The following is a 71,055-nucleotide window of genomic DNA, read 5'->3' as shown; positions in this document are numbered from 1 at the left end:
CTGGAGTGTTTCATACAGTTCTGGTCGCCCCCATTCTCGGAAGGATGTCGGGGCTTTGGAGAGGGCGCAGAAGAGGTTTACCAGGACACTGCCTGGATTAGAAGGCATAAGTTATAACGAGAGGCTAGACAAACGTGTTGTTTTCTCCAGAGCGGGGCAGGCTGGGGTGAGACTGGATGGACGTTTATTAGATTACGGGAGGAATAGATAGAGTGGACAGACGATATATTTGTCCTGGGGGTTGAAATGTCTGATACATTTAAGGTGAGAGGAGATCTGAGAGACAAGTTTGCTTTTTTCCGCAAAGTAGTTAGTCACCAATCCTGTCACGTGATCCCGTTTCCTGTTCACGTTTTTCCACAGATCTGCAGCATTTGCGGGTCACTGCTCTACGTGTACGTGTAGCTTCATCTTTCCCCGTTCAGACAAGGCAGTGAGATCTGGATCTGTCACGTCCTCTCGTTGTGGTGGACAATATGTTTTTTTTCTGCAATATTTTCAGCATGCTTCATTTCACTGTTTTTATCTGCTGAAGTGCTGCCAATGTTTCTGGGTGCCTGACCCATTTAGGTGAGAATTTAGCCTTTTCTATTTCTCTGCGCTTCTCATAAATGTGTACAGTTTAGTTAAGCTTCACTCCACTACTTCCAAAGCAACAACCCAGTCAGTCAAATAGTTCCACACAATTAAAATAGTTTATTACATCGTTTTTTTTTCATTTCGTACTATTTATATAATTTAACTATGTAATATTTATATTATTATATTAAATCACAATTGTTAAAATCTATGGTTATGAATTAGGTTCTACTGCTGCCGCAGAGACAACGAATTTCATGACATATGTCGGTGCTATTAAACCTGATTCTGATATTGATATGGGAGACCCACCACCGGTCACCTGATCCCAGTTACTGCAGATCGTAATGAGAGATTGAAGCCTTTTCTATTTTTTTGCATTCCTCAGAAATCACAACAGTTCTGTTTCCTTCTGCGGTTCCAGAGCAGAAGCTCAGTGTGACTAACATTTCCACACAATTAAAACGGGGAATTTGTTTATTCTTATTACGTACTGAGATACAGTGAAAATCTTGTCTGACGTACCATCCACACAGATCGATACATTACGACAGTACATTGAGCTGATATACGACAGAACAATAACTGTAACAAAGCATTATGGCTGCAGAGAAAGTGCAGTGCAGATAGACATATGGTGCAGGGTCACGTCGAGTTACATTGTGAGGTCGAGTCCATTTTATCATTCATTTGGCTTATAACTGCAGACAGGAAGCCGTCCTTCAGCCTGGTGTTACGCACTTTAAGGCTTTTGTATCTCTCCCCCGATGGGAGAGCGGGTTTGCTGCAAGAATGTCCAGGCTGTGAGGATCTTTGAGTACATGGCCTGCTTTTCCGAGGCAGGGGAAGTGTAGGAAGAGTCCATGGAGGGGAGGCTTGTTTCTCTGATGTTCTCTGCAGTTCCTTGCAGTCATGGGCAGAGCAGTAGCCATACGAAGGCGTGAAGTATCGACAAGGAGCTCAGAGACCTCGGCCTTCACCCTGCCTTGTGTAGCTGGATCCTGGACTTACTGTCAGATCACCGGCAGGTGGTAACAGTGGGCTCCATCTCCTCTGTCTCGCTGACCCTCAGCACACATAACCCACAGGGTTGTCTCTTTTGCCCCCTCCTTTACTCTCTGTGCACCCATGACTTGTGTTGCCGCCCACAGCTCCAATCTGCTAATTAAATTTGCTGACAGCACTACATTGATTGGCCTAATCTGAAATACTGATAACAGTCGATCAAATGCCTCCTGACAAGGTTCGGTCCAAACAAACTTTTCACCCTTCTTCAGGAGATTGGTCAGAGGAAGAGCGTTAGCAGCAAAGTTCTTACAGAACTTACGATAATATCCATCCATTCCCAGATACCTTCTAAGAGCCTTCTCAGCAGTCAGAATAGGAACTTGAGAAATTGCCTGGACTTTTGCCCGAACAGGAGCCAAATTGCTTTGCCCAACAACATAGCCAAGACAGGTCACAGAGGCATGGCCAAATTCACTCTTAGCCAAGTTAACTGTAAGGCTGGCCTGGGAAAACCTGTCAAACAGCTTTTCTACTGCAGAGATATGCTCTTCCCAAGTGTCACTCCCTGTGACTAAGTCATCAATATCGGTATCTGTGTGTTCTAACCCTCGAATTACAGAATCAAACGTTCTCTGGAATGTTCCTGGAGCATTTTTGTATTAAGATATTGTATTCACACAAACCAGATGGTGTCACAAATGCAGAAATTTCTCTACCTCTGTCCGTCAATGGAACACACCAATACCCTTTCAACAGATCTATCTTTGTAAGAAATTAGCTATTCCAACCTTATCGTTGTTTTTGTTACTGTATTTGCCATCCTATAATCAGTGCAAAATCTAACACTACCGTCAGGTTTGGGCACAGTAACGGGGGGTGACACCAATCTGATGCTGAAGGACTAATAATACCATTTGCCAGCATATTTTCAATTTCTTGCTCAGCCAATTTACACTTTTCTACGTTCATGCGATATAGGTTTTGTTTAATAGGTTTCGCTTGACCAATATCTACATAATGTACCGCGACCGTGGTTTGCTTGGGAATATCCGGAAATAAATCTTTAAACTTCAGAATTAATTCCTTCAGCTGTTGTTGTTGCTTTGGCTGCAGATGAGACAACTTGTTATCAATGTTTTCTGGAACAACCGAGTTCATTAGCCTAACTGGGACCATGTTTGGCTTGTGAAAAGTCTCAGACGAGTCAATTGTTTCATTCTCAGGGTTGCCAGATTCATATGTTTTAACAACAACACTCACAGATGGTGCCTGCTTGTCAAAATAAGGCTTTATTATATTTATGTGTACCACCTGTGTTAGTTTACGTTGGTCGGGTGTTTTAATAACATAATTCAGATTATTAATTTGAGAGATTATTTCATGCGGTCTATTGAATTTCACCTGAAGTGGATTTGTCAACATTGGAGATAAGGCTAGCACCTTATCTACCACCTGGTATTTTCTTTCGCGAGCCTGCTTATCAAAGCAACACTTCATTTTGTCTTGAGAAATCATTAGGTTTTCTCTACAGGATTGGTGTAATATATTTTTGAAATTCAAAACATAGCCTAACAAGTTAATATGTACATCTCCATCAATCCACTGTTCCATTAACAAGGACAAAGGTCCTCTCACTCTATGACTAAATACCAGTTCAAATGGACTAAAGTCCAGTGAATCCTGGACCAACTCTCTGACTGCGAACAAAAACAAATGTATTATTTCATCCCAGTCTTTTCCATTTTCAACACAATATGTCCTAATCATTGTTTTGTGTGTAGAATGAAAATTTTCTACAGCACCCTGTGATTCCGGATGGTATGCAGACAATATAATTTGTTTAGCTCCCAGTTCATAAACTACCTGCTGGAATAATCCAGATGTAAAGTTACTTCCTTGTTCAGACTGGATTTCTTTAGGCAAACCAAATAAAGTAAAAAGCTTGGTAAGAGCCTTCGCCACAGTTTTAGCTTTAATATTGCTGAAAGGTATTGCCTCTGGGAATCTGGATGCAGTACACATAATAGTTAGCAAATACTGATGGCCAGCTTTAGTCTTTGGCAATGGGACAACACAATCCACTATAAATTTTGAAAAGGGTTCACCGAATGCAGGTATAGGCCGGAGTGGGGCCACTGGGGTGACCTGATTAGGTTTACTCACAACTTGACAAGTGTGACAGGTTCTGCAAAGGGTCACAACATCTTTCCTCAAATTAGGCCAGTAAAATTATTTCATAATCCTGTTTACAGTTTTATTCACTCCAAAATGTCGACCTAAAGCCATACTGTGGGCCAAGGTTAAAATTTCTGTCCTATAAACTGTAGGAACTACAACTTGGTGAACAATTGCCCATGCCTCACTCACTTCTATAGCAGGTGGCTTCCACTTCCTCATTAACACTCCATCCTTGAGATAATACCCTACCGGCATTTTCTTAATCTCATCATCTGAGAGAGCTGATTTTCAAAGCTTCAATCTCAGGGTCTGGGTTCTGTTCTGCTATAAACTCCTTCCTAGACAGGGATAAATCTTTCTCATCAGACTTACTACCAGAATCCTGTTGAAACAATGAAGGCAGTAAATTCCCTGACAAGTCATCATAATCTGAATCCCGATTTTGGCTATCACGGGTATCAGAATCATGCTGCACAGAACTGTCTGCGTCGGCAGACTTTTTAGCCATACTTCGAGTTACTGCGCAGGAGGGATAAATGTTCAAATCCATCTGTGGGTCGTCAGCGGTTGGCTTAGTTGTCAACTGCACTGCAGGAACAACGTTACCATCTGCCAGGTCATCCCCTAACAGCAAAGTAATATCTTCCACCAGTAAACTGGAGCACAATCCGATCTTAACAGGTCCCGAAACCAACCCTGACCGTAAAGTTACCTTGTACAACGGCACAGAAACCATGCTGCCCCCCAATGCATCACCAAACTTTAGAACACTGTCTAATATAAGTGACTGAGAAGCCCCAGTAACTCGAAGAATTTTCACTGGTACCAGGGATGACCCCTCCTTTACTAATACAAACCCATCTGACATAAAATCATCGAATCGTTTCTTAACTCGGTCAGACCTCTCAGTCCTTAACTGAGCCTTAACAGAATGTTCAAAACACTATGGGTTTATAGGTGCTTCAACATACTGAACACCGGCATTTGGGACTGCCTTCTTTTCGTTTTTCCTCTTCAGGATGGAACAAATAGCCATCTTATGACCAGCTTTCTGGCAACAGTAACAAGTAAGATTAGAATATTTCTCCTTCAACTGTTTCCCTTCATCCTTACTCTTGCACTAGTCCCAGCTTTAATTTCTGGTTTACCATGGTGATCCCTGCTACTCTTTTGGAAGCTCTTATTCGGGGTGTTAGGGGTAACCCTACTTTGTAACGGGGTCCAAAATAGACCCCATGAACTCTGCTGCTATTAAGAGAGAGAGGGGGAGGCGTCCAGAGCAATGAGAGAGAGAGAGAGAGGGACAGAAACTTCTCGAAAGATGATGCTGGAAGTATTTATCAACCTCTGCCTCGTCAAATGGAGGTACCAATTTAACTTCCCGGCTGGCCTCAAACTTATCACCAGAGTCTAACACTCGACCCCTTTGCTGCAATCTCTCTATCTTTTCCAGCTCAAACAGCCTCTGTCTTTCTGCTTCCTCCCTCTGTTTTTTTCTGCCTCTTCTCTCTGCTTTTGTGCCTCTCTAGCCTCAATGCCTCTGACTTTCCGCAGCCTCCATCTTTAATTTTTCTCACTTGTACTGGAGCTCAAGCTCACTAGGTTTACTTTCAGGAAACACCTCCAACTCCTCCACTTTAAACACATCTGTGCCCTCCTGATTGTCAATTTCACCTTATCAAGTTTTAACCTTTTGGCAATACTCAACAACTCAAAAGTTCTGGCGTCCTCTAATGCCTCAGAGGTTGGTGCTTCCAGACATCTATCAGCATCCATTGCTGCTGATTTTCCACACACAAATCAATCAAAAGGGATTTCCCCAATGAAATCGATAATAAATCAATACGTCCCCAAATCTGTTCATATCCCGGACGCAGGCCCCAATTTTGTTATGAATCGCAACGCTTTAGACACGAACCAGCAGCAATAAACTACACTTGGAGTCTGTTTTTGATGTTAAAACTACCTTTATTAGGATCTACTTAGTGTTACTTAGGGTACTTAGTGTTACGTACCCCGTAACTGGGTGTCTTACCAGCAAAGATAGAAGTATCCGTTAGAGTCTGGTACTATTATCAAAACAGTGTTTATTAGTAAAATATACAAATCAATATCAACAATGCAAATATACAGATAATACACGTTAGCAATACAAAAACCTAAAAGTGTGGGTATAATAATAATCTTACAGGAGTCATAATGTGGTGGGTCAACAAGTCTCTTCCTCCCTGTGTTAGCTCTCCCTTATCTGAAGCAAATGTTCCAGACCAAGTATGTTTTTGTTCCATCTCTTTCTCTCTCATTAGCAGCCTGGTAACAGTAACCGTTTGTAATTCTCCCAAGGGAGGGGGACATGGGCAACCCTGCACCCTTCTGCCCATCAAAGCTGTTCATCCTTCGTAACACCCCCATCCTTCTAGGAATTTTCACCAAAGGGGAACATTAACTAGTACAGCGTTTTACAGGATTACAGAGTTTAGCAAAAAAAAAAATACAGAAGTGTTCTTAACTATAAAGCAATACAGATATACCTTCACTTAGCATCTAGATAAACAGTCAGCGATTACATTGTCACTTCCTTTAATAGGTTGTATCTGAATATCAAACTCTTGTAGCATCAGACTCCAATTTAATAATCTCCTGTTTTTATTTTTCATGTTAGCCAGGAATACCAAAGCGTTGTGATCTGAATAAACAATTAAAGGTCTTTGTGCTGAACAAATGTACACTTCAAAGTGTTGCATTGCCAAAAAAAGTGCCAACAATTCTTTTTCCACGGTAGAGTAATTCCTCTGGTGCACATTGAACTTCCGAGAGAAATATACTACCGGGTGTTCCACCCCATCCCCTGCTTTCTGCAATAGGACTGCCCCTGCAGCCTCATCACTTGCATCAGTCGCCAGGGAGAAAGGTTCTAACAAGTCAGGTGCCTTTAACACAGGGTGATGGCACAGTATGGTTCTTAACTTGTCAAAAGCATCCTGACAAGAATTGTTCCACTCAAATTTTTCTTCCTTCTGTAGGAGTTTTGTAAGCGGGAGGGCGATATCAGCAAAGTTCTTACAAAATTTTCGATAGTACCCCACCATGCCCAAAAATCTTCTTAAGGCTCTCTTATTTGTTGGTAGAGGAACCTCAGAAATAGCCTGTACTTTTGCCTGCACAGGATCCAACTGCCCCTGCCCTACCACATACCCCAAGTAGGTGATTGTGGCATGCCCAAATTCACTCTTTGCAAGGTTCACTGTAAGTTGGGCTGCAGACATTCTTTTGAACAGGTTTTCTACAGCCTCAATGTGCTCATCCCAGGTGTCATTCCAAACTACCACATCGTCAATATAAGCCTTGATATTTGTTAACCCTTTTATCACCATGTCAATCATCCTCTGGAATGTCCCTGGCGCATTTTTCATTCCGAACGGCAAGACGTTGTACTCGTAAAACTCGGATGGGGTGACAAAGTCTGGAATTTCTCGAGCCCTGTCCGTTAAAGGAACGCACCAGTATCCCTTTAACAAGTCAATCTTAGTGGTGTACCTCGCTTTCCCCATTTTATCACTGCAATCCTCCACCCTAGGGATAGGGTAAGCATCTGTCTGCGTGACAGCATTCTCCTTTCTGTAATCGGTACAGAATCTTATGGTACCGTCCGGTTTCGGTACTACCACGCAGGGAGAGGCCCACGCAGAAAAGGATTCACGAATTATACCAGCAGCTAGCATATGTTCAATTTCTTTTTCTACTGGCTTGCTCTTTTCCAAATTCATCCGGGAAGGGGATTGTTTAATAGGCTGGTTCGAGGTAACAATGACATCATGCTCTGTTCCTTTACACCTCCTTGGAACATCTGGACATAAATCTGTATGCTGTTTAATGAGCTGTGTTAACTGCTCTCTTTGTTCAGGCTCTAAGTGATTGACTTTATCAGCAAGGTTGGCTATAATAACAGTTCTCTAGTCTGGTGGGTATTATACTTACCTTTTCAAAACGCTCTGGGTCCTACTCAACACTCTTCTCTTCCTCATCAGTTTTCGTGACTGCACCGACCTCCGCGGGGGTCGTTCCATGATAACCTTTCAGCATGTTTACATGAACCAAATGGTTCGGCTTGCGTCTATCAGAGGTTTCAATCACATAATTCAGCGAGTCTATTTTCTTAACTACTTTGTATGGTCCTTGAAACCTCGCCTGTAGGGGGTTGGTAACTACAGGGATTAGGACCAAGACCTTATCGCCCACGTGAAATTCTTGCTCTCGGGTACATTTGTCATACCATTGTTTCATTCTCGTCTGGGAGTCTTTTAAATTTTCCTTTGCCAAGGCGCATACTTTATGGAGTCTTTCCCGGAATTTTAAAACATAGTCAATCACACTGACTTGAACGTTCGGGCTAAACCACTTCTCTTTAAGTAGGGTTAAAGGTGCTCTGCGCCTGTAACCAAAAACGAGCTCAAACGGACTGAACCCCAGAGATTCCTGAACCGTGTCCCTCACTGCAAATAACAGAAGTGGTAATGCATCATCCCAGTCTCGAACGTCTTCCTGACAGTAAGTTTTAATCATAGTCTTTAGTGTAGCGTGGAATCTTTCCAACGCTCCTTGAGATTCCGGATGGTATGCAGAAGCTAAAATTTGTTTAACTCCCATCTGTGTCATCATTTGCTGAAATGCTCTGGATGTAAATGTACTCCCCTGATCCGATTGTATTTCCTTAGGTAGCCCCACTGTGGTAAAGAATTTAATGAGGGCCTTCACCACCGCAGGGATCCTAACATACCCCGGAGGCACAGCCTCTGGAAATCGTGTAGCGGCACACATCATGGTCATGACGTACTGCCGCCCACTCGCTGTTCTAGGCAAAGGTCCCACAAAATCCACAACGATTCGGGAGAAAGGCTCCTCAAAAGCGGGTATCGGTCTGAGAGGTGCCTTGGGGATAACCTGGTTCGGCTTTCCTACCACCTGACACGCATGGCACCTTTTACAATAATCAGCTATATCCTTCCTCATTTTTGGCCAATAGAAATCTTTCATAACCCTATCCACTGTCTTCCTTACTCCCAAATGTCCACCTAGAGGTCCCTTGTGAGCTATGTTCAAAATTTTATCCCGATACACCTTCGGTACTACTACCTGATGTACCACCGCCCAGTCATCATCGACTGGCACCGTGGTCGGCCTCCACTTCCTCATCAACACTCCCTCCTTCAGGTAGTAACCCTCTGGTTCTTTATCCAGTTCTGTCTCAGAAAGAACGGACTCTCTCAATGCCACAAGCTCCTCGTCACGTCCTTGCTCCTTTATAAATTATTTTCTTGCTAAGGGTAGGTCCACCTCCTCTCCTTTATTATCCTTCCGCTCCCTATTCTCCGCTTTACCATCCCCTAACCCCTCTTGGTACAGGGTCGGTAAAAACGTCTCAGCCAAATCAACACAGGACTCATTTAAACTGTCCTCATTCTCAGCCGCCTTTCTCGACATGCTGCGAGTGATGCGCATGCGGGATAGATCTTAGAATCCAGGGGCGTGTCCTCAGCCCTCACAGGCTTGCTCGTTAATTTCACTGCTGAACACACGTCACCACCTGCTAAATCATTACCAAGAAGGACGTCCACGCCGTCTCCCGGTAATTCTGACCGCACCCCTACTTCGACTGTCCAGATACTAGGTCACATTTTAACATGATCCTGTGCAAAGGTACAGCTTCTGTCCCTTTTCCTATGCCTCTTAATACCACCTCTCCAGTTTCAGGACCGAAATCTAGCACCTTACTTAGGATCAATGACTGATCAGCCCCAGTATCTCTCCAGATTCTCACTGGAAATGGGGTCTCTCCTTCTTTCACAGACACCGTCCCTTCTGAAATAAATTTCTCACGCCCCTCTCGTACTCTATCTACCTTTGCCTTCCTCGTCGATTTGCTGATCGACTCAATACACCCTGTAGGGACTGCGTTTTCCCTTTTCCTGTCCCTTTATTCGGAGCAAAGCACTTAGATGCAATATGACCAACCTTTCCACAATTATAACAGGTCAAGCCAGGAACTTTCCTGCCAGCCTGCTTGTCCTCCTCCTTACCTTTACCACTAGCTCCCGGCTTATTCTCTACCATAGCCGGTGGACTTTCTTTACCGTCCCTACTGCCTTTCTGTTAACTCTTATTTGAGGAAAACTTTGTCTTGTGGGTTAGGGCATATTCATCTGCGAACCTGGCAAATTCCGATATAGACTTATTCGTCTTCTCGTTCAGATACATCCTGATATTATCTGAAACACAACCTTTAAATTCCTCAATCAAAATTAACTCTCTGAAACGAGGGAAGTCCTCCTCCACCTTTTCTGCAGCACACCAGCGATCCAAGAGCACACCCTTTTCATAGGCAAACTCTGCATATGTCTGATTCCACAGTTTCTTTAAATCTCTGAACTTTTGTCTATACGCTTCAGGTACCAACCCATAGGCCCGAAGGATAGCCTCCTTTACTTGCTCATAATCCTCAGACTCGTCCATGGGCAACGCCGCATATGCCCGTTGAGCATTACTTTTTAATGCACTTTGTAACAACGCCACCCACTGATCTCTGGGCCACTTCGGATTCACTGCCACCTTTTCAAAATGCAAGAAGTAACTATCAACATCTGTCTCCTTGAACGGAGGTACTAACCTAAACTCCCTACTAATATTAATCTCCTCTCTTGAGCCTTCACTTCGGTCTTTTCCCTGTTCCTTTAACCTCTCCATGTCCAGCGCATGCTGCCTATCTCTCTCCTTTTCCCTTTCCTCCATCTCCCTTTCAGCCTTTCCTTCTCCCCTTGTGCCTCCCAGGCAACTCTTTCCCGCTCCCTTTGCGCCTCTAACTCCTTTAGCTGGAGCTCATACTCCCTTTTCTTCTGTTCCGCGTCCAACCTTAATTTTTCCAACTCTAACTGAACCACCCCAACAACTGGTTTCTTTTCAGGGATAAGTTCCAATACCCCCGGCGTGAACACATCCTCGGATATATAATACTGGGCTATGGCCCTCTGAATCTCCCACTTTTTCATTGACGACTTCACCTCTGGTAGATTTAAACCTTTCACAATATTCACCAAGTCCGTCTTTTTGGCACTCTCTAGCACCTTCAAAGTTGGGTTTTCTATAAATTCAGCTATATCCATCTTTGCTGGTTTCCCATCTGGTTACCCACGCAACCAGAACAAATAATGGACTTAAAGCCCGATTCACTGACCCCCCAATTTGGTATCAAATCTCGAGACGAGGCCCCAATTTGTTACGTACCCCGTAACTGGGTGTCTTACCAGCAAAGATAGAAGTATCCGTTGGAGTCTGGTACTATTATCAAAACAGTGTTTATTAGTAAAATATACAAATCAATATCAACAATGCAAATATACAGATAATACACGTTAGCAATACTAAACCTAAAAGTGTGGGTATAATAATAATCAATAATAAACAAGCTCTATCGATGTCTAGGGGATAATGAATTGTCATATGTGAATATAAAGTTCAGTTCAGTTCATACAGGCTGAGGTAGTTGTTGGTCGATGCGTTGTAATTGTTGGAGAGAGAGAGAGAGAGAGAGCGATCAAACAGTGACAGCCAGTCAAACCTTCCTTTATGTTCTTGATCCGTCGATGTGTTTTTGTGGTCATTCTAGTATGACCCCTCTGTCCTTTAGATAGACCGTTCTTCTATGGTGGATTCGTCACCCAGGCAAGGGGTGGACACACACACAAGGCCCCACCGGCCTCGCTATAAACACTATGAGTTAAAATTGACCAATCCTTCGTTCGGTCTCCGATGCCCCACACTTTCTCGTGGGTTCCAACACTTAAGCAGTGCTCACTAGTGTGTCTCTTGGTGCGTCTGAGGGGTGTCTCCCCAGACCTCTCTTTTATCCCTACTCACGGTGTCTTAGGTGTCAATCAGTTTTGAATGGCTTAGCCCATCAAACCAGCCCACTCCGGCTGTCCACTGAGGAATTTTAATGAACAGAATAGTACCAAGTAAACAGCCCTCTCCAGAGCCATAAGTTTTACAGGAGTCATAATATGGTGGAACAACAAGTCTCTTCCTCCCGGTGGTATCTCTCCCTTATCTGAAGCAGATGTTCCAGTCCCAGTATGTTTTAGTTCCATCTCTTTCTCTCTCATTAGCAGCCTGGCAAGAGTAACGGTTTGTAATTCTCCCAAGGGAGGGGGACATGGGCAACCCTGCACCCTTCTGCCCATCAGAGCTGTTCATCCTTCGTAACAATAGTAACTTAAACAAGATAAACAAAAGTTAACAGTGTTATGTGTATATATGTGTATAAATAAAACTCCCAAACTATTGAGCTCGGGGGAAACAAGGTTTGGAGTCTTGAGATGGTAAAGTATGAATGTTCAGTTCAACCACAGAATAGGTGATGAGAGAGATATTTGTAATCCAGGGTAAATGTCAAGAGAAGGCAATTATGTCGAATTCCACAGGTTCCATGGTCGTAAAACAAGAGAACAGTCACTGTAGATTTTATCTGTCATCTTTCCAAATTCACATACTAATTATCACCCAAAGTGACTTGTCACAAGGGGTATCGTCTTCAAATGAATTACCACACCACACCCAGGCAAGGGTTAACACATCAGTGGTCTTCACAGGATACCCCAAATCAGATCCACTCCTATAGCTCAAACAAGGTAACAACCACACATTTGATGTATGCTGAATTGATAATTAACCCACCCTTCTGGGCATAGGAGAATTCCAAACAGAGACCCTTGGCCACTAGTTCCCTGGTTTCGATCCTTCCATCTTTCCTCCTTCGTCTACGTCTGACTCTGAGTGTCTGTGTCCTCAGTTAAAACTAAACAAACTGCGAGCGATGTAAACAAGCTGCAAGTCAGACTGATTCACCTTCTTAATCTCTATCTCTCCCTCTCTCTCGAAATAACAGTCCACAGCAAACAAAACCTAGGGATTCATAACAACGGCCACTCCCCATTGTGAAATGACTGGTATGCCAGTAGTTGAGATGACAGAGTGAATCCTTACCCACATTCTCAGCAGGTGAACGGCTTCTCCCCAGTGTGAACTTGCTGATGTCTCTGTAGTGTGGAAGAGCGAATGTATCTCTTCCCACATTCTGAGCAAGTGAACAGCTTCTTCCCAGTGTGAATTTGTTGATGACTCCGTAGGTCAGATGACCAAGTGAATCTCTCCCCACAGACTGAGCAGGTGAATAGCTTCTCCCCAGTGTGAACTCGCTGATGACTCTGTAGGTTGGATGGATCAGTGAATCCCTTCCCAAAGACTGAGCAGGTGAATGGCTTCTCCCCAGTGTGAACTCGCTGATGACTCTGCAGGTTGGATGGATCAGTGAATCTCTTCCCACAGACTGCGCAGGTGAATGGCTTCTCCCCAGTGTGAACTCGCTGATGACTCTGCAGGTTGGATGGATCAGTGAATCTCTTCCCACATTCTGAACAGGTGAACGGCCTCTCTCCAGTGTGAATTCGCTGATGACTCTGTAGGTTGGATGGATCAGTAAATCTCTTCCCACAGACTGAGCAGGTGAATAGCTTCTCCCCAGTGTGAACTCGCTGATCACTCTGTAGTTGGGATGACTGAGTGAATCCCTTCCCACATTCTGAGCAGATGAATGGCTTCTCCCCAGTGAGAACTCGCTGTTGTCTCTGTAGGGTGGATGAATGAGTGAATCTCTTCCCACAGACTGAGCAGGTGAACGGCCTCTCCCCAGTGTGAACTCGCTGATGACTCTGTAGGTGGGATGACTGAGTGAATCCCTTCCCACATTCTGAGCAGATGAACGGCTACTCCCCAGTGTGAACTCGCTGGTGTCTCTGTAGGGTGGATGAATGAGTGAATCTCTTCCCACAGACTGAGCAGGTGAACGGCTTCTCCCCAGTGTGAACTCGCTGATGACTCTGTAGTTGGGATGACTGAGTAAATCTCTTCCCACATTCTGAACAGGTGAACGGCTTCTCCCCAGTGTGAACTCGCTGATGACTCTGAAGGTTGGATGAGTGAGTGAATCCCTTCCCACAGACTGAGCAGGTGAATAGCTTCTCCCCAGTGTGAACTCGCTGATGTCTCTGTAGGTTGCATGACAGAGTGAATCTCTTCCCACAGACTGAGCAGGTGAATGGCCTCTCCCCAGTGTGAACTCGCTGATGTCTCTGTAGCTGGGATGACTGAGTAAATCTCTTCCCACATTCTGAACAGGTGAACGGCTTCTCCCCAGTGTGAACTCGCTGATGACTCTGTAGGTTGGATGGATCAGTGAATCCCTTCCCACAGACTGAGCAGGTGAATGGCTTCTCCCCAGTGTGAACTCGCTGATGACTTTGTAGTTGGGATGACTGAGTGAATCCCTTCCCACATTCTGAGCAGATGAACGGCTTCTCCCCAGTGTGAACTCGCTGATGTCTCTGTAGGCTGGATAACTGAGCGAATCTGCTCCCACAGTCTGAGCAGCTGAATGGCCTCTCCCCAGTGTGAACTCGCAGATGACTCTGTACTTGGGATAACTCAGAGAATCTCTTCCCACAGACTGAGCAGGTGAACGGCTTCTGCCCAGTGTGAACTCGCTGGTGTCTCTGTAGGGTGGATGAATGAGTGAATCTCTTCCCACAGACTGAGCAGGTGAATGGCCTCTCCCCAGTGTGAACTCGCTGATGACTCTGTAGTTGGGATGACTGAGTAAATCTCTTCCCACATTCTGAACAGGTGAACGGCTTCTCCCCAGTGTGAACTCGCTGATGACCCTGTAGGTTGGATGGATCAGTGAATCCCTTCCCACAGACTGAGCAGGTGAATGGCTTCTCCCCAGTGTGAACTCGCTGATGACTGTGTAGTTGGGATGACTGAGTAAATTCTTTCCCACATTCTGAGCAGATGAACGGCTTCTCCCCAGTGTGAACTCGCTGGTGTCTCTGTAGGGTGGATGAATGAGTGAATCTCTTCCCACAGACTGAGCAGGTGAACGGCCTCTCCCCAGTGTGAACTCGCTGATGACTCTGTAGTTGAGATGACTGAGTAAATCTCTTCCCACATTCTGAACAGGTGAACAGCTTCTCCCCAGTGTGAACTCGCTGATGACTCTGCAGGTTGGATGGATCAGTGAATCTCTTTCCACAGACTGAGCAGGTGAATGGCTTCTCCCCAGTGTGAACTCGCTGATGACTCTGTAGTTGGGATGACTGAGTGAATCCCTTCCCACATTCTGAGCAGATGAACGGCTTCTCCCCAGTGTGAACTCGCTTATGTCTCTGTAGGCTGGATAACTGAGTGAATCTCTTCCCACAGACCAAGCAGATGAACGGCTGCTCCTTTGTGCGAACTCGCTGGTGATGCATTAGGTCAGATGACTGAGTGAATCCTTTCCCAGAAATTCAACAGATGATCAGCCTCTGCCCAGTGTGGTGTGAACTGACTGGTGTGTCCACAGGTGGGAAGACCAACTGAATCCTTTCTCACACACAGAACAGGTGAATGGCCTTGCCCAGTGTGAACTTGCTGATGTACCTTCAGTTGAGATGACCGAGTGAATTATTTCCCACTGTCTGAGCAGGTGAAAGGCCTTTCTCCTGTGTAAAATGATGGGTTGCCAGTTGGTCAAATGACCGAGTGAATCCTTCTCCACAGTCTGAGCAGGAAGGATGGTCGATAGGATCCCTTGTTCCACTTCTTAAATATCTAGACAGAGACAACAAAACTGGTGTGACGTGTTTGTGCTTCCTGGAGACAAATTCCTTCTCATTTTTAACCTGTAAAAAGATTTACAAAATCCATCAATGGGTTTAGGACAACATTTCAGATGAGATTACATGAGTTGCCAAGGTTTGATCTGGTATCACACTGATACAGTGAGGTTCAACACAAGTTAGAAGAGATATCATCTCCTGACTGGGCAGAGTGCTGGTTTCTGGAATGACCATCAATTCCCTGATACTCTTCCTGTCTCTATCAGAAAGGAGCATTTCTGCCATCTCCAATTTGAGCCTTAGTTTGACTCTCTCCATTGGTATTATTCCCCCCTCCTGCTGAACTGCATGGGTGCCTGGCCCCACAGTAACTGAAACAGTCTCACGCAAATAGTCTTTCTTGATGTGCATCTGGGATTTTCTTTTATGTATTATTAACTTAAAGTGCCACAGTTTTAACGCCATATAAAAAATTCCTGCTGAGATGAATGGTTGGTCCGCACAGCTGTTAAAAGGACTTAGAGTGAATATTTGTATTATTGTCACTATTTAATCTGCACACTCCCATACCCCTACCATCCAGGTACCTACACAAAATGTTGAAATCGAGCTTGCATGCACCGCTTGTGCTGGCTGCTCATTCCACACCCTGATGACTGTCTGTGTGAAGAAGTTGCCCCTCATGTTACCCTTAACATTTTACCTTTCACCCTTAACCCATGGCCTCTGGTTGTAGTTCCACCCAATCTCAGTGGAGAAAGCCAACTTGCATTTACACTATCTATGCCCCTCTATCACAATCAAATCTCCCCTCAATCTTCTACATTCCAAGGAATAAAGTTCATACCAAAGTGCAACAACTCACACTTGTCTGCATTAAATTCCATTTTCCATTTCTCAAACCATTTTGCCAGTTGGTCCAGATCGCACTGCAAGTTTAAATGCTTTTTTGGCATTGACTAGATGGGACAAATAGCCTGTTTCTTTACTGAACTTCTCCGTGTTTCTATGGCAGAGAAGCTGGCCAAACTTGTTTGGAAGGGAAAGGGTAGGAGTGACAATTGAGCAGCAGTGGCTGGAGTTTCTGGAGCAATTTGGGACCTGAGTGATGCTACAGAAGTGGAAGCATTAGAAAGACAGGAGGACACAACTGTGGCTAAAATGAGAAGCCAAAGCCAACATAAATGTCAAAGAGAGGGCAAACAAAAGAACAAAAACTATTCGGAAGCTTCGAGAAACCAAAAGAAGACAACAAAAAAAGTCAGCTGAGCTCAGTGCATGGAATCATGATTTGTAGTCATTAATGGGTCTCGGTAGCACCCAACAGTCTGAGGCATTTAGAGGAACAAAATATACGAGGCTTCAATTTCTCTTCAAAAGCAAGGTTCCCTGGACCAGTTACCTTTCAACTTTCATTTTGGCAGCCACATACAAACTCTGCATCCTCAAAAATTCACATCTGAAGACTCCCACTTACAGGTACTCCTTTGCCAGGAAACAACCTGTCCCAAACCACACTTGTCAGATCCTTTCTGATACCATCAAAATTGACCTTTCTCCAATTTAGAATCTGAACCCATGGTCCAGACCTCTCTTTTTCCATATTTACTTTGAATCTCATGGCATTATGATCACTAATTTCTGTCACCAGCCCTGATCATTTCCTAACAGCTTATTGCTCATTTCTACGTTGGGAAATCTACGTACTGATTAAGGGCACATTTGACAAACTTTACCCCATCTAGTCCTTTTACATTATGGGAGTTCCAGTCAATATATGTAAAGTTAAAATCACTTACTGAATCAACCTTTGTTTATTGACATGGCCTACAATCTACCTACAACTTTGTTCCTCTAAATCCCTCAGACTGTTGGGTGTAAACAAGCCCCTATAATGGCTACAATATCATAATTCCCTGTCTTGAGCTCATCGGGCTTTCCTACGATGCTTCTTGCATTGTGATATACACAGCTCAGCACATCCATCGCACCATGCTCAACCATTTGATTGCTGACTCTGTCTGAGGTCTGAACAACATCTGTCGTGTCAAGAAAACAAACTCCCCCTCATTGTCACAAAAACAAAGGAGCTGATTGTGGACTGCAGGAGGAATGGAGACACTCTAACCCCTGTTGACATCAAAGGATCTGGGGCTGAGAGGGTGAACAGCTTTAAGATCCTCGGCATAAACATCGCCAAGCATCTCACATGGTCTGTACGTACCGGCTGTGTTGTGAAAAGAGCACAGCAGCACCTCTTTCACCTCAGATAGTTGAAGAAGTTGGGAATGGGGCCCGAAATCCTGAGGACTTTCTACAGGGACACAATTGAGAGCATCCTGACTGGCTGCATCACTGCCTGGTATGGGAACTGTACTTCCCTTAATCTCAGGAACTTGCAGAGATTGGTGCGGGACAGCCCAGCGCATCTGTAGATGTGAACTTCCCACTATTCAGGACATTTACAGAGACGGGTGTGGAAAAAGGGCCCAAAAGATATTGGGGACCCAATTCACCACAACCACAAACTGTTCCTACTGCCACCATCCAGGAAATGGTACCACAGCAAAAGGACCAACAGGCTCCGGGACATCATCTTCTACCAGGCCATCAGACTGATTAATTCATGCTGATACAATTGCATATCTATGTTATACTGACTGTTCTATGCACAAACTATTTATTATAAATTACTATAAATTACACATTGCACATTTAGATGGAGATGTAACGTAAAGACTTCTACTCCTCATGTATATGTATGTAAGAAAGTCAATTCAATTCAAATCACCCTCTCCACTATCTGTCCTGTCATTCTGGCTCCCATTCCCCCTGCAAATCATTTTAACCACATCAGCACCCCCCTCCACCACACTTGCTCTCGGAGCTCTTACCACGAGGATATTAGTCCCCTTCCTGTTCTGTTCCCCTAACTAATGAATCCCCTATCACTCCTTTGACTTTCCTCTGCCAGGTAATCCCCCCAATACTTTCTAAAGTGTTCCACCTGTTGTTGTGTGGGATAGCAACAAGAGTACTCTGTGATGGCTATTTAACCTCATTTCCCTTCCTGACTCTCACCCAGTTTCCTGTGTCCTGCACCTTGGGTGTAACTCACCTCTCTTCATGTCATATCTATCACCCCCTCCAACTGCTGGATGATCCGGAATTCATCCATTTACAGTTCCAACTCCTTAAAATGCAGCTGGATACATATCTTGTAGGTGAGGGCATCAACAACACTGGAGGTCTCCCCACCTTCCCACCAATGTCCCCTCTAATTTGTAATGACAAGTGTGCACATAAATCATGTACCGTGTATTTTTTTTTTACCCAGTGACAACCATATAACCATATATAACCATATAACAATCACAGCACAGAAACAGGCCATTCCGGCCCTCCTAGTCCGTGCCGAACTCTTAATCTCACCTAGTCCCACCTACCCGCACTCAGCCCATAACCCTCCACTCCTTTCCTGTCCATATACCTATCCAATTTTACCTTAAATGACACAACTGAACTGGCCTCTACTACTTCTACAGGAAGCTCATTCCACACAGCTATCACTCTCTGAGTAAAGAAATACCCCCTCGTGTTTCCCTTAAACTTTTGCCCCCTAACTCTCAAATCATGTCCTCTCGTTTGAATCTCCCCTACTCTCAATGGAAACAGCCTATTCACGTCAACTCTATCTATCTATCCCTCTCAACATTTTAAAAACCTCGATCAAATCCCGTGTGCAAAAACGTGTGCACAGTGAATTTTATATAGAGAGGTATTCATTTTCACAGCTAGCAAATCACTGTCGATAAAAACTTTGATCTCCTCTGGCTTGTATCGAGTTCATCTGCACTCTCACACAGACTACGTAGCAGGCCTATAGCGGGTTATGAAGGATTTTCTCGCCAGAGCTTTTGCACACTGTCCATATGTGACTTGTTTGCTAAATGACGCTTTAAAAAGTCAGATTTCCAAATTTCACTCCACTTCTTCCCATTTGCAAATTCTCCAGCAACTTTTGCATCACCACAATACAGACAGGTAACAGCAGTTTCTGTGTTGTACATAAATATTTCCCTTGAACCCTCTCCAGATGACTGAAGGTGATGAACTCGATTATGGCAATGCCAATGAATGTGAAGGGAAGGGTAGTAGTCTGTCCCATTGGAGTCTGGCACATTTGTGATGTGAAAGTTACTTGTTGCCAAGGGCAAAGGTTTTTGATATTATCATGTACCCAGAAAGAATGGGTCAAAACATGTTCTCACCTGTAGAAAAGTTCAGAACAGGAGGAGGTACAACAAACAACACACACACAAAATACTGGAGGAACTCAGCAGGCCAGGCAGCATCTATGGAAAAGAGTACTAATGCTGAGTTCCGCCGGCATTGTGTGTGTGTTGCTTGGATTTCCAGCATCTGCAGATTTCCTCTTCTTTGTGATTGGAGGTAGAACAAAGGTAATTTTCTCTATTGCTGATGTAAAAGATTTTGTTCCCTTCCTCTGAGTTCCTAATCCTTGCATTTAGATAGCTGGAGCTCAGCTCTGTCTGAGAGATCCATCGGTTCCCATTCCCTCATCAACCGGAAGCTCCCCGGGGCCCGTGTACGGATCGTGAGGCTGAGAGAGAGGGGGAAGAGAGCAGGACTGTTCCGGAATTGCTGGCCACCGTGACCGGATTTCACAGGAATCGTCCTGAAGTCGGTGTTTAATATAAAAACGGAGAGAATCGATCTTACCTGCGCCCGACATTTTTAAGGCTGTCTGTGTACTGCGCGCATGCGTGATACTCGGGGACGTCATCAGCCTGACGCCTGCGCATTTCATCTGTGCTTTAGGGCCGGCGAAATTTTTAACGCACCGCATTATGGGTAATTAGGGTGCCATTAATCATTTCTGCAAGCACCGGTTCATTGTCCATACCTCATTTTTTTTTCGTGTGTATAGAAAAATCAGCAGCTGTTTTAACGCAGAAAGCGGCTCCCATAAACAATATACTCAATACCAACGTGTATCTAATGCCAAAGTAAAATGCAGTTAAAAAACACAGGAGATTCTGCAGTTGTTGGAAATACAGAGACGCACACACACAAAATGCTGGAGGAACTCTGCAGTTCAGGCAGCAACTAAGCAGAGGAGTACACAGTCTAGGCATGCTGAAGGGGCTCGGCCTAAACATTGTCTATTTATTCCTCTTCACATTTTCTGGCTCATCTGTTGATTTCCACTAGTATTTTGCAGAAATTAACCACCTTTTTTTTCCGGTCAACCAGTTTCCAAATGTTTCTGATGTTTCTTTTGTAATCATATCCTGCTGGTCTGATTCCTCCTCCTCCTCGTAAACTCTAGACCCTATCTCTCTTTGCAGCCCCAAAGCCCTGACTCAGACTGGCAACTCTTCGGTTTCTGACTCTGCACCATCGAAGACTCACTCGCCAGTCTGCTGTCAGACTTTAGAGGCGCATTGTGTTGCGAGACTGCAGGTTCGCTTACTGTGAGTGTCGCTTTAAGTGCCTGAGTGAGGCGGGGCTGTGACGTCAGACACAAGCTGCGGCAGCCTGAGGGAGGCGGGGCTGTGACGTCAGACACAAGCTGCGGCAGCCTGAGGGAGGCGGGGCTGTGACGTCAGACACAAGCTGCGGCAGCCTGAGGGAGCGGGAGCGGGAGAGGGAGAGGGAGACAAGCTGTTGGAACTTCAGCGTGTGACTGCTATAGGCTGCAACTCTTCCATGCCCAAAAGGTTGGGTTGATCTGATCATCGGCAGGCAGTGCAAACCGGATGTGTGACTGTCACTTCGTATCATCCATATGTGTGGATTTGCTGGAGTATCCTGTGGTATCACTTTTGTTGGCCCTTACCTGGAATCGGGGTGTTCTGTGGTGACCACTTGAATACGATATTCCTGTGACTGGCAACTGGTGATATTTCTAAGTGGATTTCAGAACTTATCGATGGATAAGATCTTCGGCGACTGTTGTTTCGTTTACCCAGCGTGGAATGTGTGTGGAATTCTTCGTAATTGCCTTCTCTCTACATGTTCGTGTGGATTTACAAATCTCTCCTCTCACTCACTTTTTCCGTGGATTACTGAACTTTTCTATTTTACCATCTTAAGACTTTAAGCATTGTTTCCCAAGCTTGATAGTTTGGGAGCTATATATACGCATTACACTGTTAACTTCTGTTTATTTCGTTTAATCTTTTATATTTGGAGTAGATACTAATAAAGATAGTGGTTTTAACATCGAAACCAGACTCCGTTAGTGATCTGTTGCTGCTGCTATGTAACAAATCCAACAACCCAGCTGTCTGAGGCACAGTCCTTTAAAATTGGTGAAAATGACCCAAAACGTTGAAAAGAGCGGGGAAGAAGGAGTTTAACCAACTTCGTCCGGAGCCCTGAAGAACGTCACAACCACGGTGAGCTCATCGTCTTATTCAGCCTGGAGAAAATCATGCAGGGAATTCATGCAGGTGTATAAGATGATGAGAGGCATTGATCGTGTGGATAGTCAGAGGCTTTTCCCCAGGGCTGAAACGGCTAACACGAGGGGGAATAGGTTTAAGCTGCTTGGAAGTAGGTACAGAGGAGATGTCAGAGCTAAGATTTTTAAAGCAAAGAGTGGTGTGTGTGTGGAATGCACTGCCAGCGACGGTGGTAGAGGCGGATACAATAGGGTCTTTTAAGTGACTCTTAGATAGGTACATGGAGCTTAGGAAAATAGGTGGCTATGCAGTAGGCATTTTCTAAGCATTTTCTAGAGTAGGTTACATGGTGGGCAACCTGTCATCTCAGGGAGAGTGAGAGGGGAACGGCAAGGGTGGATTTTGATATACTGATATGGAACAGAAATATGGGCAGGGACCAGATGGGCCGAGTGGCCTCCCTAGTTTGCTTCGTGAGTGTGGTAGAGACAGTAAGTACCTGAGACACGGGACTTGATACAGAGCTGATTTATCTTTCACAGATCCACAATATTAAACACCAGTCTAGTTTAAGGCTAACATCAGCAGAACAGACTCCTCCAATGCTCAGTGACCAGGGTTCAGTCCTGGGTGCGATGAGCAGCCGCAAGAACTGCAGAATCTGACAGTAACAGTCCCTCATGAACCTGCAGCTGCCTTCAGTCACCGTGATGGTTAAACATTTAACACAGGACTCCGCCTCTCGCTCATGGACATGTAAGACACAGTCGATTTCTGTCCGCCTTTAATCTCTCCCTTTTCAGACTTAAACTTTGAAATTTCAACTTTATTCAGTGGGATCTGTAGAGCAACGGTTATAATTATGGCCCCCAGAGAAACAGAGGATTCAGGTGCTGCGTTATTTCCATTGGTGCGAAGCGATGTCAATTACTCATTACACCCAATAGTACAGGCGAAACAGCCGAGAGATCGTCTCCCCCGCTTCCTCGGCGGGATAAACCTCAAAGTAAATGTCCCGCTTTTTGATTTCTTTTCATTTCTTCCCGCTTCTGAAGCGTCCCCTGCGGCCGGAGTCTGATGTATCGCTGAGAGGTAGGAGGAGAACACTGGCCGAATCCCCGGGGATGGAGGGAATGAACCCAGCAGGGGAAGGAAGGGGGTGCATTTTATTGGAAAGATGGAGTGGTGGCGAGCAGAGGGATTCACCACATTGGGGGTCAAACCGGCAGTCTATTGACCTACAAGTGGGGCCAATGGTCCGAGCAAAGTGGGGGGCGAATGGACCAGTCCAAGGACTTATTGAATGACAGGACGGTTTGGAGGGGCCGAGTGGTCTTCGTCTGTGCTGGTAGTCCGTCTGTTTAAAGACCCTTCCTGGGCCTGTAAGATGTCCCAGTGGGTGTTGTAGGGACCAATACTTGGAACCCAGTTGTTCCCAAACTGTGTCCACTATTTGGCTAAGAGACCAAATCCAACATTTCCAAATCAGTTATTGACACAAAATGCATCTTCATAGAAACCGTACAGCACAATTCAGGCACTTCAGCCCACAATTCTGTGCCGAACATGTCCTTAACTTAGAAATTACCTAGTGTTACCCATAGCCCTCTAGTTTTCTAAGGTCCATCTACCTGTCCAGGAGTCTCTTAAAACACCCTATCGGTTCAGCCTCCAACACCGCCCCCGGCAGCCTATTCCACACACTCACCACTCTCTGTGTAATAAACACTTTCCCTCTGATGTTAGTCATTTCAGCCCTGGGAAAAGCCTCTGACTATCCACACGATCAATTCCTCTCATCACCTTATACACCTCTATCTGGTCACCTCTCGTCCTCCATCGCTCCAAAGAGAAAAGGCCGAATTCACTCAACCTATTCTCATAACGCACACTCCCCAATCCAGGCAACATTCTTGTAAATCTCCTCTGCACCCTTTCAATGGTTTCCACATCTTTCCTGTATTGAGGCGACCAGAAATGAGCACAGTACTCCAAGTGGACTCTGAACAGGGTCCTATATAGCTGCAACATTACCTCTTGGCTCTTAAACTCAATCGCACGGTTGATGAAAGCCAATGCACCTTATGCCTTTTTAACTACACAGTCAACCTGCGTAACAGCTTTGAGAGTCCTACGGACTCGGACCCCAAGATCCCGCGGATCCTCTACACTGCCAAGAGTTTTACCATTAATACTATATTCTGCCATCATATTTGACCTAACAAAATGAATGACCTCACACTTATCAGTGTTGAACTCCATTTGTCACTTCTCAGTCCAGTTTTGCATCTTATCAATGTCCTGCTGTAACCACTGACAGCCCTCCACACTATCAACAACACCCCCCCAAACTTTGTGTCATCAGCAAACTTACTATCCCATCCCTCCACTTCCTTATCCAGGTCATTTATAAAAATCACGAGGAGTAGAGGTCCCAGAACAGTTCCCTGAGGCACACCAGACATACAGACAGATATCCTTTATTGATCCCGAGGGAAATTGGGTTTTGTTACAGTCACACCAACCAATAATAGTGTAGAAATATAGCAATATAAAACCATAATTAAATAATAATAAATAAATTATTCCAAGTGGAATAACACTCCGAGGGAGGAGTTGTAAAGTTCGATGGCCACAGGCAGGAATGACTTCCTTTGACGCTCAGTGTTGCATCTCGGTGGAATGAGTCTCTGGCTGAATGTACTTCTGTGCCTAACCAGTACTTTATGGAGTGGATGGGAGTCATCCACTAGTCCAGCAGTAATAGACCACTAGTCACCGACCTCCATGCAGAATATGACCCGACTACAACTATTCTTTGTCCTCTGTGGCAAGCCAGTTCTGGACCCACAAAGCAATGTTCTCTTGGATCCGTTGCCTCCTTACTTTCTCAATCGGCCTTGGATGGGGTACCTTGTTAAAGCTCATCTGAAAATCCAAGCAAACAACATCCACTGCCTCTGCTTTATCTATCTTGCCTGTTATTTCCTCAAAATATTGCAAGTGACTTGTCACACACGATTCCCTGCGAAGGAATTCTGCTGACTTTGTCCTACTTCATCATGCCTCCCCAATTACAGTACCCAAAAAACTCACCCTTAATACACCCGAACATATTCCTGACCACTGAGATCAGACTCACTGTCCTATAATTTCACTGGACAACAATTTTGTTTTTTCAAAAGTGTTGCTTCCTCTGAATTTTTTTGTTTATGATAAACTGCTTGTAGATTAACACGAATATAATTTAAGACTACTTGTATCACGCAGGAATTTGGAAAAACGACAAATTAACTGTTATTGAACATATTGTCTTTAATTGCATAATGGTGCTGCTGCTTTGCAATAATGCAACCAAGTAAAAAATATTTGGTTAATGATTTTCATTCGTACTCAGTGTCTGAGGCTTCTCGCTTAAGTGCCCAACACTAATTTGCAGCATTGCTGGATTCAGTTGCCCTGGTATCTTTTCTCCATGACCGCAATGTCCTGGTGAAAACTTTCACCATGCTCGTCACTAACAGCACCAGGATTTGCAGGGAGGAAGTCCAAATGTGAATGCAGAAAATGAATCTTTAGTGACATGTTGCATTTCATGGTTTTATATGCTTGAAGCATGGTTTCAACCGGCTGCATGAAGCTTGGTGCTCTGTTGATGCCGAGAAAATTTTCAACAACTTCCTTGAATGCCTTCCATGTAGTTTTCTCCAGTCCCACTAGAAATTCTTCAAATTGCCTGTCATTGATGACCTGTTTGATTTGTAGACCAATAACAATGCTTTCCTTAACCTTGGCATCAGTTATTCTGGGAAAAATTTTTCATAGATTTTATTTCCTCTGCCTGGTGATAGCAAATTCCATCCTTACAGTCCTGAACCCAATAATTATTACTGAAACCTGTCCTGCCTTGCAGCAGCCGCGCCGGCTCAGTATGCCCAAGCATGCCTGAACAAGATAGGAAACTTTCCAGCTTACATTGCAGGCAACATTTTAATTGACCTGAATTATGAATTGAAATAATAAACATAAGCGATTTCAAAAAATGGTGCGTGATAGGGAAATTCCATGGTGATTTTCATGATCAGTAGCCCAAAATTCATAAGATACACCTAAAGGTTTTCAGGAAGCAAAACCTTTGTTGTCCATTGTTTTTTTTCTTCTGCCTCCTTCTCTTCTTAAAGAGTGGAGTGACATTGGCAAGTTTCTAGTCCGCCAGAACCATTCCAACATCTAGTGATTTCTGATAGATCATTACTCATCACTTGAAGAGAAAACTAAGGGGGAACTTCTTCATTCAGAGGCGGGGAGAGTGTGCACCGAGCTGCCAGAGCAAGTGGCAGGGACGATTGTAATCTTTAAGAGAAATTTGCTTAGGTCACTGGATGAGAAGGATATGGAGGTCTATGGTCCAGGTGGAAGTTGTTGGAACTCGGCAGATTAATGTTTTGGCACGGACTAGTTTGGCTGAAAGGGGTTTGCCTGGGTTGTAGTGTTCTTTGACTCTAATGCCTTCACAGTCTCTTCAGCTACCTCTTTCTGAACCCTGGGGTGTACACCTTCTGGTCCGGGAATCTTATCTACCTTCAGGCCTTTTTGCTTCAAAAACACCTTCTCTCCTTGGTAAAAGCATGTATCCTCACTTCTGTCCCAGATACTGCTGAATGTTTGGCATTTATGCAATAAATTTAATGACACAATTGTAGTGGGTGACTTCAATCTGCAGGAGAATGGGGAAAGTCAGATTTGTGTCCGATCGCAAGAGATGGAATGTGTACAAAATGGCTTTTTAGAGCAGCTGATGGTTGAGCCTACTCAGGGAACTGCTATCTTAGTTTTGTGTTTTTTAATAACCCAGATCTTATTAGGGAGGATAATGTAAAGGAACCATTAGAAGGCAGTGATCTTAATTTGAATGAATTCCCACTGCAACTTGTGAGGGAGAAGCATAGGTCACATGCGGAGTATGGCAATGGAATAAAGTGTATTACAGAGGCATGAGAGAGGTGATTCCCCAGGTGGCTGACGTCTCTGAGAATAGTTCATAACGTACAGGATAGATATGTCCGGCAGAAGTAGTTCTCAAACAGCAGGGCTAGACTACCACGGCTGACAAAGGAAGTTAAGGACTGTATAAAAGCCAAGGAAAGTGCATATAATGTAGCAAAAGTGAGTAGGAAGTTAGATAATTGGGTTTCTTTTAAAATCCAGCAACAGGCAACTGAAAAAAAAAGCAGATTATAGTCCAGTTAGCCGAACCTCAGTGGCTGGGAAAGCATTTGAGTCTAAAATATCAGATGAGGTTTTGGGGTACTAGGAGACTAATGATATAATAAATCAAAGCCAGCATAGCTTCTGTACAAGGAAACCTTGCCTGACAAGTCTGTTACAGATCTTCGAGGAAGTCATAAGGAGGATGGACAAACGAGAGGCAGTGGATATCATTTACTTGGATTTTCAGAAGGCATCTGATAAGGTGTCACACATGAGACTGCTTAACAGGATAAAAATCAGAGGAAATACTAGCATGGACAGAGGAATGGCTAACAGCCAAGAGGCAGCGAGTGGGAATAAAAGGGGCCTTTTCTTGTTGGCTAGCAGGGACTAGTGGTCTACAGGGGTCAGTATTCGGACTGCTACTTTTCAAATAGTTTGTCAATGAGTTGGATAATGGAACTGATGGCTTTGTGGCAAGGTTTGTGGATGATACAAAGATAGGTGGAGGCGTTGGTAGTGCTGAGGAAGTAATCCGATTGCAGCAGGACACAGACAAATTTCAAGAACGGGCAAAAAAGTGGCAGATGGAATACAATACTGGGAAATGTACGATAATGCATTTTGACAAAAGGAACAATAGTGAACTATTATCTGATTGGGGAAAAGGTTCAAACAACAGAAGTACAGAAGGAAATATGAATCCTCGGGCAAGACTCCCAGAAGGTTAATTTACAGGTTGAGCCTATGGTAAAGAAGGCAAATGCAATGCTGGCATTTATTTAAAGTGAAGTAGAATCTATAAGCAAGGAGATGATGCTGGTACTTTATAAGATACTACTTAGGCCGCACTGAGAGTATTTGGGATGCATATCTCAGAAAAGGTGTGTTGTTGTTGGAGAGAGTCCAGAGGGTGTTCAAGAAGATGATTCCGGTAATAAAGGGGTTAAGATATGAGGAGCGTTTGCCAGCCTTGGGCCTGTACTCCTGCACTGACATATGTTTAATAAATGTGAGTGGTGTGGGGTAAATCTCACTGAAACCTACCGAATGTGGAAAGGTCTGGATCGGGTGGATGAGGATGAGGAGAGGACTTTTCGTATGGTGGGGGTAGCCATAACAGAGGGCACAGCCTCCAAACTGAGGAGCGACCTTTCAGAGTAGTTACGGAGGATTTTGTTTAGTCAGACAGCAGTGAACATCTGGAATTCACTGACACAGATGGTGGTGGGAGCCAAATCCGTGGGTACATTTAAGGCAGAAGCTAATAGTTTGCTGATCAATCAGGGCATTAGAGGATATGCCGAGGAGGCAGGTGCGTGGGGTTGAGTGAGAACCGGGATCAACCATGATAGAATGGCAGAGCAGACTTGATGGGCTGAATGGCCTAATTCTGCTCCTATGTCTTATGGTCTTATACTGCTAGTGTTTTACACAGTGAAGATTGACACAAAATACTTATTACATTCGACCGCTATTTCTTTGCTCTATTACTAACTCACCAGCATCATCTTCCAGCGGTACAATATCAACTCTTGCCTCTCTTTGACTCTTTATGTATCTGAACAACTTTTGATACTTGATATTATTGGCTCACTTACCTTAATTTTTCATCTTGTCTCTCCTGTGTTTTTTTTTTATTTGTCTCCTGTTGGTTATGTAAAAGCTTTCCAATCCTCTCACTTCCCACAGTTTTCTTGCTGTATTATATGACCCCACTTCTGTTTTTATCAAAAAATGCTGGAAGAACCATTAATAATATTACAGGATAAGCAAGCAGGAACAACTCCGTCAATAGATAAAACCATTCCCAACACAGGCATATTCCTCGACCAGTGGATCACCTCTCCACAGGTATTGTTTGCGTCATCAGTCAGACAAACAGAAGATTTTCTCTGTCTATCAGCTTCCAAGCATTGCTAATCTGTCATTCTTTGCCATGCCCCGCTGCTGATTCCCTACACCTCATCGTACATTCGTACCCTGACCATCGTCCAGAGCCCCAAACTCTGCCCTGAAAATGACCCATAATGTGGAAATGAGCCCTGAATAAGGAGGTTAACCCTCAATGTCATTCTTCCTCAGCCCAGAGATTTGAGGGGCGAAGAACATCTCTGACAGAACTGCAGGCAGCTCGACTTCTTCAGTCTGCAGAAAATTCAAGGGAAACCTCTTCACCCACAGAGTGGTGACTGTTTGGAACCCAACACCACATGAGAGCAGGAGATGAACAACAGGGGAGGATTTAAAAGTACTGTGATGGAACAGAATAACTGGCAGGGTCCAGCAAGCCTGAGTTGACTCTCTACTGTACACTAGGTGTGTTATAAATTCACTAAGTACCGGAGACAGAGTTTAATATAGAACTGATTTATTTGTCACATATCCAGAGTATTAAACTTCAGTCCCATTAAAGGTGAATGTGCAGCAGAAGAAACTCCTCCCATGCCCAGTGACCAGGGTGCAGAACTGGGTGTGGTGAGCAGCAGCAATAATTGCAGAGTTCAGCACCGACAGTCACTCTCGAAATTGCATTCAGCAACGGTGATGGACAAATATCCAGCATGCAGCTTATCAAAACTTTCTCCCCAGTGTGAACCCTGTAATGTATCACAAGGTTAGATTACTGAGTGAATCCTTCCCCACATTGACAGCAGGTGAACGGCCTCTCCCCTGTGTGAACTCAATGATGCACATTTGGTGGAGATAGCTGAGAGAATCTCTTCCCAAAGTCTGAGCAGGTGAACGGCCTCTTCCCAGTGTGAACTGACTGGTGTCTCAGTAGGTGAGATGACTGAGTGAATCCCTTCCCACAGTCTGAGCATGTGAATGGCCTCTCTCCAGTGTGAATTCGCTGATGTACCTTCAGTGTGGATGACTGAGTGAATCCCTTCCCACAGTCTGAACAGGTGAAAGGCCTCTCTCCGGTGTGAACTGACTTGTGTTTTTGTAAATCAGATGATGAAGTGAATCCCTTCCCACAGTCTGAGCAGGTGAATGGCCACTCCCCAGTGTGAACTGACTGGTGTGCCAGTAGTTCCGATGACTGAGTGAATCCTTTCCCACATTCTGAGCAGATGAAGGGCCGCTCCCCAGTGTGAACTCGCTGGTGTGCAAGTAGGATAGATGATCGAGTGAATCCCTTTCCACAGTCTGAACAAATGAATGGCCTCACCCCAGTGTGAACTCGTTGGTGACACTGTAGGTTGTATAAATGAGTGAATCCCTTCTCACAGTCTGAGCAGGTGAATGGCCGCTCCCCAGTGTGAACTGACTGGTGTGCCAGTAGGTGAGATGACTGAGTGAATCCCTTCCGACAGTCTGAGCAGGTGAATGGCCTCTCACCAGTGTGAACTCGCTGGTGTAACTTGAGTTGGGATGAGTAGGTGAATCTCTTCCCACAGTCTGAGCAGGTAAATGGCCGCTCCTTGGTGTGAACCTGCTGGTGAGCCATTAGGTCAGATGACCGAGTGAATCCTTCCACAAAAAATCAGCAGATGACCAGCCTCTGCCCAGTGTGAACTGACTGGTGTGTCCACAGATGGGATGACTGACTGAATCCCTTCCCAAACACAGAACAGGTGAATGGCCTTGCCCAGTGTGAACTTGCTGATGTAACTTCAGTTGAGATTAACGAGTGAATCCATTCCCACCGTCTGAGCAGGTGAATGGCCTCTCCCCTGTGTAAAATGACAGATGCGCCAGTTGGTCAGATGACTGAGTGAACCCCTCCCAACAGTCTGAGCAGGAAGGATGGTTGATTGAATCCCTTGCTCCTTAAATATCTAGACAGAGACAGCACAACTGGTGTGTTGCGTTTGAATTCCCATAGACAAATTCCTTGTCGATTTTAACCTGTAAAAAGATTTAAAAATCCATCAGTGGGTGAAGAAGAATATTTGAGATTAGATCACTTGAGTTGCCAAGGTGTGATCTGACATCACACTGTTACAGTGAGGTTCAACCCAAGTTGGAGAGAGAAATCACCTTCTAACTCTACACAGTGCTGGTGTCTGGAATGACCCTCAAACTCTCTGATGCTCTATAAGAATGGGGCATTTCTGGAATCTCCAATCTGAGACTTGGCTCGGTTTGACCCTGTCCATTCACATTATACCCTGTTCCCACTGAGCTGCAAGGATGCCTGGCCCCACTGTAACAGAAACCCTCTCATGCAAATAGCCTTTGTTGATGTGCCGTTAGGGTTTTCCTTTATGTAATGTTAATTTAAAGTGCCACAGTTTCAATGCCATGTCAATATCTCCTGACCTGGCTGGTGGCGTAGTGGCATCAGTGCCAGACTTCGGGACGAAAGGTCCTGAGTTCGAATCCAGCCGGCTCCCCTACACGCTTTCCATCCATGCTGGGTTACGAGCTGGTGATCTCTTTGGAAACTCACCCGGCAGAAGGCAATGGCATACTTGCCTCGTATGTGGTTGCCCATGACGTCAGAGAGGCATGGAGGGAAATCGTCCGCTAACCGGAGAGACTCCGGAATTGAGGTATTGAGGTACCTTTCCTTAAATATCTCCGACTCAAGATATATGGTTGGTCTGCACAGCTGTTAAAATGAATTTGAGTGAATATTAGTATTATTTAAGGTTCTGTCACAGTCATGGAAAAGTACAACACAGAAATAGGCCTTTTGGCCCATCTAGTTTGTGTTGAACTATTTAAACTTTCTACTCCTGTACCCCTAACATCCAGGTACCTACACAAACCTCTTAAATGTTGAAATCGAGCTCGTATGCACCACTTGTGCTGGCTGCTCATTCCACACCCAGATTACCGGCTGTGTGAAGAAGTTTCCCCTCATGTTCCCCTTAACATTTCACCTTTCACCCTTAACCCATGGCCTCTGGTTGTAGTCCCACCCCATCTCAGTGGTAAAAGCCAGCTTCCATTTACCGTATCTATAAACCTCTAAATAGTCGTATAACTGCATCAAATCTCCCCTCAATCTTCTACGTTCCCTGACCTGTTCAATCTCTCCTTATAACCCAAGTCCTCCAGACCTGGCCACATCCTTGCAAATTTTCTCTGAACTCTTTCAAAGTCTTTATATCTTTCCTGTAGGTTGCTGACCAAAACTGCACTGAATACTCCAAATTAGGCCTCACCAATGTCTTGTACAAAGTCAACATAACATACCATTCAGTACTTTGGTTTATGAAGGACTATGTGCCAAAATCTTTCTTTCTGTCCCTATCTAACTGTGACACCAGTTTCAGTGAAATATAGACCTGTATTCCCAGATCCCATTCTTCAACAACACTCCTCCATGTCCGACCAGTCACTGTGTAAGACCCACCCTGGTAGGTCCCACCAACATGCAACACCTCGCACTTGTCTGCATTGAATTCCATTTTCCATTTCTCAAGCCATATTTCCACCTGGTCCAGTTCGCACTGCAAGCCATGATAGTCTTCTCACAGTCCGCTGAATCCCCAGTCTCGGTTTCATCCAGAAACTTGCTGATCCCTAACCATCTTATCATCCAGACTACTGATATAGATGACAAACAACAACAGATCCAGCACTGATCCCTGTGGCAACCACTAGACACAGGCCTCCGGTCAGAGAGGCAACCATCTGCTACCACGCTCTGGCTTCTCCCAAAGACAGAGTCTCATCCAATTTACTGTCTAATCTTGAATGCTGAGTGACTGAACCTTCTTGACCAAACTCCCATATGAGACTTTGTCAAGTGCCTTGCTAAAGTCCATGTAGACAACATCCACTGCCTTGCCCTCATCCACTTTCCTGATACCTTCCTCGAGAGACTCGGTAAGATTGGTTAGACATGACCTACCATGCACAAAGCCATGCTGTCTATCCTTAGTCAGACCACATCGATCCAAATGCTTACATATCCGGATCCTGCACATATGTTCTAATAACTTTCCCACTACTGATGTCAAGCTCACCAACATATAATTTTCTTGTTTATCCTTACAGCCCTTCTCGAACAGCGGAACAACATTGTCTGTCCTCCAATCCTCCAGTACCTCACCTGTCACTAAGGAAGATTTGAATATCTCTGCTTGTGCCCCAACAATTTCTGCACTTGTCTTCCGCAGGGTCCTAGGGAAAAACTTGTCAGGCCCTGGGGATTGATCCATGCTAATTTGCCAAAAGACAGCAAACACCTCCACCTCTGTAATCTGTACAGGGTCCATGAAGTTGATGCTGCTTTGCCTTACCTCTACAGACTCTGTGTCCATCTCCTGAGTAAATACAGATGCAAAACTACTATTTAAAACCTCCCCCATCTATTTTGTCTCCTGTATAGATTACCATTTTGATCGTCCAGAGTGAGCATGTTTCTGTTCTGACCTTCTCCATGTTTCTGTGACAGAGAAGCTGGCCAAACCTGACTGGAAGGGGAATCTGGTAGGAGTGACAACAGAGCAGCAATGACTGGAGTTTCTGGGAGCAACTCGGGAGCTGAGTGATCGATACATCCCAAAGAAGTGGAAGCAATGGAAAGGCAGGAGGACACAACCGTGGCTGAAATGAGAAGCCAAACCCAACATAAAAGCCAAAGAGAGGGCAAACAAAAGAGCAAAAACTATTGGGAAGCTTTCAGAAACCAACAAAAGACAACTAAAGAAAGTCAGATGAGCTCAGGGTGTGGAAATATGATATTGTAGTCATTAATGTGTCTTGGTAGCACCCAACAGCCTGAGGAATTTCGAGGAACAAAATTTCTGGGGCCTCAATACCTGTTGAAAACTGACGTTCCCTGCACCAGTTACCTTTCAACTTTTATTTTGGTAGGCACGTACAACCTCTACACCCTCAGAATTTCACTTCTGAAGAACTCCCTCTCACCAAATACTCCTTTGCCAGAAAACAGCCTGTCCCAATCCACCCTTGTCAAATCCTTGCAAATACCATAAAAATTGATCTTTCTCCAATTTAGAATCTCAAGAGAGGTCCAGGCCTCTGTTTTTCCATATTTTCTTGGAATCTCATGGCATTATGATCACTATACACAAGGTGTTGACATACACTAATTTCTGTCACCAGCTCTGATCATTTCCTAACAGCTTATTGCACACTTCTACGCCGGATGTTTTACGTACTGATTAAGGGCACATTTGACAAACTTTACCCCATCTAGTCCTTTTACAGTATGGGAGTCCCAGTCAATATATGGAAAGTTAAAATCACTTGCTATATCAACTTTTGTTACTTGGTATAGTCTATGAACTCTCTACAAATTGGTTCCTCTAAATCCCTCAGACTGTTGGGTGCAACCAATTCCCAGTAATGCCTACGATATCATAATTCCTTGCCCTGGGCTCATCTGGCTTTCCTACGATGCTTCTTCCATCGTGATTTCCACAGCTCAACACATCCATCGCACCATGTTCAAGCATTTGATTGCTGACTGTATCTGAGGTCTGAACAACATCTGTCTGGTGTCAAGAAAACAACCTCTCCCTCAATGTCAGAAAAACCTCTGACGCTGAATTTTGCGGTGAGGATGCAGGAAAGGTTTTCTTCTGATGACACTTCCATGAAGGTCATATTTGTGCAGGTGTCACTGCAGAGTAGAACAGCGCACCACCACTCCAGAGTCTGTTACATCTTCCTGAATGAATTTTTTACATCAAACAGGGGTTTTGATTTGCCTTTCTAGCAATCCAATGAGTAGTTCTCTCATAAAATTTTCTTGGTCTTCCAGACATCAACTTGATCTCCACCGTTCCTGTTAACTGCCATTTCTTAATTACATTGCGAACTGAGGAAACAGCTACCTGAAAACACTTTGCTATCTTCTTATAGCCTTCTCCTGCTATGTGAGCATCCATTATTTTAAATTTCAGAGTGCCAGGCAGCTGCTTAGAGGAGCCCATGGCTGCTGATGGTTGGGACAAGGTTTGAGGGGTCAGGGTATTTATGAAGCTTTGCGATTTGCATAACCTGGCCTGTCCTAACGATGACTGTGAACAAGCCATAGCCCTAACAAGCTAACTCAGGCCTGAGACCTTGGTAAAAGTTATCTGAGAGCTCAAATCTCTTGGGGTGGCCAAACATTTCCATGGTGCTCCTTTCCTTTTTCTCACTCTAAAATTGTACAAAACAGAAATAATACACTAAATTGCTTAAAATGTTGAAGAATATTTCATCTTTAACTTTATGACTTTTGGAGATCAGTTCACCTTCTACTCACTTAACTATTCACAGTAACAGGAAGTTTGACCAGTGGTGCCTAACCATTTGCAAAGCACTGTATGGGATGGGGTGGAGAGCACGGGGTGTGATGGGAGAGAGGGGGAGGAGGAGGAGGACTGACAGAGAGTGAAGAGGGAGAATGTGAGCGGTGACTGGTAGATTTAGAGGGTGAGAAAGAGGGGCCAACAATGTGGGATACGGGAGCCAGCAGTGAGAGTGTTTGGGAGAGTGGGGGTGGTGGAATGTCGGGAGAGAGATAGAGAGAGAGAAAGCTGGAAATGGAGGAGGTTACAGAGTGGTGGAGGTGACTGAGTGAGAGAGAAAAGTTTGGTTGAGGTGAGAGGGTGCGTGAGAGAGGAGGAGATGGAGATGAGAAGGCAGAGGGTGACTGAGATTGAGAGTGAGTTGGCGGATGATAGGGGTAGGGACAGGGATTGTGGGATGGGAGAGAGAATGGAAAAGGAAGAGAAACAGAGTGGATAGAAGGGGAGAAGGGGAGATAGTGTGAGAGAAATGAAGAGAGAGGCATGAGAGAGTGAGTAGGTGAAGAGAGACACAAGAGAGGAGTACTATTTGCTAATAGAGGAGTAGAGAGAGGTGAAAAAGAAGGAGAGTGTGAGGAAAGGGGCGAAAGAGAGTGGGAGGCTGGTTGAGTAGCAGCGTAACTGAGAGGGATAGGGAAGAGGGAAGGGAGAGGGAGAGAGTCGGTGAGGAAGCAAGGATGATTGACAGGGGCGATGATAAGGAAGGGGTATGGGAGAGGCGAGACAGTGAGGGAGAGAGGGAGCAAGAAGGGAGGGCTGAAGTAGAGGGCCCTATGAGGAAGAGGGACTGTGAGGAGGGAGTGGTGAGGGACACGGGGTAAGTAGCCAGGGATGAGGGAGAAAGGTGAGAAGATGGTGTGTCTGATTAGAATTGTTAGACTAACTATTTATTCAGTCCCCTGTTGTAGGGTCATTAATCACATTCCATGCCCTGACATTTACCATGTATGATTCTGGTCTACATATCCGACAGCGGGGAGCCTTAACAGTATGGTTCTGGTCTACATATCCGACAGCGGCGAGTCTTAACAGTATGGTTCTGGTCTACATATCCGACAGCGGGGAGTCTTAACAGTATGGTTCTGGTCTACATATCCGACAGCGGCGAGTCTTAACAGTATGGTTCTGGTCTACATATCCGACAGCGGGGAGTCTTAACAGTATGGTTCTGGTCTACATATCCGACAGCGGCGAGTCTTAACAGTATGGTTCTGGTCTACATATCCGACAGCGGGGAGTCTTAACAGTATGGTTCTGGTCTACATATCCGACAGCGGCGAGTCTTAACAGTATGGTTCTGGTCTACATATCCGACAGCGGGGAGTCTTAACAGTATGATTCTGGTCTACATATCCGACAGCGGGGAGTCTTAACAGTATGGTTCTGGTCTACATATCCGACAGCGGGGAGTCTTAACAGTATGGTTCTGGTCTACATATCCGACAGCGGGGAGTCTTAAAAGTATGGTTCTGGTCTACATATCCGACAGCGGGGAGTCTTAACACGTATGGTTCTGGTCTACATATCCGACAGCGGGGAGTCTTAACAGTATGGTTCTGGTCTCCATATCCGACAGCGGGGAGCCTTAACATGTATGGCTCTGGTCTACATATCCGACAGCGGGGAGTCTTAACAGTATGGTTCTGGTCTACATATCCGACAGCGGGGAGTCTTAACACGTATGGTTCTGGTCTCCATATCCGACAGCGGGGAGTCTTAACAGTATGGTTCTGGTCTACATATCCGACAGCGGGGAGTCTTAACAGTATGGTTCTGGTCTCCATATCCGACAGCGGCGAGTCTTAACACGTATGGTTCTGGTCTCCATATCCGACAGCGGGGAGTCTCAACAGTATGGTTCTGGTCTACATATCCGCCAGCGGGGAGTCTTTACAGTATGGTTCTGGTCTCCATATCCGACAGCGGCGAGTCTTAACACGTATGGTTCTGGTCTACATATCCGACAGCGGGGAGTCTTAACAGTATGGTTCTGGTCTACATATCCGACAGCGGGGAGTCTTAACAGTATGGTTCTGGTCTACATATCCCACAGCGAGGAGTCTTAACGCGTATGGTTCTGGTCTCCATATCCGACAGCAGGGAGTCTTAACACGTACGGTTCTGGTCTCAATATCTGACAGTGGAGAGTCAACGCATACGGTTCTGGTCTACATATCCGACAGTGGGGAGTCTTAACACGTACGGTTCTGGTCTACATATCTGACGGGGGGAGCTTCACAGCATACGGGGACCTGCTGCAAATCGCAGTGCAATGCCAACCCCAGCTGATGCGGGTGTTTCTCCTGTTCAGGTAGTGGGGAGGAAGGTGTTAATCTCGGGTTTGTGTAAATCGAGGGCCGGTTGCAGTGGGAAAGGGCCGGGACCGAGCCGGACAGCTGGAGGCTCCGGGCTCTCCAGTCTTGCATCCCTGGTTTTAGTTTTGTACTGAGTCAGGATTGCGGGATCAGTTTGCTCTGGTTCCCCAAGCTGGGAGGGTGGATGTGGGTGAAGGGGGCCTGTCTATGTGTCGGTGTGGGGTGAATGGTCAGAAGGGTGTGGGGCCACTGGGGGGACGGAGGGTGGTTGGGGTACTGCGGGTGATCGGAAGTAACACGACCTGGGTGGATGGGCAAGGGGTAAATTACGTTGTCAACGAGGGTGGATCTGGTCCAATGAATCAGACAGCTCAGCTCGCGTATCCTTTCAGGAGGCCACAATTCTCTCATCATCTTAATCAGTGAGTAATCTTCCTGTTAACATTGAGTTTGTTACAGAGCCCCAGGGTCTGGGAATGGCTGGGTGGTAGGAGGCAGAGTGTTATGGTGACTGCCTGTTTCTTGGACTCGAGTCCCGTGCTTAGTGACATTCCCTGGGGTTACACCCATTGCTACTTGTCTTCTATGTCAATAATTTAGTGAGAAAGTACAGGGTATGGGGAGAGAGTTTGCAGCAAGTTCAAACAATTACTCTTTTTGAAAGACAGTCAGTATAAACCCTCCCCTCTCTTTCCCTCTCCCCACTCAGAACTGACCAAAAGCTACTTCAGGAGATGCAAGATCTTGAACTGAGTAACCACTGTGCAGGAATGGGAGTGATTTCAAAGGGCTGGGCTGCTGGCAGCACATTACCAGACCTGGAGTGATTGTAAATGGGTCTGGCAGAGGCATAACTGTTACTTCTGGGCACATTCAGTCTCACTCCAACTATTTCCTACCTTCCTTTGTGCAGGTATGTAATGTCTAAAGGACCAGTGTTTGAGTAAATGAGACTCACCAAACTTTCTCCTGACTGAATCACTGGAATCTCTGAGTCAGATGGGATCTCTCCAGTTGGTGCTCTCAATCACTTGTTGCTGTTCCCTCGTCTTCAGTCATGGTTTGCTTCCATTTGGGGTTTTTCTTCCAATAAATCTCTCACCACATGTCTAACTTTAACATGAAAGACAATGAAGCCGATTAGCAATAAAAAGGAGAACCAAACATTTCTATTAAATGTTACTATGAACAAAACTCACTGAACATTAAACATTGAAGACTGAGCAGAAAGGAAAACACCACCCACCCGGAGACAGTGAGCATGTGTGAAGAGATTGTTACATCTGCGGATAAATGGGAGGGGCAAACAGGATCACGTGACTGGTGGGGGTCTCCCACCCCAGGCAGAGGGTCCAGCTACCCACTGCTCTGTGGAAAGAGACAAACTTGTCGCTTACATCTGGTCTCACCTTAAGTGTATTAGACATTTCAATCCCCAGGAAAAATATATCGTCTATCCACTCAGATTCATAATCAAGTTTATTATCACCAGCATGTGGTGTAAAATTTGTTAACTTTGCAGCAGCATTTCAATGTAATACATGATATAGAAAAAAAAATAATAATAAAAAATTACAGTATATGTATATCTGGGACCATTGATCGTCGTAATTTTTATAAATGACCTTGATGGGAAAGTGAAGGGATGTGTTAGTAAATTTGCTGATGACACAAATGTTGGGAGTGTTGTGGATAGTGTGGAGGGCTGTCAGAGGTCACAGTGGGACACTGAAAGGATGCAAAACTGGGCTGAGAAGTCCCAAATGGAGTTCAACCCGGATAAGTTTGAAGTTGTTCAATTTGTTAGGTCAAACATGATGGCAGAATATCGCATTAATGGGAAGACTCTTCACAGTGCGGAGGATCAGAGGGATCTTGGGATCCGAGTCCATAGGATACTCAAGTCTGATATGCAGGTTGACTCTATGGTCTACGGTGCATTGACCTTTATTAATTGTGTGATTGAGTTTAGGAGCCGAGAGTTTTTGTTGCAGCTATATAGGACCCTGGTCACACTCCACTGTGCTCAATTCTGGTCACCTCACTACAGGAAGAATGTGGAAATCTTAGAAAGGCTGCAGAGGAGAGTTAAAAGTATGTTGCCTGGATTGGGGATCATGCCTTATGAAAATAGGTTGAGTGAACTCGGCTATTTCTCCTCAGAGCGACAGAGGATGAGACGTGACCTGAAAGAGGTATATAAGGTTATGAGAGGCATTGATCATGTGGGTAGTCAGAGGCTTTTTTCTAGGGCTGAATTGGTAACTACAAGAGGACACAGGTTTAAGGTGTTGGGGAGTAGGTACAGAGGAGATATCAGGGGTGAGTTTTTTTAGTCAGAGAGAGGTGGAGAGTGGTGTAATGGGCTGCCGGGAATGGTTATGGAGGTGGGCATGATAGGCTCTTTTCAGAGATTTTTGGATGTACCTGGCGGCACCGGAGGAAAATAGAGAAAAACTAGCTTAGAAAAATAGAGGGCAATGTGTAACCATAGTAATTTCTAAGGCAGGAACATGTCAGCACAACTTTGTGGGCTGAAGGGACTATACTGGGCTGTAGGTTTTCCGTTATTCTATGAATAAATTAAAAATCATGCAAAAAGCAGAAATACTATATATTTAAAAAGTGAGGTCGTGTTCAAGGGTTCAATGTCTATTCGGCAATCAGAAGACAGAGGGAAAGAAACTGTTTCTGTGTCACTAAGTGTGTGCCTTCAGGCTTCTATATCTCCCTCTCTGATGGTAACATTGAGAAAAGGGCATGCCCTGGGTGCTGGAGTTCCTTAATAATGGACGCTGCCTTTCTGAGACACTGCTTCTAATCCTTTGGTAATCTTATAAACGTCTATTCAGTCTCACCCCAGCCGGCACGGCTCCAGAGAAAACAACATAAGATTGACCAACCTCCCGTTATAGCTCAGGCCCTCTATTCCAAGCAATATCCTGGTAAACCTCTACTGCGCCCTCTCCAAAGCCCCGATATCCTTCAGAGAATGAGAGCGACCACAACTGTATAAAACACTCCAGATGTGGCCTAATTAATCTTACAAAGCTGCAACATAACTTCCCAACTTTTGAACTCAATGATAAAGACAACCACGCCATTTGCCTTCTTAACCACCCGATCAATCTGTGCGGACTCTTTCAGGGAGCGATGATCTCGGACTCCAAGATCCCTCTGATCATCAACACTGTTCAGGGTTTTGCATTTAACAGTGTACTGTCTCATACATTCGACCTACCGAGCTGCCAAGATGATCATCACTAATCAAATCTCACTGACTTTTCGCAGGACCTGTTGAATTTATTGCCAAGTGCACAAGTACGGGAAGGTGCAGGAACAGAGAAACACTGACTTGTGGCAGCATCACAGGCAATTACATTCAGATAACACACGGAACACAAATTGTACAATTCTCTGTCAGTAACAATAGGGAAACATGTTTTACTTCATCGTGCTAATAGGACCAGAACAACAGGGGCTGAGCGGACCGACCCCGGCAGATTCTGTGAAGGAAGCGAGGCGAGGCCGCCAGTTCGGGAAAGTTCATCCCCTCCCCCTTCAGGTTTCACCGATCACCTTGTGTTTCTCTCTCCCTTCCCCACCCCCACCTTTTATTCTCCAGTCCTGCCGAAGGGTTTCGGCCGGTAATGTCGACTGTATTCTTCCCCTAGATTCTGCCCGGCCTGCTGAGTTCCTCCAGCATTTTGTGCGCGTTGCTCGCATTTCCCGCATCTGCAGGCTTGATCTTGTTTGAATTCGGGAAAGTTAACTCACCACCCAACGTCAGACCTCCCCGCTCGGGACCGGCTTCAATACTCACCGAAGGGAAATTGTTGGTGTTGCCCCGCAGAGAATAATCCGTCTCCGGCTCCCCGTCCAAGGGGGCGGGATCCCCCTCCCGATCCCGATCTCACCGCCGTCCCGCTTTCACAAAGAACGAAAAAACAGCACTGCCTTTACCGGGAATGTGAGCATGCGCAATCTGCTTATTGCGTCACGGGCGTTGGGCGGAGCCTCGGAAAATGCTGACGATCGGCGGTAAAACAGGATCACGTGACTCGGTGACTGTTCCTCCCGCTTCACATATTGCCCGACCCACCGCCGCACTTCCCAAATTATTTCATTATTTCCCTATATTATTTCCATATTTACACCAGACACGTATTTAGTTTTTCCCTCCATATCTTCCCCGATCCCTTTTCAGCCACCCCCAGGTCACAGAGTTCTCAGGGTTATAATTTCGATTCCCATCCCATCCCGACACACAATTCAGACCCACACAGGAAATGTGCGGGTTTCAGTTAAATCAGTCGATGTTTATAAACACTTAATTATTAGCCCAGCCGTTAAACCGATAAAGCTCGAGCACAGCAGCACGTGGGTGACGTAACACACCGCGACCGTCAGGGCAGATCCCGGTGTGGGGAGCCCATGTGTGACGTCAGGCGAATGGGGGGGGGGGAGTTGTGTGACGTCACCTGTGGGGAGCGCTCGTATTTAAAAGCACTTTAATGGATTTTTCGGTGGGACAACAACATTAATCACGGGTTTCATCACTGAATCCAGTGTTGTGGGATGTAAAGTCCCCTGTTATGTGTCCGGCTGTGCCGTGTTGTTGGTGGAGTGGGCAGCGTGGTGTTTGTCTCGATTCGGGTCACAACACCAGAATTGCCAGCGGGGTCCACACACACTGTATTAGTCAACAGAAAACCTCTCGTCCCTGCAGTCTTTGTCTCCTAGTAAACTCAACACCCTGACAGTGTGGACCATAGATACCCCTGCCTCTCAGAGTCAGGGAATCACTCAGACAGCTGATCGCTGAGAGGAATTATATTTATTGGTCATTAAATTTCACCCAGATTCGTTTGGACGGATTTGATGTGGAGTTCGGGGTGTCACAGTGAAAGGGCCGGACGGTCGAACTCTCTCCGTTGTCCAAACATCCTTCCAGGTGAGGCGACACTTCACCTGTGAATCTTCCGGGGTCGCCCGTTGTGTCCGCTGCTCCCGACGCGGCCGCCTCCACACTGGTGACATCGGCTCCTCCGCAGTTGTGCGGGGTAGGGTTGTTTTTTTGCGGGGGGGGGGTGGCGGTCGACGATATTGTTCCCTGTTGTGCGGGAGGGGTGGATTTTGGGGGTTTGATGATCGGGATGCTGTCTTTTTGATGCGGGGGTTGAGGTGGGAGTTTGATTTTTCTCTCTGAACGACTTTCGTGGTTTTCCGGAGAAGAAAAAAAGCTCAAGAATTGTTTACGGATACCTGCTTTGATAATAAATTAACCTTTGAACTATCCGCTCCGAGCGGGACTTCCTGATGTTCAAACATTTTCATTCCGATTCCCACTGGGGAATCTACTGATGTTGAAAATGATCATAACATGATAAGGGATGGCTACAAATGGCACATGCAACTCGTTCATTATCTGATCCAGAAACACGTTATGCCCAGATTGAAAAAGAATTGCTCAGCATTTTGTTTCCTTGTGAGGCATTTCATCAGTTTGTGTCAGGGCAATCTTTTGATGTTGAAAATGATCATAAACCTCTGATTGCATTGTTTTATGCGGGGGGTGGAGTGGGAGTGTGGCTTTTCTCTCTGATAGATGCTGCCCGGCCAGCTGAGTGGTGGTGTGTCCTTTTAGGAAGCAACAATTCTCTCTTCAAATGAATTGCTGTCTAATCTTGCTGTTAACATTGTGTTTGTTACAAAGCCCCAGTGTCTGGAAGAGCTGTCACCGTCATGGGCTGTTGGTGCAGACTGGGATGGCGGTGGAGTGTCAGTGACCTCTGTATCAGAGAACAACACGGGTTTCTACATCCTCCTGTGAGATATAAATGTCCTCACAGTGGGTTCGGATCAGCTGGCATATCTGGAGTTTGCAAAGGGAAAGGGAATAGTGAAAGGGCTGAGGAGAGAGAGTTTTAATCAGCAAACCATCATCCGGGGTGGAGGGGTACAGGAGCTGTCTGATAGATCGTTTTACAGTGATTGTATTTTTATATAATCTCACAGACGGTGACTGAGGAAGAGGCTTGTTGAGGGAGGATACTCGGAGGTGAGCAGGTCAGACACGTTATCAGGAGAGTGACAGTGATGTGATTTCCTGTGTCACGGGTACAGACAGTCGTCTCAAGTGGGGAGTTTGTGTGGAGATGCAGCTTCCCTGGCGGTGGAGGAAAGAGGACACACCAACAGGTGGAACCAGCTGTGGGAAGACATGGTTTGTCAGGTCTGACGTCGAGCTGAATGTACCATAACCTTCAGACTGAATCAGAAAACCATTCTGAGGGTATTTGAATTGTCAGAAGCAGGGCAGATGTGATCCCATGTCTCGATCAGACCCTCAGTGAGGTGGTTCCAGTTATAACGTGCAGGGATGAAAGCACAGTGTTTGGGGTCTGATTTAATCACTGATTCTGACACAGTGAGAGGGTTAGTTTTACTGTAAGGCAGCAACATTAATGGAAGAAGACACAGAAACTTCATCAATTGCCAGTTGTTTAGCAGAAGTGATCAATTTGTATGTTACCTTGACAGAAACAGATATTCCCAGTGGTGACAAAGGGGTGCAGTCAGATTTATTTCAGGTTGGAGAGGGGTGTGGAGTTTTGAAATCAATGCCTTGCATCATTAATTTAGCATGTCCGGAGTGGTGGATCACACAGCACGGAAACAGGCCTTTGGCCGGCCATACCTGTTCTGACCATCCACTCACAGTCTACACTGGTCCCATTTATCAGCACTTGGTTCACAGCCGACTGTATCTCGACAGTTTCAATGCTCATCCTCTTCGTAAATGTTGTGAAGGGACCTGCCTCCACCACCACCTCGGGCAGTGTGTTCCAGATTTCAGCTACCCTCTGAGTGACAAATCTTTTCCACAGATCCCTCTAATCCTCTTCATCCTCTGCTTAAATCCATGCCCTCTGATCGGTGACACCTCTGTCCCAGGATCGGGGCCGATATGGGCATCAGTGAGGCCTTTGATAAGGTTCACATGGTAAGTTGCTGTGGAAAGTCAGATCACATGGGATCCAGGGAGAGCTGGCTCACTGGATGCACAGTTGTCTTGATGGTAGGAAGCAGAGAGTGATGGTGGGAGGCTGTTTATTGGACTCGAGGCCCGGGCCTAGTGAGGTTCCCCAGGGTTACACCCCATTGCTCTCATTATTCATTGATATTTAATTATATTTACATTTGCACAGTTTGTTGAATTCTATGCTCCACTTGATCTTTCATTGATCCTGTTACTATTCTATAGATTTGCTAAGTGTTCCTGTAGGAAAAACAATCTCAGGGTTGTATGTGGTGACATATATGTACTCTGATAATAACATTTACTTTGAACATCAACCATTATTGTCATCTAGATCAATAATTTGATTAAGAATGTACAGGATATGGAGAGTAGGTTTGCAGCAAGTTCAATTACTTTTTCTGAAAGATTTTCAGTATAATCTCTCTGCTCTGTTTCCCTCTCTGCATTTGACCACCCCTCCCCTTACTGTCTTCCCTCTCTGCCCCATCCTCCCTCTCACCCTGACATTGGGCATACGTTCAGGGTGAAAGTGAATTATTTTCGGGGAATTCTTCACTCAGAGGTTGGTGAGAGTGTGGAATGAGCTGCCAGTGGAAGTGTAGGATGTGGGTTTGATTTAGACACTAAGGAGGAATTTGGGTGAGGACGTGGGTGGGAGGTGTATGGAGGCTCTGGTGCAGATTGTTGGAACTAGGCAATAACAATAAAAACAGGTCGGCATTTACTAGAAGGGCCGAGCGGCCTGTTTCAGTGCTGCTGCTCTCTGTGACTCTAATAATATTCTGACTTGTAATTTCCACAGTCAGTACTTTGCTACTTATGACTGAACCCAGACATTTACCCAAACAAAAACTGAAAGACTCTTGGCTGGCTACAGAAAGTGTTTACAAGCTGTGATACTTGCCAAAGGGGGTGTTACTCAGTACTGACAATACAGGGCACACAAACTTTTGCTTTGGGCCCTTCTCCTTCTTTGTTATTTTGACATTGTAAAAGATGGAACTAAAAATGTAATCTTGCTTAAAATATTAAAGAAATGTGTCATCTTTAACTTTATGCCTTTTGTAATCAGGTCAACTCTTACTCGCTTAGCTGTTCACAGGAACAGAAATTTTGACCAGGGGTGCCCAAACTTTTGCATGCCACTGTATCTATCCTGTGCCTTCCAAATTGCTTCCAAAAATTCCAGCCATTGCTGCTCCATTTTTGTCCCTGCCCATGTTCTTTTTAAATCAATTTTGACCAATTTTTCTCTCATGCCTCTCTAATTCTCTTTATTCCACATCTGACTTTAGCTTCTCCTTCTCTAATGTCAGGGTGAATTTGATCAAATTAAGATCACTTGCCCCTAAGTGTTCTTTGGACTTTAGTGACCTAATTAATTCCAGTTCATTACAACAATCCAGAATATCTGATCCCCAAGTGGGCTCAACCACGAGCTGCTCGGAAAAAAAAAGCATCTTGTAGGCATTCTAGGAAATTCCTCCTCTTGAGACTAACACCATCCTGATTTTCCTAATCACCTGCATGACAATCCCCCATGACTATTGTAACATTGCCCGTATGGCACGTATTTTCTATTTCCCATTGAAATTTGTGGACCTCATTCTTACTACTGTTTGGAGGTCCCTATACAATTCTCATCAAGGATTTGTTTTGTACATTTGCTGTTCTTTGATTCTACCCACATATTCTACACCTTCCAACCCTATGCCACCTCTTTCTAATTATTTTATTTAATATTTTAACAACAGAGCCACACAACCCAATAGCAGCTTGATCTTTCAATAAATATGTAAGTATCTGGGAAACAAGAGGAACTGCAGATGCTAGAAATCTAGAGAACTACACACAAAGTGGTGGAGGAGCTCAGCATGTCAGGCAGCATCTATGGATGGGAATCAACATTTCAGGCCAAGACCCTTCACCGGAACGCTGGGTACCCACGTATCTGGAATATCAACAAGCAAAGAACATAGAAAGTAGTGCGGAATACGGAAAACCTTTGACAAAAGTTAGTTCAAGGCTTTAAAAAACCTACCAAATAGAGCTCAATAATTAGCAAATACCACACAGGCAATAAACATTTTCATCAATACCGACATTGAATTTTTTTTAATAAAATTATCTTGGTCCCATTTCAATCAGTAAAATTTAGAAAGATAAACAAGATCTTAAGAAAGCTTTAGAAAAGACTATTTCCACTCAAACCCACTGAGATTAACACGACCTTGGACAGAAGGAGGAAGAGAAATAACACACATGAGGAAAGATCACACAACAGTCAGATAAAACTTCTAAGTATATGATTTAATCAAAAATGAACTGGATTCAGCACTCCATGTGTGTATATGCAATCGTGATAAGAAATACAGACCAGAAAACTTAAATGAGAGGCCAACTCAAAAAAATGAATCATCACTCTGGAAGGAAACATTAAACAGTGGAATGAGTATGACCCTCCATGGGAGACATTCCAACGATCTAAGAAGACGAGATGGTGACAAAATTATACGTTAATCAATACATTATTTCAGATAGGACAATCCATAATAACCATCCGGATATAATATTACAAGATAAACAAGCAGGAACAACTCCCTCAGTAGATAAAGCATTTCCCAATGCACACAAGTTCCTCGACCAGTGGAGCACCTCGCCATGGGTATAGTTTGTGTCATCAGTCAGACAAACAAAAGATTTTCTCTGTCAATCAGCTTCCGAATGTTACTACTCTGTCATTCGTTGCCATGCCCTGCTGCTGATTCCCTTCTCCTCGACATCTTCACTCTGCAGAAAACTCAAAGGAAACCCTCTTCACCACAGAGTGGTGTCTGTTTGGAATCCGTCACCACTGGATGATGGATCCAGTGGTGGATCTCACCACCCAGGGAGAGCGAGATATGAACAACAGGGGAGGATTAAAAAGGAATGTCATGGAACTGAATCACTGGCAGGGTCCAGCTGGCTTGAGTTGACTCCCTACTGTACACTAGTTGTGTGAAACCTAAATACCGAAGACAGAATTCAAAATAGAACTGATTTATTTGTCTTAGACCCAGAATATTAAACTCCTGTCCCATTAAAGGTGAATATGCAGCAGAATAAACTCCTCCCATGCCCAGTGACCAAGGTGCAGAACTGGGTGTGGTGAGCAGCAGCAATAATTGCAGAGTTCAGCACCAACAGTCACTCCTGAAATTGCATTCAGCAACGGTGATGGACAAATATCCAGCATGCAGCTCATTGAAACTTTCTCCTCAGTGTAAACCCGGTAGTGTCTCACAAGTATAACATGCTGTAAGGTTTCACTGCTCATGTAACGGCCTCTCTGTAATGTTTCACTGCTGAGGTAATGGTTTCTCTGTAGCAGCAATGTTTAGGTTACGACTAGAGATAACAGGGTTTTGGAGTGTGGGGCTGTCCAATGACAGAAATGTTCTTTCTTGTGAGTCTGGAAGAGATATTACCACGGTCTTTTGCCAGGGAGACATCAGAAGATGCAAATGGAGAAAGTGAGCACTTTTTCTTTTTTTTAATTTTTCTTTACTAATGCTAAGGTCAAAGTAAGAATTATAAAGCTCAATCATTTAATCACATATTGTTTACTGTTTGTTATTTCAGCATACTAATTTGTAACGGGGACACCTCAAGCAGCATCCACCCAAACGAGATTTCTTAAGTTTGACCGGGCTGGGGTGGGGGGCTATCACCCCGTATATTAAGCTGCTAGCCAAAGCGAGAGTTACATAAGCTTAGATGACTGAGTGAATACATTCCCACATTCGCAGCAGGTGAACCGCCTCTCCCCAATGTGAACTCAATGGTGCACATTTGGTTGATTTGGCTGAGAGAATCTTTTCCCAAAGTCTGAGCAGATGATCGGCCTGTCCCCTGTGTGAACAACGCTGCTGTCTGTAGATGAGATGACTCAGTGAATCCCACACACGGAGCAGGTGAACGGCCCAGTATGAACTGGTGTGCCAATAGGTCGGATGACCGAGTAAATCCCTTCCCACAGTCTGAGCAGGTGAACGGCCTCTCTCCAGTGTGAACTCGCTGATGTGCCATTAGGATGGATGACCGAGTGAATCCCTTCCCATAGTCGAACAGGTGAACCGCCTCTCTCCAGTGTGAACTCTCTGATGTACCTTCAGTTGAGATGACCGAGTGAATCCCTTCCCACAGTCTGAGCAGGTGAACGGCTGCTCCCCACTGTGAACTTGCTGGTGTGCCATTAGGATGGATGACTGAGTGAATCCCTTCCCACAGTCTAAGCAGGTGAACGGCCTCTCTCCGGTGTGAACTCTCTGATGTACCTTCAGTTTAAATGACTGAGTGAATCCCTTCCCACACACTGAGCAGGTGAACGGCCTCTCCCCAGTGTGAACTCGCTGATGTACCTTCAGTTCAGATGACTGAGTGAATCCCTTTCCACAGTCTGAGCAGGTGAATGGCCTCTCCCCAGTGTGAATTCGCTGATGTACCTTCAGTTGGGATGAGCAAGTGAATCCCTTCCCACAGTCTGAGCAGATGAACGGCCGCTCCCCAGTGTGACCTCGCTGATGTACCTTCAGTTTGTATGAGAAAGTGAATCCCTTCCCACAATCTGAGCAGGTGAACGGCCTCTCCCCAGTGTGAACTCGCTGATGTACCTTCAGTAGGGATGAGCAAGTGAATCCCTTCCCACAGTCTGAGCAGGTGAATGGCCTCTCGCCAGTGTGAACTCGCTGATGTACCTTCAGTTCAGATGACTGATTGAATCCCTTCCCGCAGTTTGAGCAGGTGAACGGCCTCTCCCCAGTGTGAACTCTCTGATGTACCTTCAGCTCGGATGAGCAAGTGAATCCCTTCCCACAGTCTGAGCAGGTGAACGGCCTCTCTCCAGTGTGAACTCGCTGATGTCTCAGTAGGTGAGATGAGGAAGTGAATCCCTTCCCACAGTCTGAGCAAGTGAATGGCCTCTCTCCAGTGTGAACTGACTGGTGTCTCAGTAGGTGAGATGAGCAAGTGAATCCCTTCCCACACTCTGAGCAGGTGAATGGCCTCTCTCCAGTATGAACTGACTGGTGTGCCAGTAGGTCGGATGACTGAGTGAATCCCTTCCCACAGTCTGAGCAGGTGAACGGCCTCTCCCCAGTGTGAACTCGCTGATGTACCTTCAGTTGGGATGAGCAAATGAATCCCTTCCCACAGTCTGAGCAGATGAACGGCCTCTCTCCAGTGTGAACTGACTGGTGTCTCAGCAGGTGAGATGACCTAGTGAATCCCTTCCGACAGACTGAGCAGGTGAACGGCCGCTCCCTAGTGTGAACTCGCTGGTGAGCCATTAGGTCAGATGACCGAGTGAATCCTTCCCCAAAAATTCAGCAGATGACCAGCCTCTGCCTAGAGAGAACTGACCGGTGTGTCCACAGGTGGTATAACCAACTGAATGCCTTCTCACCCACAGAACAGATGAATGGCTTTGCCCAGTGTGAACTTGCTGATGTACCTTCAGTTGAAATGACTGACTAAATCCACTCCCAGTGTCCCAGCAAATGACGGGCACACCAGTCGGTCAGATGATTGAGTGAATCCTTCCCCACAGTCTGAGCAGGAAGGATGATCGAGTGAATCCCTTGCTCCTCTCTTAAATATCTGGACAGAGACAGCAAAACTGGCATGTTGTGTTTGAGGTTCCCGTAGACAAATTCCTTGTCATTTTTAACCTGTGAAAAGATTTACAAAATCCATCAATGGGTGAAGGACAACATTTCAGATGAAATGACTTGAGTTGTCAAGGTGTGATCTGACATTACAGTGAAGTTCAACTCAAGTTGGAGAGAGAAATAATCTTGTACCTTGGCACAGTGCTGGTATCTGGAATGACCATTAAATTCTTTGATGCTCTTCCCGTCTCTATAATAATAGGGCATTTCTGCCATCTCCAATGTGTAAACATCACCAAGCATCTCACATGGTGTGTACGCACCGGCTGTGTTGTGAAAAGAGCGCAGCAGCACCTCTTTCACCTCAGACAGTATTTAGAACTTTGGGATGGGGCCACTGAGGACTTTCTACAGGGACACAATTGAGAGCATTGTGACTGGCCGCATCACTGCCTGGTATGGGAACTGTACCTCCCTTAATCGCAGGAAACTGCAGAGAGTGGTGCAGATAGCCCAGCTCATCAGTAGATGTGAACTTCCCACTATTCAGTACATTTACACAGACAGGTGTGTAAAAAGGGCCCAAAGGATATCAGGGACCAAATTCACCACAACCACAAACTGTTCCTGCTGCTACCATCCAGGAAATGGTACCACAGCAAAAGGACCAACAGGCTCCGGGACATAATATTCCACCAGGCCATCAGACTGATTAATTCATGCTGATACAATTGCATTTTGATGTTATATTGACTGTCCTTTGTACAGACTATCTATTATAAATTACACATTGCACATTTAGATGGAGACGTAACGTAAAGATTTCTACTCCTCACGTTTATGAAGTATGTACTTAATAAAGTCAATTCAATTCAATTCACCCTCTCCACTATCTGTTCTGTCATTCTGGCTCCCATTCCCCCTACAACTTATTTTAACCACGTCACCCCCCCCCCCCACCCCAACATTACCTCTAGCAAGTTTTACTACTAGGATATTAGTCCCCTCTTGTTCTGTTCCCCTAACTAACCAATCCCCTATCACCCCTCTGACTTTCCTCTGCCAGGCAATTCCCCCCAACAGTTTCTAAAGTGGTCCACCTGTTGCTGTGTTGGCTAGCAACAAGAGTACTCGGCGATGGCTATTTAACCTCCTTCCCCTTCCTGATTCTCACCCAGTTGCCTGTGTCCTGCACCTTGGGTGTAACTCATCTCACTTCATGTCATATCTAGCACCTCCTCCAACTCCTGGATGATCTGGAATTCATCCATTTCAAGATCCAACTCCTTAAAGTGCAGAGTTACAAGCTGCAGCTGGATGCACATCTTGTTGGTGAGGACATCAGGGACACTGGAGGTCTCCCCACCTTCCCGCCAATGTCTCCTCTAATTTGTAATGACCAGTGTGCATGTAAAGCTTGTACTGTGCATTTTTAGCCAGTGACAACATGTGCGCAGTGTATTTTATTATCATTCAGATGTATTCATTTTCACTGTCAATAGGAACTTTGATCTCCTCTGGGTTCCATCCAGTTCATCTGCACTCTCACACAACCTATGTACCAGGCCTGTAACGGGTAATGAATGATTTTCTCACCAAAGCTTTTGCACATTGTCCATATGTGGTTTGCTAGCTAAATTACACTTTAAAAAGTCAGATTTCCAAATATCACTCCACTTCTTCCCACTTGCAAATTCTCGGGCAACTTTAGCACCACCACATGCACACAGGTATCACCAGTTTCTGCATTCTACATAAATATTTCCTCTGAACTCTCCCCCGGGTGACTAACGGTGGTGAACTCAGTGATGGCAATCCCAATGAATATGAAGGGAAGGGCAATAGTCTGTCTCATTGGAGTCTGGCACATTTGTGATGTGAAAGCTACTTGTTGCCCAGGGCAAAGGTGTTTGATATCATTACGTACCCATAGAGAATGGGACAAAACATGTCCTCACCGGTAGAAAAGTCGAGAACAAAAGGAGGTAGAACAAGCAACACACACAAAATGCTGGAGGAACTCAGCAGGCCAGGCAGCATCTACGGAAAAGAGTACTAATGCTGAGTTCCTCCGGCATTTTGTGTCTGTTGCTTGGATTTCCAGCATCTTCAGATTTTCTCTTGTTAGTGATTGGAGGTAGAACAAAGGCGATTTTCTCAACTGGTGATGTAAAAGATTTTGTTCCCTTTCTCGGAGTTCCAAATCCTGGCATTTAGATAGCTGGAGCTCAGCTCTGTCTGAGAGATCCATCGGTTCCCATTCCCTCATCAACCGGAAGATCCCCGGGGCCCGTGTACGGATCGTGGGGCGGAGAGAGAGGGAAGAGGGCAGGGCTGTCCTGGGATTGCGGGTCACGGTTTTCGAAGTTCACAGGAATTGCCCTGAAAACGGTGTTTAAGATAGAAAGACTGAGAATCGCTCTTACCCGCAAACGATATCTGCAAGGCCTTCTGTGTACTGCGCGCATGCGTCATATTCGGAGACGTCACAGCCCTGACGCCTGCGCATTTCATCGGTGCTTCAAAGCCGGTCAAAATCTTTTAACGCAGGACTTTATGGGTAATCACGGTGCCATTAAACATTTCTGCAAGCACCTGTTCAATGTCCATACCTCATTTTTTTTATAGTGTGTATAGAAAAATCTGCAGCTGTTTTAACGCAGAAAGCGGCTCCCATAAGCAATATAGTCAATATCAACGTGTATCTAATGCCAAAGTAAAATGCAGATATAAAACACAGGAGATTCTGCAGTTGTTGGAAATACAGAGACGCACACACACAAAATGCTGGAGGAACGCTGCAGTTCAAGCAGCAACTCTGCAGCGGAGTACACAGTGTAGGCATGTTGAAGAGGCTCGGTCTAAACGTTGTCTATTTATTCCTCTCCACATTTGCTGCCGGATCTGTTGATTTCCTCCAGTATTTTGCAGAAATAAACCATCATTTTTTTCGGTCAACCAGTTTCCAACTGTTTCTTTTGTAGCCACATCCTGCTGGTCTGATTCCTCCTCCTCCTCGTAAACTCTACACTCCATCTCTCTCTGGAGCCCCAAAGCCCTGACTCAGGCTGGCAACACTTTGGTTTCTGACTCTGCACCATCGAAGTTTCACTCGCTAGTCTGCTGTCAGACTTGTGTTGCGAGACCGCAGATTCGTTTACTGTGAGTGTCGCTTTCAGTGCCTGAGGGAGGCGGGGCTGTGACGCTAGTCACACACTGCGGGGGGCGGGGGAGAGAGAGAGAGAGAGAGAGAGAGAGAGAGAGAGAGACACACACACACACACAAGCTGTTGGAACTTCAGCTTGCCACTTCTATGGGGTGGAGTTCTTCCATGCCCAGAAGATTAGGTTGATCATCGGCACGCAGTGCACAACGGATGTGTGACTGTCACTTCGTATCATCCATATGTGTGAATTTGCAGGAGTATCCTGTGGTATCACTTTTGTTGGCCCTTACCCGGAATCCGGGTGATCTGTGGTAACCACTTGAAGACGATATTCCTGTGACTGTCACCTAGTGATTTTTCGAAGTGGATTTCGGAACTAATCGACGGATAAGATCTTCGGCGGCTGTTATTTCGTTTACCCAGCGTGGAATGTGTGTGGAATTCTTCGTAATTGCCTTCTCTCTACATGTTCGTGTGGATTTACAAATCTTTCCTCTCACTCACTTATTCCGTGGATTACTGAACTTTTCTACTTTACCATCATAAGACTTTAAGCATTGTTTCCCAAGCTTGATAGTTTGGGAGCTATATCTACGCACAACACTGTTAACTTCTGTTTATTTCGTTTAATCTTTTATATTTGGAGTGGATACTAATAAAGATAATGGTTTTCACATCGAAACCAGACTCCGTTAGTGATCTGTTGCTACTGGTACGTAACAATTGCAACAAGACAGCTGTCTGAGGCACAGTCCTTTAAAATTGGTGAAAATGACCCAAAACGTTGAAAAGAGCAGGGAAGCAGGAGTTTAACCAACTTCGTCCAGAGCCCTGAAGAACGTCACAACCACAGTGAGCTCATCGTCTTATTCAGCCCGGAGAAAATCATGCAGGAAGTTCATGCAGGTGTATAAGATGATGAGAGGCATTGGTCGTGTAGATAGCCAGAGGCTTTTTCCCGGGGCAGAAACGGCTAACATGAGGGGGAATAGGTTTAAGCTGCTTGGAAGTAGATACAGAGGAGATGTCAGAGCTAAGTTTTTTAAGCAAAGAGTGGTGTGTGTGTGGAATGCACTGCCAGTGACGGTGGTAGAGGCGGATACAATGGTGTCTTTTAAGAGACCCTTAGATAGTTACATGGAGCTTAGGAAAATAGGGGGCGATGCGCTAGGGTAATTCTTCGCAGTTTCCAGAGTAAGTTACATGGTCGGTACAACACTGTGGGCCAAAGGGTCTGTAATGTGTTGAAGATTTCTATGATTCTATGAAATTCAAGGGAAATCTCCGATCCCACTGAGTGGTGACTAGTTGCAACTTGTCATCTCAGGGAAAGTGAGAGGGGAACGGCAGGGGTAGATTTTCATAAACTGAAATGGAACAGAAACATGGGTAAGGATCAGATGGGCCGAGTGGCCTCTCTAGTGTACATAGTGAGTGTGATAGAGACAGTAAGTACCTGACACACGGGATTTGATAAAATCTGATTTATCTTTCACAGATCCACAATATTAAACACCAGTCTAGTTTAAGGCTAACATCAGCAGAACAGACTCCTCCAATGCTCAGTGACCAGGGTTCAGTCCTGGGTGCGATGAGCAGCCGCAAGAACTGCAGAATCTGACAGTAACAGTCCCTCATGAACCTGCAGCTGCCTTCAGTTAAACATTTAACTCGGAGCTGATTTGAACTTCCTCCCTGATGTGAAGTTGCTGGTGTTGCAGCAGCTGGGATGATTGAGTAAAACTCTTTGCTCACTCCGGACAGAAATGTGGCCTCTATTTATTGTGAACTCACCGGAGCATCACAAGGTGGGTTAACTGAATGAGTCTCTTCGCACACACGGAGCAGGTGAACGGCCGCTTCCCAGTGCGAAGCTGTAGATCTCGATCTTCGGTCTCGGGCCGAAACGTTGACTGCTCATTTACACGGATGCTGCCCGACCTGCTGAGTTCCTCCAGCGTCATTTACGTGTTGCTTTGACCACAGCATCTGCAGTGTACTTTGTGTTCAAGCGCTGGTGAACTGAGAGATAGAGCGGAACTAACGTGCTGTTGTGTTCGACATTCCCATACACAAATCCTTTTAATTTTCGACACTGTTAAAAGTTTACAAAGCAGGTCAGTGGGTGAAGGACAACATTTCAACTGAAATAATTTTAGTCTCCATGGTGCCTTCTGATTAAAACACTGTCACATCTCAAAACAATTTAGAGGAACAAGATTTCATTTTCTAACTGCCCACAATTCCTGCATCAGGCACAATATCAAACTCTCTGCTTCCCTCTCTGTATCAAAATGGATCATTTCTCCCTTTCATCAGTCTGTGACTTGGCTCAGTTTGTCTGTCTCCTTCGCATTCTGAGCATGCGCCACACACCCACTCAGATAACATTTTATTTACACGGCTGTGACGAGAGACTTTCTGATTATTATGTCCCTCCCGGCATTTGACGGTGGTAAACTCAGAGTCAGCAATGGTATTGAACCTCAGGAGTAGGTGATTAGGCTTTTTCGTTGGAGATCGATAAACTGCCGGTAGTGTGTGTCTGGATGAGTGGGTCGTTTTCAGAATGGAAGGAGGTAGCGTTTGGAGTACCCCAGAGATCAGTCCCTGACCACAGTTGTTCACAGTTTAATGTCCTGGCGGAGGCAGCGAGATGTGAGATGCCCCAGTCTGCTGGTGACGCAGAAAGAGTAGAGTTGGGGGAGGGGAGTCTATTCACATGCAATTCCGTAGCTTTGCAATCAGTACATAGTGCACTGTGGGGCTGCAGTGGCGGGTTCCAAACTGATAATTAGATTTGCTGACGGCACTACATTGATCGGCCGAATCCCAAATAATAACGAGGCAGCCTACAGAGAAGAAGTCATCTCTCTGAGACAGTGGTGTCAAGAAAACAACCTCTCCCTCATTGTGACAAAAACAAAGGAGCTGGTTGTGGATTACAGGAGGAATGGAGACAGGGAACAAATTCAACATTTCCAAGTCTGTTATTGATACAAAATGTACATTTTAATATTGATCATGACACAATGTATTTTAAATATCGGTAATGACATAAAACATATTTATAGACTGTTACTGACAGAGAATCGTATAATTTCTGTTCCGTGTGTTATCTGAATGTACTTGCCTGTGATGCTGCCACAAGTCAGTGTTTCTCTGTCCCTGTACCTTCCCGTACTTGTGCACTTGGCAATAAATTCAACAGGACCTGAGAAATCTCACTGAGATTTGATTAGTGATGATCATCTTGGCAGCTCGGTTGTTCGAATGTATGCGACAGTACACTGTTAAATGCAAAACCCTGAACAGTGTCGATGATCAGAGGGATCTTAGACTCCAAGTTCATCGCTCCCTGAGAGAGACAGCACAGATTTATCGGGTGGTTAAGAAGGCAAATGGCATGGTTGTCTTTATTAGTTGAAGCATTGAGTTCAAAAGTCGGGAAGTTGTGTTGCGGCTGTTACGAGCCTGCGGTCGTACTGTGACTGTTTCTTTAAGAGCGCCGGCGTGAGGAGGCGGGGCTATGACGTCAGTCACAGGCTGACAGCGCTGACTGTGGACTGAACCATAAGAGAGAGAGCGATCTGCAGACAGGCAGTCGGCCAGTCTAAAGAGAGAGAGAGACTGGAAAAGCTGATAGCTTCGGTTAGTCGCAGCTGAGGCTTGGAACTCTCCTATGCCCACAAGAGTGGGTTGATCATCGGTACACGGAACCACAACGAATGTGTGTGGCTGTCACTTCGTATAATCCATAGGAGTGGATTGTGGAATATCTTGTGTTAACCCTTGACTGGGTATGTTGTGTGGTAACCCCTGGAAGACGGTATTCCTGTGACAGGTCACTTCGCTGTTAACTCGTCTGTGGACGGATTCAGCGGATAAGAACTTCGACGGCGGTTATTTTGAAGTAACCGCCTTTTCTCTACATTTCACCCTGGATTACAAATATCTCTCTCCCATCATTTATTCCGTGTATTACTGAACTTTCCTACTTTACCATCTCAAGACTCTGAGCTTTGTACCCTCAGGCTCGATAGTCTGGGAGTTACATTTACACATATATACACTTAACACTGTTAACTTTCCTTTATTTCGTTAAGTTACTATATTATAAGTAGATGCTAATAAAGAGAGTGGTTTTAACATCAAAACTAGACTCCAGTGTGAACTCTATTGCTGCTGGTTCGTTTCTAAAACGCTACAGTTCGTAACACAGTTTTATAAAACTAGTTAGACCACATCTGGAGTGTTTCATACAGTTCTGGTCGCCCCCATTCTCGGAAGGATGTTGGGGCTTTGGACACGGCGCAGAAGAGGTTTACCAGGACACTGTCTGGATTAGAGGGCATGAGCTATAACGAGAGGCTGGACAAACTTGTGTTGTTTTCTCCAGAGCGGCGCAGGCTGGGGTGAGACTGGATGGACGTTTATAAGATTACGAGAGGAATAGAGTGGACAGACGATATATTTTTCCTGGGGTTTGAAATGTCTAATACATTTAAGGTGAGAGGAGATCTGAGCGGCGTTTGCTTCTTTCCACAGAGTAGTGGGTAAATGGACATCTGTCTGGGGATGCGAGACCAAAGCGGCCATGTGATCCCGTTTCCTGTTCACGTTTTCCGCAGATCTGCAGCATCTGCGGGTCACTGCTCTACGTGTACGTGTAGCTTCATCTTTCCCCGTTCAGACAAGACAGTGAGATCCGGATCGGTCACGTCCTGTCGTTGTCGGTGGACAATATGTTTTTTTTCGGCAATATTTTCAGCATGTTTCATTCCACTGTTTTCACCTGCTGAAGTGCTGCCGATGTTTCTGGGTGTCTGACCCACTTATGTGAGAATTTAGCTTTTTATAATTATCTGAGCTTCTCATAAATGTGTACAGTTCAGTTAAGCTTCACTCCACTACTTCCAAAGCAACAACCCAGTCAGTCAAACAGTCGGCACAATTAAAATAGTTTATTACATCTTTTTTTCATTTTGCACTATTTATATAATTTAACAATGTGATATTTATATTCTTATATTAAATCACAATTGTTAACATCTATGGTTAAAAATTAGGTTCTACTGCTGAACGAATTTCATGACATATGCCGGTGCTATTAAACTTGATTCTGGTATTGATATGGGAGACCCACCACCGGTCACCTGATCCCAGTTACCGCAGATCGTAATGAGAGATTAAAGCCTTTTCTACTTATTTGCGTTCCTCAGAAAGACAACAGTTCAGTTCCCTTCTGTGGTTCCAGAGCAGAAGCTCAGTCTGTCTAATATTTCCACACAATTAAAATGGGGAATTTGTTTATTATCATCATGTACTGAGCTACAGTGAAAATCTTGCCTGACGTACTATCCACACAGATCGATACATTACAACAGTACATTGAGCTGATATACAACAAAATAATCACTGTAACAAAGCATTATGGCTGCAGAGAAAGTGCAGTGCAGATAGACATATGGTGCAGGGTCACGTCGAGTTACATTGTGAGGTCGAGTCCAATTTATCTTTCATTTGGCTTATAACTGCAAACAGGAAGCCGTCCTTCAGCCTGGTGTTACGCACTTTATGGCTTTTGTATCTCTCCGCCAATGTGGGAGCGGGTTTGCAGCAAGAACGTCCAGGTTGTGAGGATCTTTGTGTACATACCCTGCTTTTCCGAGGGAGGGGAAGTGTAGGAAGAGTCCATGAGGGGAGGCATGTTTCTCTGATGTTCTCTGTTCTCCATAGTTCTCTGCAGTTCCTTGCAGTCATGGGCAGAGCAGTAGACATACGAAGGCGTGAAGTATCGACAAGGAGCTCAGAGACCTCGGACTTCACCCTGTCTTGTGTAGCTGGATCCTGGACTTCCTGTCAGATCACCGGCAGGTGGTAAGAGTGGGATCCATCTCCTCTGTCTCTCTGACCCTCAGGACACATAACCCACAGGGTTGTCTCTTTGGCCCCCTCCTTTACTCTCTGTGCACCCATGACTTGTGTTGCCACCCACAGCTCCAATCTGCTAATGAAATTTGCTGACAACACTACATTGATTGGCCTAATTTCAAATAATAAATTTCAATCGATCAAATGCATCCTGACAAGGCTCGGCCCAGACAAACTTTTCACCCTTCTTCAGGAGATTGGTCAGAGGAAGAGCGATAGCAGCAAAGTTCTTACACAACTTACGGTAACATCCATCCATTCCCAGAAACCTTCTAAGAGCCTTCTTAGCAGTCAGAATAGAAACTTGAGAAATTGCCTGGACTTTTGCCCGAACAGGAGCCAACTTGCGTTGACCAACAACATAGCCAAGACAGGTCACAGTGGCATGGCCAAATTCACTCTTAGATAACTGTAAGGTTGTCCTGAGAAAGCCTGTCAAACAGCTTCTCTACTGCAGAGATATGCTTTTCCCAAGTGTCACTCCCTGTGACTAAGTCATCAATATAGGCATCTGTGTGTTCCAACCCTCGAATTACAGAATCATTCATTCTCTAAATTAATTACAAATATAAAAAACAAATTAATTAATTGCTTAAGTATTCACTCCTTTTAATATGACACACCAAATCAGCACTGGTGCAGCCAGTTGGTTTTCGAAGTCAAATAATTAGTTAAATTGAGATCAGCTGTGTGCAGTTGAGGTGGTTCAATTAATTTTAGTAAAAATGCACCTGTCATTAGAAGGTTCATCTGCTGGTAAGTCAGTATCCTGGCAAAAGCTACACCATGAAGACAATAGAACACTCTGAGCAACTCAGTGAAAAGGTTATTGAAGAGCACAAGTCAGGAGATGGATACAAGAAAATTTTCAAGTCACTGAATATCCCTTGGAGTACAGTTAAGTCAATCATCAAGAAATGAAAAGAATATGGCAGAGCAGCAAATCTGCTTGGAGCAGGCTGAGTGATTATGCAAGAAGGGGACTAGTGAGGGAGGCCACCAAGAGACCTATGACAACTCTGTAGAAGCTACAAGCTTTGGTGGTTGAGATGGGAGAGACCGAGCATATAACAACTGTTGCCCAGGTACTTCACCAGTTGCAGCTTTATGGGAAAATGGCAAAGAGAAAACCACTGTTAGGGGGAAAAAAATAGAAATTTCAACTGGAGGTTGCTAGAAGGCATGCAGGAGACTCAGATGTCAGTTGGAAGAAGGTTCTGTGGTCTGATAAAACCAAAATTGAGCTTTTTGGCCATCAAACTAAATGCTCCTGTATGTTTGGCAAAAGCCAAACACAGTACATCATCAAAAACACACCATCCCAACTGTGAAGCATGGTGGTGGCTGCATCAAGCTGTGGGGATGCTTCACTGCACCAGAATCCCATAATCAGTGCAAAATCTAACTCTACCATCAGGTTTGGGCACAATAACGCAGGGTGAGCTCCAAACTGATGCTGCAGGACTAATAATACCATTTTCAGCATCTATTCCATTCCTTGCTCAGCCAATTTACACTTTTCGACGTTCATGCAATATGGGTGTTGTTTAATCGGTTTGGCTTGACCAATATCTACATCATGTACTGCAACCGTGGTTTGCTTGGGAACATCGGAAAATAAATCTTTAAACTTCAGAATTAATTCCTTCAGCTGTTGTTGTTGCTTTGGCTGCAGATGAGCCAACTTGTTAACAATGTTTTCTGGAACAACCGAATTCATTAGCCTAACTGGGACCACATCTGGTTTGTGAAAATTCTCAGACGAGTCAATTATTTCATTCTCAGGGTTGCCAGATTCATATGTTTTGACAACAACACTCACAGATGGTGCCTGCTTGTCAAAATAAGGCTTTATTATATTTATGTGTACCACCTGTGTTAGCTTACGTTGGTCGGGTGTTTTAATAACATTATTCAGATCATTAATTTGAGAGACTATTTCATGCGGTCTATTGAACTTCGCCTGAAGTGGATTCATCAATATTGGAGATAAGGCAAGCACCTTATCTCGCACCTGGTATTTTCTTTCTCAAGCCCACTTATCAAACCAACACTTCATTTTGTTTTGAGAAATCTTTAAGTTTTGTCTCACTAGACAAGTCTGTAGACTTGGTGTAGTTTATTCTTGAACTTCTAAACAAAGTCTAACAAGTTAACAAGTACATCCCCATCAATCCACTGATCCTTTAACAAGGTCAAAGGTCCCCTCACTCTATGACCAAATACAAGTTCAAATTGACTAAAGACCAGTGATTCCTGTACCGACTCTCTTACTCCAAACAAAAGCAAATTTATTCCTTCATCCCAGTCTTTTCCATTTTCAACACAGTATGTCTGAGTCATTGTTTTGAGAGCAGAATGATATCTTCCTAAAGCCCCTTGTGATTCCGGATGGTACACAGACGATGTAATTTGTTTCGCTCCCAGTTCATAAACTACCTGCTGGAATAATCCAGTTGTAACATTACTTCCTTGATCAGACTGGATTTCTTTAGGCAAACCAGATAAAGTAAAGAACTTGGTAAAAGCCTTCGCCACAGTTTTAGCTTTAACATTTCTGAGAGGTATTGCCTCTAGGAATCTGGATGCAGTACACATAATAGTTAGCAGATACTGATGGCCAGCTTTAGTCTTTGGCAATGGGCCAACACAATCCACTATAAATGTTAAAAAGGGTTCACCGAATGCAGGTATAGGCCAGAGTGGGGCTACTGGCGTGACCTGATTCGGTTTACCCTCAACTTGACAAGTGTGACAGGTTCTGCAAAAGGTCACAACATCTTACCTCAAATTAGGCCAGTAGAATTATTTCATAATCCTGTTTACAGTTTTATTCACTCCAAAATGTCGACCTAATGGCATACTGTGGGCCAAAGTTAAAATTTCAGCCCTATAACTTTAGGAACTACAACTTGGTGAAAAATTTCCCATTTCTCACTCGCTGGTATAGCAGGTGACCTCCACTTCCTCATTATCACTCCATCCTTGAGATAATACCCTACTGGCACTTTCTTAATCTCATCATTTCAGAGAGTTGTTTCCTTTAAAGCTTCAATGTCAGCGTCTTGGTTCTGTTCTGCTATAAACTCCTTCCTACACAGGGATAAATCTTTCTCATCAGACTTATGACCTGAATCCTGTTGAAACAATGAAGGCAGAAAAGTCCCTGACAAGTCATCATAACCTGAATCCCAATTTTGGCTATCAGGGGTATCAGAGTCATGCTGCACAGAACCGTCTGCGTCGGCAGACTTTTTAGCCATACTTCGAGTTACTGGGCAGGAAGGATAAATGTTAAAATCCATCTGTGGGTCGTCCGTGGTTGGCTTAGTTGTCAACAGCACTGTAAGAACAACTTCACCATCTGCCAGGTCATTCCCTAACAGCAAACTAACATCTTCCAATGGTAAACTGGAGTATAATCCAATTTTAACAGGTCCCAAAACCAACCCTGACAGTAAAGTTACCTTGTACAACGGCACAGAAACCATGCCATCCCCAATGCCTTTAATAAGATTTACCTCACCAGTGTTAGTCTCATCACCAAACTTTAGAACGCTGTCTAATATAAGTGACTGAGTAACCCCAGTAACTCGAAGAATTTTCACTGGTACCGGGGTTGACCCTTCCTTTACTAATACAAACCCATCTGACATAAAATGATCAAAAGCCTTCTTAATTCGGTCAGAACTCTCAGTCCATAACTGAGCCTCAACAGAATGTTCAGAACCCGGTGGGTTTACTGGTGCTTCAACATGCTGAACACAGGCATTCGGGACTGCCTCCTTTTCCTTTTTCTTATTCAGGACAGAACAATTAGCCATCATATGACCAGCTTTCTTACAATAGTAACAAGTATGACCAGAAAATTTCTCCTTCAACTGCTTCCCTTCATCCTTACTCTTGTCACTAGTCCCAGCTGTAATTTCTGGTTTACCCTGGTGATCCCTGGCACTCTTTTGGAAGCTCTTATTCTGGGTAAACTTAACCTTGTGAGTTAAAGCAAACTCATCTGCTAATCTAGCAGACTCCTGCAAAGTGGCAGCATCCTTTTCATCTAAATACGTCTTTATGTCATCAGGAGCACACCTTTTGAATTCTTCAATTAAAACTAACTCTTCCAAGCTATTAAAATCATCATATATTTATCATCATCATATATGTGCACCAGCGATCAAAACACACAGATCTCTCATAAGCAAATTACATATGTCCGGTTCACAGATTTCCTCAAACTTCTGAACTTTTGCCTGTATGATTCTGGGACCAACTCATAAGCTTTGAGCACAGCCTGTTTCACTAGGACATAATCATCTGCTTAATCAACTGACAAAACAGAATAGGCTTGCTAAGCCTCCCCCTTAATTACACTTTGTAAGAGAATAGGCCAACCCTCTTTTGGCCACTTTAAATTCTTAGCAACCTTCTCAAAATGCTGGAAGTATTTATCAACCTCTGTCTCATCAAATGGAGGTACCAATTTAATTTCCTGACTGGCCTCAAACTTATCACCAGAGTCTAACGCTAGACCCCTTTGCTGCAACCACTCTATCTTTTCCAGCTCGAATAGCCTCTGTTTTTCTGCCTCCTCTCTGATTTTCTGCCTCTATGGCCTCAAACTGCCTCTGCCTTTCCGCAGCCTCCATCTTTAATTTTTCTCACTCATACTGGAGCTCAAGCTCACTAGGTTTACTTTCAGGAAACACTTCCAACTCCTCCACTTTAAACACACTCTCAGATATATAATGTTCAGCTGTTATCCTCTGCAACTGTGCCCTCCTCATTGCCAATTTCAACATAGAAAGTTTTAACCTTCTAGCAAGACTCAACAACTCAATCCATCTGGAATTCTCTAATGCCTCAGAGGTTGCCGCTTCCAAACAATAATCAGCATCTGCTGCTGATTTTCCACACACAAATCAATCAAAAGGGACTTCCCCAATGAAATCAATAATTAATGACTACGCCCCCATAGCTGTTCATATCCCGGATGCAGGCCCCAATTTTGTTATGAATCGTAAAACTTCAGAAACGAATCAGCACCAATAGACTACACCTGGAACAACACACACAAAATGCTGGTGGAACACAGCAGGCCAGGCAGCATCTATAAGGAGAAGCACTGTCGACGTTTCAGGCCGAGACCCTTCGTCAGGACTGCCTGAGACTGCCTGACGAAGGGTCTCGGCCTGAAACGTTGACAGGGTTTCTCCTTATAGATGCTGCCTGGCCTGCTGTGTTCCACCAGCATTTTGTGTGTGATTGAATTTCAAGCATCTGCAGATTTCCTCATGGAGACTACACCTGGAGTCTGTTTTTGATGTTAAAACTACCTTTATTAGAATCTACTTATAATATAGTAACTTAAGCAAGATAAACAAAAGTTAACAGTGTTATGTGTATATACGTGTGTAAATATAAATCCAAAACTATTGAGCTTGGGGGAAACAAGGTCTGGAGTCTTGAGATGGTAAATTATGAAAGTTCAGTTCAACCACAGAACAGGTGATGAGAGAGATATTTGTAATCCAGGGTAAATGTCAAGGGAAGGCAATTATGTCGAATTCCACAGGTTCCATGGTGGTAAAACAAGAGAACAGTCACTTAGATTTTATCTGTCATCCTTCCAAATCCACATACTAATTATCACCCAAAGTGACTTGTCACAAGGCGTATCGTCTTCAAATGAATTACCACACCACACCCAGGCAAGGGTTAACACATCAGTGGTCTTCATAGGATACCCCAAATCAGATCCACTCCTATCGATTAAACGAGGTGACAACCATACATTCGATGTACGCTGAATCGATAATTAACCCACACTTGTGGGCATAGGAAAATTCCAAACAGTGACCCTTGGCACCTATTTCCCTTGTTTCGATCCTTCCATTTTTCCTCATTCATCTCCGTCTGACTCTGACTGTCTGTGTCCTCAGTCAAAACTAAACAAGCTGGGAGTGATGTAAACAAGCTGCAAGTCAGACTGATTCACCTTATTAATCTCTCTCTCTTAAAATGACAGTCCACAGCAAACAAAACCTAGGGATTCATAACAGCTGACTGGTGTGCCAGTAGTTGGGATGACTGAGTGAATCCTTTCCCGCATTCTCAGCAGGTAAATGGCTCCTCTCCAGTGTGAACTCGCTGATGTCTCTGTAGTGTGGAAGAGCGAGTGAATTTCTACCCACATTCTGAGCAGATGAATGGCCTCTCTCCAGTGTGAACTCGCTGGTGTTCCAGAAGGTGGGATGACAGAGTGAACCGTTTCCCACATTCTGTGCAATTGAACGGCTTCTCACCGGTGTGAACACGCTCATGTCTCAGTAGGGTGGAAGATTGAGTGAATCTCTTCCCACATTCTGAGCAGGTGAACAGCTTCTTCCCAGTGTGAATTTGTTGATGACTCTGTAGTGTGAAAGAGCGAGTGAATCTCTTCCCACATTCTGAGCAGGTGAACGGCCTCTCTCCAGTGTGAACTCGCTGATGACTCTGTAGGTGGGATGACTGAGTAAATCTCTTCCCACATTCTGAACAGGTGAATGGCTTCTCCCCATTGTGAACTCGCTGATGTCTCTGTAGGTGGAATGACTGAGTAAATCTCTTCCCACATTCTGAACAGGTGAATGGCTTCTCCCCAGTGTGAACTCGCTGGTGTCTCTGTAGGGTGGATGGATCAGTGAATCTCTTCCCACATTCTGAACAGGTAAATGGCTTCTCCCCAGTGTGAACTCGCTGATGACTCAGTAGTTGGCATGACTCAGTGAATCTCTTCCCACATTCTGAGCAGATGAACGGCTTCTCCCCAGTGTGAGCTCGCTGGTGTCTCTGTAGGCTGGATGAATGAGTGAATCTCTCCCCACAGACTGAGCAGGTGAACGGCCTCTCCCCAGTGTGAACTCGCTGATGACTCTGTAGTTGGGATGACTGAGTAAATCTCTTCCCACATTCTGAACAGGTGAACGGCTTCTCCCCAGTGTGAAGTCGCTGATGACTCTGTAGTTGGGATGACTCAGTGAATCCCTTCCCACAGACTGAGCAGGTGAATGGCTTCTCCCCAGTGTGAACTCGCTGATGACTCTGTAGTTGGGATGACTGAGTGAATCCTTTCCCACATTCTGAGCAGATGAACGGCTTCTCCCCAGTGTGAACTCGCTGATGTCTCTGTAGGTGGGATAACCGAGTGAATCCTTTCCCACAGTCTGAGCAGATGAATGGCCTCTCCCCAGTGTGAACTCGCTGGTGAGCCATTAGGTCAGATGACTGAGTGAATCCTTTCCCAGAAATTCAGCAGATGACCAGCCTCTGCCTGGTGTGGTGTGATCTGACTGGTGTGTCCACAGGTGGGAAGACCGACTGAACCCCTTCTCACACACAGAACAGATGAATGGCCTTGCCCAGTGTGAACTTGCTGATGTACCTTCAATCGTGATAACCGAGTGAATCCATTCCCACTGTCTGAGCAGGTGAACAGCCTTTCTCCTGTGTAAAATTACAGGCTTGCTATTTGGTCAAATGACCAATTGAATCCCTCTCCACAGTCTGAGCAGGAAGAATGGTCGATTGAATCTCTTGCTCCACTTCTTAAATATCCAGACAGAGACAGCAAAACTGGCGTGCCGTGTTTGAGATTCCCGGCGACAAATCCCTTCTCATTTTTATCCTGTGAAAAGATTTACAAAATCCATCAATGGGTTTAGGACAACATTTCAGATGAGATTACTTTAGTTACCAAGTTTTGATCTGGTATCACACTGTTACAGTGAGGTTCAACAAAAGTTGGACAGAGAAATCATCTCCTGACTGGGCAGAGTGCTGGTATCTGGAATGACCATCAATTCTCTGATGCTCTTCCTGTCTCTATAAGAATGGGGCATTTCTGCCGTCTCCAATCTGTGCCTTAGCTCAGTTTGACTCTCTCCATTGGTATTATTCCCTGTTCCTGCTGAGCTGCATGGGTGCCTGGCCCCATAGTAACTGAAACAGTCTCACGCAAATTGTCTTTGTGGATGCGCATCTGGGATTTTCTTTTATGTATTATTAACTGAAAGTGCTACAGTTTTAACACCATATAAAAAAAATTCCTGCTAAAATGAATGGTTGGTCCGCACAGCTGTTAAAAGGGGTTAGAGTGAATTTTTGTAATATTTCAGGTTCTTGTAGAAAAGTACAACACAGAAACAGGTCCTTTGGGTCATCTAGTCTTGTGCTGAACTATTTAAACTGCCACTCCCACACCCCTACCATCCAGGTACCTACACGAGCCTCTTAAATGTTGAAATCGAGCTCGCATGTACCACTCGGGATGGCTGCTCATTCCACAGCCGGATAACCGTCTGTGTGAAGAAGTTTCCCCTCATGTTCCCCTTAACATTTCACCTTTCACCCTTAACCCCTGGCCACTGGTTGAAGTCCCACCCACAGAGGCGGGCTCTGTCGTGGGCAAAGTACTAGAGAGTTTAACATCGGTAGCTGAACGAAGGGCGCTGAGTAGGCTACGGTCAATTATGGAAAACCCTGAACATCCTCTACATAACACCATCCAGAGACAGAGAAGCAGTTTCAGCGACAGGTTACTATCGATGCAATGCTCCTCAGACAGGATGAAGAGGTCAATACTCCCCAATGCCATTAGGCTTTACAATTCAACCAGGACTTAAGAACTTTTTAAAAGCTATTATTAATGCTTTTTGAGATAGTGATTTAGATGCATATCATATTTTTACTGAGTTAAGTATTGTATGTAATTAGTTTTTGCTACAACAAGTGTATGGGACATTGGAAAAAAGGTTGAATTTCCCCATGGGGATGAATAAAGTATCTATCTATCTATCTCAGTGGAGAAAGCCAGCTTGCATTTACACTATCTATGCCGCTCTATCACAATCAAATCTCCCCTCAATCTGCTACATTCCAAGGAATAAAGTCCCGACCTGTTCAATCTTTCCTTATAACCCAAGTCCTCCAAACTTGGCAACATCATTGTGAATTTTCTCTGAAATCTCTGAATCTCTTTTAAATCTTTCCTGTAGGTAGGTGACCAAAGCATCACACAATACTCCAAATTAGGCCTCTTTTACAAGTCAACATAATATCCATCTATTGTCAGTATTTGGTTCATGAAAGCCAATGGGCTAAAATCTTTTTTTTCCATCACTATCTAACTGTGATACCACTTTCAGTGAATTAAGGACTTGTATTCCCAGGTCCCTTTCTTCCACAACACTCCTCTGTGCCCGACCAGTCACTGTGAAAGACCTCCCTTGGTAGGTCATACCGAAGTGCAACAACTCACACTGGTCTGCATTAAATTCCATTTTCCATTTCTAAAACCATTTTTCCCAGGGGCTCCAGGTCACACTGCAAGCCATGATAGTCTTCCTCACTGACCACTACACCACCAGTCTTGGTGGTCATGAATCTGCTAATCCAGTTAACCACACTATCATCCAGATTACTGATATAGATGACAAACAACAACAGATCCAGCACTGATCCCTGTGGCAACCACTAGTCACAGGTTCCAGTCAGAGAGGCAACCATCTGCTACCACACTCTGGCTTCTCCCAAAGACAGTGTCTCATCCAATTTACTATCTCATCTTGAATGCTGAGTGACTGAACCCTCTTGACCAACCTCCCATATGAGACTATGTCAAGTGCCTTGCTAAAGTCCATGTAGACAACATCCACTGGCTTGTCTTCATCCACTTCCCTGATAACTTCCTCGAGAGACTCTGTGAGACTGGTTAGACATGACCTACCATGCACAAAGTCATGCTGTCTATCCTTAATCAGTCCATATCTATCCAAATACTTATATATCCGGTTCCTGCACATACATTCCAGTAACTTTCCCACTATTCACTACTAGTCACCACTCCGTGGGTTTGGAGATTTCCCTTGAATTTCATAGAATCATAGAAATCTATAGCACATTACAGACCCATTGGCCCACAGTGCTGTGCCGACTATGTAACTTACTCTAGAAACTGCCTGGAGTTTCCCTAGCACATAGCCCTCTATTTTTCTGAGCTCCATGTAACTATCTAAGAGAGTGTTAAAAGTCCCTGTTGTATCCGCTTCGACAACCGCTGCTGGCAGTGCATTCGACACATCCAACACTCTCTGTGTAAAAAACCTACCCCTGACATCCCCTCGGCATATATTTCCAAGCACCTTAAAACTATGCCCCCTCCTGTTAGCCATTCTAACGCTGGGAAAAAATCCTCTGGCTATCCACACACTCAATGCCCCTCATCATCTTATACACCTAAAAAAGGCTCTAAGCATAAACAAGGAAATTGTACATTGCTTTGAGGATTTGTTAGAAGTAAACAAAATTATGAGGGTATAGATAGGGTAAATGCAAGCAGCTTTTCCCACTGAGGTTGGGTGGGACGACAACCAGAGGTCATGGGTAAGTGGGGAAGGTGAAAATTTAATGGGAACATGTGGAAAAGTTCTTTGCTGAAATGGTCGTGAGAGTATGGAATGAGATGTCAGCACTAGTGGTGAATATGAGCTCAATTTCACCATTAAGAGAAGTTTGATTGGTACCTGGATGGTAGGGGTATGGAGGGTGATGATCCCAGTGCAGGTAGTTGCATTAGACAGCTTAAATGTTTTTAGCATTGACTAGATGGGCCTAATAGCCTGTTTCTGCACTGAACTTCTCCATGTTTCTGTGACAGAGAAGCTGGCCAAACTTGTTTGGAAGGGAAAAGGTAGGAGTGACAACGGAGCAGCAATGGCTGGAGATTCTGGGAGCAATTCGAGAGCTGAGTGATCGATACATCCCAAAGACGTGGCAGCATTGGAAAGGCAGCAGGGCACAACTGTGGGTTAAATGAGAATCCAAAACCAACATAAAAGCCGAGGAGAGGGCAAACAAAAGAGCAAAAGACCGTTAGGAAGCTTTTAGAATCCAACAGAAGACAACTAAAGGAAAGTCAGATGACTTTGGGAGTGGAATTATGAAATGGTTGTCATTAATGAGTTTTGGTTGCACCCAACAGTCCGTGGCATTTAGAGGAATGAGATATCCAGGGCCTCAGTATCTGTTGTGCAACCCCCTGGGTCGCCTCAGGCTCGCTCAGCTTGTTCTCTTCTAGGGGGAGCAGCCTTCGGCCCTGCCAAACTGGGTAATCAGCTGGTGTGGATGCTGTGTGATGTCCCCGCCTTGCTCATAAACAGACAGTACACCATATGCGATTAAATGAGTACAATTTATAAAGGTTACTAAAACTAAGTTATTAATAACAATACAATATATATGAAGGAAAAAAAATAAAAAGGCGCCAAACTTATCAAAGTCCAAACCACTTCCTGCACAACCGTAGGAGCTCAATTACTGAAGTCTTCTGGCATACGATCCCCTCCGAACTCCTCGACCCGCAGCTTAGGACCACCCGAAGTGGTCCACCAAGCACATCTAGCTTCATCTCCTCTACTCGGGGTACCTCCTGGCCTCGGACTCCCCCCCCCCCCCCCCCGCTTGGGGTCCGTTCCTCGCCCAGTTTACAGCATCGCGTCCTCTCTCTCTCACCCCCTCGCGCCGATCTCCCCAAAAGCCCGCCAACAATAGCTTACAGACTCAGA

The 71,055-nt window shown here is 44.9% G+C and overlaps 2 protein-coding genes across 2 annotated transcripts; both read right to left on the bottom strand.

The window, feature by feature from the left end:
- Nucleotides 1-11,905: 11,905 nt before the first annotated feature.
- Nucleotides 11,906-52,828, bottom strand: LOC140721523 (uncharacterized). The gene is given in 4 exon segments (XM_073036337.1): nucleotides 11,906-15,036; nucleotides 29,809-30,554; nucleotides 48,843-50,414; nucleotides 52,781-52,828. Coding segments are annotated over 3 exon segments (4,164 nt in total). The 5' UTR covers nucleotides 50,034-50,414; nucleotides 52,781-52,828; the 3' UTR covers nucleotides 11,906-12,809.
- A 12,810-nt stretch (nucleotides 52,829-65,638) lies between these two features.
- LOC140721542 (uncharacterized) lies at nucleotides 65,639-66,706 on the bottom strand. The gene has a single exon (XM_073036359.1). The coding sequence runs from the start codon at nucleotides 66,704-66,706 to the stop codon at nucleotides 65,639-65,641; it is 1,068 nt and encodes a 355-aa protein (XP_072892460.1).
- Nucleotides 66,707-71,055: the final 4,349 nt, after the last annotated feature.

Source organism: Hemitrygon akajei, unplaced genomic scaffold (assembly GCF_048418815.1).
Source record: "Hemitrygon akajei unplaced genomic scaffold, sHemAka1.3 Scf000057, whole genome shotgun sequence".
Taxonomy (NCBI): domain Eukaryota; kingdom Metazoa; phylum Chordata; class Chondrichthyes; order Myliobatiformes; family Dasyatidae; genus Hemitrygon; species Hemitrygon akajei.
The sequence above is the reverse complement of the archived record's forward strand: the minus strand, read 5'-3'. Positions and strand labels throughout refer to the sequence as shown.

Bases quoted from the DNA above. Each gene is read 5' to 3' on its own strand.
- LOC140721542 (XM_073036359.1), bottom strand. From the start codon at position 66,706: ATGGCTCACCAGCGAGTTCACACTGGGGAGAGGCCATTCATCTGCTCA.